The 69,538-nt window shown below is 56.2% G+C and overlaps 2 protein-coding genes across 3 annotated transcripts; both read right to left on the reverse strand.

The window, feature by feature from the left end:
- Nucleotides 1-4,074: 4,074 nt before the first annotated feature.
- PADI3 (peptidyl arginine deiminase 3) lies at nucleotides 4,075-28,140 on the reverse strand (the record flags this gene model as incomplete). 2 transcript variants are annotated; one of them, XM_084875247.1, is made up of 16 exons in its annotated part: nucleotides 4,075-4,783; nucleotides 6,531-6,656; nucleotides 7,325-7,407; nucleotides 8,631-8,733; nucleotides 8,820-8,964; nucleotides 10,597-10,748; nucleotides 12,032-12,139; nucleotides 13,695-13,806; nucleotides 13,899-14,002; nucleotides 14,238-14,416; nucleotides 15,969-16,094; nucleotides 16,429-16,546; nucleotides 17,716-17,777; nucleotides 21,480-21,552; nucleotides 23,506-23,686; nucleotides 28,049-28,140. In XM_084875247.1, 16 exons carry the CDS (start codon nucleotides 28,138-28,140, stop codon nucleotides 4,550-4,552), a joined length of 1,998 nt encoding a protein of 665 aa, XP_084731373.1. In that variant the 3' UTR covers nucleotides 4,075-4,549. The 2 variants fall into 2 exon arrangements, with proteins under 2 accessions (XP_084731373.1, XP_084731374.1); XM_084875248.1 differs by having other exon boundaries at nucleotides 7,325-7,403; nucleotides 8,627-8,733.
- A 2,330-nt stretch (nucleotides 28,141-30,470) lies between these two features.
- On the reverse strand, nucleotides 30,471-58,202 carry PADI1 (peptidyl arginine deiminase 1). The gene is made up of 16 exons (XM_084875244.1): nucleotides 58,091-58,202; nucleotides 50,864-51,044; nucleotides 49,752-49,824; nucleotides 49,068-49,129; nucleotides 47,446-47,563; nucleotides 47,190-47,315; nucleotides 45,037-45,209; nucleotides 44,840-44,943; nucleotides 43,589-43,712; nucleotides 43,131-43,238; nucleotides 41,675-41,826; nucleotides 38,356-38,500; nucleotides 36,822-36,915; nucleotides 35,622-35,701; nucleotides 35,260-35,385; nucleotides 30,471-32,505 (listed from the first exon to the last, which is right to left on the reverse strand). The coding sequence occupies exons 1-16, from the start codon at nucleotides 58,180-58,182 to the stop codon at nucleotides 32,272-32,274; spliced, it is 1,992 nt and encodes a 663-aa protein (XP_084731370.1). The 5' UTR covers nucleotides 58,183-58,202; the 3' UTR covers nucleotides 30,471-32,271.
- Between the last annotated feature and the right edge of the window lie 11,336 nt (nucleotides 58,203-69,538).

Genomic DNA, 69,538 nt, shown 5'->3' on the forward strand with positions numbered 1-69,538 from the left:
TTGGAAGCCATTGTAGCTACTACTATTCCTTTATAATTGTACTCACCAGGCCATGCTGCCTTGTCTGTTTGCCAGCCCTACTTCTCTGCCCCTCTGTGAACCTCCTCAAGTCAGGGTCCACGGCTGCTCATTCCCGGCTGGGGCGCCAGAATCTCTCCCTGAGCCGGACCCAGGGCCGGGGTATGTGTGCCAAATCACACAGGCCTGAATATTCGTAGCTGTCTTGGAGACAGTGAGTAAGGCACCTGGGCTGTGGGGACGGGGACGGAGAGAAGGAGAAGAGATGAACATTAGTTGGGGGCTCACTGCCTGCCAGGCCCTGGTCTGGTTCTCACCAGTCCAGGAAGGTGGCACCGCTCACATTTTACAGATGAGCACATCGGGCCGGGCCCCGGGAAACCTCTCACCGCACTCGCTGCTGCCAGGCCATTGAGGACGCTGGCCACTCCGTGTCCTTCCATACAGGCTCATGTGTGGTAGGAGTCGGCGGGCAGGCTGCCTTCCCTCTGACAGGGAGGGTGACATGGCTCATGCTGGTCCCTTCTCTGCAGGGGCTGCTGGGAAGCTCAGATCCTAAGTCTGATCTTAACCACACGGATTCTCAGGGTCAGAGATGTCTGTCCTTTCCCCCGGCCCATCTTTCCTAGATTTCCCCTGCTTTGGTGTCTTTACGTTGCTATAATTTTTAACCATCAGCCGGCTGACTTTCCCCCCCCAACCCCCCCGGCTGACTTTTTATAAGTGGCCTCAAATCCCTTGAGGATTGTGTCCAGTGTATAAAAAAAATGTACAGAACTATAGTGACTGAGCTGTCCAGTGCCTATGGGTGGTGTCGCTCACATAAAAAGGCATTTCAGAGTGATGCCCTGCCCTGCCCCGCCCCGCACAGGTGCCTGCTTGCCGGAGCCCTGGGAACGGCCTGGGCAGCTGTAATTCCTGTGATTGGCAAGTTCCGGATTAATATAATTAGCGCTGAGATGCAGTTTCTCAGGATGCTGAGATCCCTTGAAAGGCCCAAGAATGGTTCAAAGGAGAAACTGCAAACTTGCTGTCCGGTTGACCTTCAACTCCTCAGGGACAGAGCTGCTGCAGAGAGAGGCCAACGGTGGCTTCTTTCAGCCGGGTCTCGACAGACCCTCTACTGTAGGGGTGTCGAACTCAATCAGAGAAGGGGCCAAAATCTAAAATCCAGCCTAAATCGCGGGCCGAATGGTTTACTGAACAGTCATAAACTGACAATGTCATAAACTGACAGCGGAGTGCAGTGATGACAGCGCGGTGCGGGCCACATTGCAAGGCCTGGCGGGCTGGATTTGGCCCGAGGGCCTTGTGTTTGACACATGTGCTCTACTGAGTGCCCGCAGTGACAGTGCCCAGCCTGGTGTCCCGTGTGCGTTCCTTTCTAGGAATTCCAAGGGTGACCCCTGTCCCTGCTCCCAGGAGCAGCCATCCTTATCCTCGCCACCATCACAAGAAAATGCCGGGACCGGGAGACCAAGGCCTGGGGCCCAGAACGGGGGGGACTCACTGCGGGGGAATGGGCCTGGGGAAAATCTGCCCACTGCTCCTTTGAGCTGCAGGTCGTAGGCGATGACATGGGCTTCGTAGTGACGTTTCCACAGGCTCTGGGTGTCATCCAATCCTCACCTGCCATCTGCCTGAGCCCCAGCCGCCCCAGCCTGACACCCCACCCTCCGGGGCCGCCAGCCAGGGTGCAGGAGGCCAGCGCTGGGCAGCCTCCTCCCAGGGCCCTGCAGTCACGTATTCCTAATTCTGAACGAAGTGTGAGTCGGGCAGGCCCAGCGCCACCCAGAGCTGTAAATCCTCACAAGGAAGACAGACCTTTGGTTTCCTGATTCATCTCTTAAAGCTGTCAGCCACTGAGCCACGGCCTCTGAACCAGGAGGTCAGGGTTTGATTCCCGGTCAGGACACACGCCCGGTTTGCAGGTTCGATCCCCAGTGTGGGATGTGCAGGAGGCACCTAATCTATGATTCTCTCTCATGATGGATGTTTCTATCTCTCTCTTTCCCTCTCCCTTCCTCTCTGAAACCAATAACAAATTTTAACAAATTAAAAAGCTGAGACCAGCAGGATACGATCTGAAAGTTGCCGGGACAGTCTTCCCTTCCTTCCCTTCCACATCTGCCCTCTGGATCTCAGAGGACCTTTGTCCCTGACTAGAACGCGGGAATTGGGAATTTATCTGAAGGGCAGTGGCTAGAGGAGGGGCTGGTGGATGCTACATAGCAATAGCCATCATTTACTGAGCACTTCCTCAAGCGCCAGGCGTTTACATCATGTCTCTAATCGTGTCACTTAAATCCCATGCAAGCTCTGTGGGGCAGGCACAGTGATGCCCATTTCGCAGAGGAGAAAACTGAGGCTCAGAGAGGTTCAGTGCACAGCGGAGAGCACCCGTTCCACAGGGGATCACTGGGCTCTGCGGCACATGGCCTTTCCGTTGTGCCATGTAGCCTCACCTGGAGCCTGTGGTGGATGGGCAGAGTGCCCGGCCATGGTCCAGCCCATCCTGCCCATCCCAGGGCCAACTGTTCTTACTCTCCTGCCCTGCCCACGGTCTCCCCACCCGCCAGGAATCCCCCAGATACTCCCATCTCCAGGAAACTGCAGGAGGTTTTTGTACGGAGCCAGATTTCTGAACGGCAGCCCGATGGGGAGTTTATAAGGCTGTTGGGACGGTGATAGCAGAGGCAGGGATTTCCTGGGGCTCGGTAGCAAGCTCACTGGCCTTTTAGGGGGCTCCTGAGGGCCCCCCCCCCCTACGGGCAGGAAGGGGATGTTGCTCAGAGCCCGCAGCAGGTTGCCCCATGTTCCACCCACATCTGCTTCCCCCATTGCCACACGCATGGCGCAACCTTCCGGCCACAGCCCCGCCCCTTGCCCTGCCAGGCTCACTGGGTCCTGCCAGCCTAGCGTCTGACCCCTGGGCTTGCACTGATGTGTCCATGCCAGCCCTAACCCATCGTCTCCCTAAAACCTGGGCTTCGCCGCCCCCAATTCTTCGGGGGCCAGGCAAGCACATGCTTCCTCTGCAGGCAGCTGTTCTCACTGCCCTGTTCTAATCCCCGAGAAGGGCCAAAATTAGACGCAAACCGTTTGTGCTTCAGTAGGTTTATTCGCCAGTGATGGGAACACAGCTGGACCCGCACAGAACACATGAGTAACACACACACCTGGAGAACACCACCCGCTCTCTCTCCCTCTCCCCCTGCGCTCAGAGGGTTCATTCCCAGAGCTGGCTCTGTAGGTGTGACCCCTGTTTGACCTTCTGAGGCACAGAGGGCTAATCCTGCTGGGGTGTCCCCGCCCGCAGAGCGAGGTCCCACGGCCAACAGAGCACCTGTGCGTGGAGAAATTTCTTCCCTCTCCAAGAAATCCCAGGAGATTTCTGCACAAAGCCAGATTCCTGAATGGCACATGATGGGAGTTTATAAAGCTCAGGGACAACTATCATTTCTTTAACCCTCGCCGAGAGCTCCTACTACGAGAAAGCTCATACCGTGTTTCCCTGAAAATAAGACATCCTCTGAAAATAAGACCTACCTACAGGTTTCCTTCTGAGTGAAATATAAGGCATCCCCCGAAAATAAGGCCCTCCTAGGCTAATCATGAGAGATTTGGTCCACTGATGCTGAAAGAAATGGAGTCACAAGAAACTCACCAGGAAATTCAGGAATTGGATTGTTATGATGATGTTCCAGAAGATGATGACATGATTGTCATTGAATAAATGAGTAAATTCTTGATACTGTAGGATTCACAGTTTGTCTGGTTTGTGTTGACAACTACCGTACTACCGTAGCGTATACAGGTAATAAATTTCCTTTATTTTCATTTAACAATAAATGTGTACTGTATTCTTCTTCATGGAAAAATAAGACATCCCTTGAAAATAAGAACTAGCGCATCTTTGGGAGCAAAAATTAATATAAGACACTGTCTTATTTTCGGGGAAACAGGGTAGTAGTGACATGGTTTGGGCACTGGGCGGGGTAGTGTTCAGGGTCTGGTCAGGAGCGTGGCCGATGGAGGGATGGCTCCCCCTCAAGCGAAGGGGGCCCCCAGCTCCTTCTCGGCGGGTGAGGCTGTGGGCGGACTCTCTCCTCTGGGAAGGACTGACTTCGGGGCCGGTCCCTTGCAGAGGAGAGGCAATCAGGACCGGAGCGGAATCGTGGGTCCTTCCTTCATCGGACACACGGGACCAAAGGGCAGGTGAGATGCATGGATGTCTCTAGACCCCAAAGAGGATCTGGCTCCATGGGGAGGCTCTGGGGGTGGGGGAGTCCTCTGTAGGAGAGGCCACAAGAAATGAGGTCCCCTTGGAGGCCGGGAGGCATCACGCCTGAGGACCAAATGGGCTGCTGGCGAGACTTGCAGGAAAATGGCCTCGGAGAGGGGCGGGTCACGCTCGGCGTTCCAGCTGGACACCTGGGGTCTCCTGACACTTCCTTGGGGGCCTGTCTCAGTCTCCATCCCCTCCGCCCATGTCCCACCCCAGGGGGAGAGGAGGGTGGGCGGGACGGGCTCAGGGCACCATGTGCCACCACTTGAAGGGGAAGGGCTGACGGCGGACGTTGGTCCCACAATGCACCTCCCCGTGCAGCATGTGGTACGGGGTGAAGTCGTCGATGAAGGTGCAGTGGAGGCCCAGCGGCTCCAGCAGGGACCGCACCTTCTCCTCCAGGCAGCAGCGGCCGTTGATGACGGGCCCGAAGGGCTTGGGGATGCCCAGGTGCTTGCCCAGCACCAGCATGTTCACCTGCAGAGCGGGGAGAGCCCGGTCAGGGGCGGAGTTTCATCCTTGGCTCCCACCCCGGCGCCTTCCCTATAGCTGGCAGCACCTGAATTACTTAGTCTCTTAGACAACCTTGCAAATAGCCACTCGCCCTTTCAGGGAGTGGGAGAGGGACGTGGGCTGGTAGGACCTCCGGCCAGCTGTGCATTCCCGTAAAGCGTCTGCCCCGCTCACAAGCCCTTACGTCTCTGGTAACTGCTCTTCCTATTGGGGGATTGTGGCAGCTGCCATGCTTGTGCTACAGACTCCCACCTCCTAGCCTGTGGAGCAGGGTAAATAGCTGAGCCAAGCGGGACCAATCAGATCCTCTCTCTCTCGGGACCAATCAGATCCTCTCTCTCGGGTATCTGAAGCTCACGTGGCAGGAGTCAAGTCAGTCTGCGTCTGTATCTATAATGCGAGGTCATACTCATATTCATCCCCAGGGACAGAGAGGCCAAGGAAGCCACGCTGGAGGTGGGGAGAGGAAGGAGGAGGGAGGAGAGGAGGGATGGGAATGGACACAGAGATAAGAGCTGGTTCCAGGTGCCCTTGTGTTACATCGTCCTCTCTGGCTGAAGCTGGCTCAGGTGGCCCTCCGTGTCCTGCAAACACGCTCTGGGAGCACACACATAATGCAAGGCCGCCTTGAATGTGCAGGAAGGAAGGGGAGTGGAGAGGCCCTGCAGGTGGGGAAACGGAGGAAGGCAAAAAGGCCAGAAAAAGGAAGGAAAGGGGGCGGGGGGGTGAAGCAATGGTGGTGTGGACAGGCTCTCTGCAAGGCTCTGATGATGGGAAAGTGCTTCTCTGGAGGATGGGGGTAGAGGATAGAGAGGGAGGAGAGAGGGAGAGGGGGAGGAGTGCTGGGGAGGAGACCTGGGTGCTCTCCAGCAGTGCTACTCAATGTGTGGTCCCCAGACAGCAGCATGGTGGCACCTGGGTCCTGGTTGGAAAGGTAGCAGTGTCTAGGCCCTGCCTCAGACCTGCCCAATCAGAACCCCTGTGGTGGAGCCCGGTGGTCCAGGCATTCCAGATGCAAGTTCAAATTTTGAACCCTCAGGGCTCAACCAAAGGCCACTTCTTCCATGGAGCCTTCCTGGACTTTCAGTCCTGCCTCTTAGGCTGCGAGTGCTTTGTCCGACCTCTGAACCACCACATCACGTGATTACACAAGTAGATGGCTGGGACAGTCCGCAGCGGGGAAGTCTCCCATCTCGGCTTAGCCTGGAGGCTCCGTGAGAGCAGGGAGAGCCTCCATCCTCTCCGCCTCTCCCACAGGCACCCGCGTGTGGGGGGGATGGATGGAGTGCTGTGAGCAGGACAAGAAGCAGAATGGGCACCTTGGCCCCAGCTGATGCCAGGCTTTACACACCTCTGGGTAACCATCCATTCACTCCGCAAATACAAGGGGGTCCCTGGGAGCAGGCAGCGCCCGTCCCTGATGGCCCTTGAGCAAGAGGCTTGGCCAGTGAGCATCTGTCATGACCATGACCATGACCATCAGCCAATTAGCAGCCCTTCTGCTGGCCGTGATGGGACCCTGCTGCTCTCCGCCTCCCCACCAGCCACCCCAACCCCAACTCCAACCCCAACCCCAACCCCAACCCCAACCCCACCGTGGCAGCGACCAGGCAGTGTGCCCCTCCTCAGAGGGGAGGCTTAACGTCTAACTCAAGGAAACCTTAGGTCACAGGGGGAAGGAGGGGAGAGGGAAAAGGGGAGGTGGCCTCACCAAGTCAGGGAAGAAGGCCACCGCCTTCCTCCTCTCGGTCTTGAACAGCTGCGGGATGTCCAGGATGTCCTGCTCGGTCAGGCCCAGCTCCCGCTTCAGCACCTCCCGGTTCCAGTCGATGCAGCTCTGGGGGAGAGGGAGGTAGAGTTGGGGAGCCCCTGCCATGTGTGTTGCGGGCCCCGTGGGGTCACGTCTGGTTAAGGAGAGGCGGGCTGCCCGGGTGCCAACGGATCAACTCCCCCCACGAACCTTCTCTTTGCATCCCTTCGTCAAACACACTGTCCTGTCCCACTCCTCATGGTCCTGTCCCACTCCTCATGGTCCTGCCCACTCCTCACTGTCCTGTCCCACTCGCGGGCTCAACGTGAGACAGAGGGCTCCATCCCTGACCCTCTTTCTTCTCTAGACCCTTCCCTCCTCAGGGAACTTCTTCAGTCTCGCGGTCTGAACACCATGGAGACACTGGCGACTCCCCAGTGTCTGCCTCTCAGCCTGCCTGCCTCCTCCTTCCCTCAGGGCCGCCTTCAGCCATTCCCCCCCAGCCCCCTCCCCTCAGGGCCGGCCCTCAGCCATCCCCCATCCAGCCCCGCCTCTCCCCTGGGACAGGCACTGTCCCTGACACAGCCTTGCTGTCCAACCCCATCTTGGATCTGTGTCATCAGGACCCAGGAGATTCCATTTGTCCTCCCAGACATACTGGACACCTCTGCTCCACGCCCCGGGAGGCCATCCCGGAGAATCAGGTCTCCCGTGCCACTGGTTTCCGGTTGGCTCCGCCAATGGGGACACTGTACCTGCACGAACTTATTGTAGCTGATGAGGTTGTTATTGGAGAGGACCTGGTTGATGGAGATGGTGCTGACCTGGTTGTTACTGCCTGTGAAGCGGTGGGGAGAGAGAGAGAGAGAGAGAGAGGGAAACAACGCCAGCAGTGAGGGCCCCTGCTCTGGGAAGCAGCCAGGCAGGGGCCAAGTTCACAGCTACTGGCCCTGCAGAGTCAGCAGCTCTCTGGCCTGTCTGGCTGGCAGGCACCAGCCAGCCCAGCTCAGCTTGGCCACAGAGCAAGTCTGGGTGCGGGAGGGTGGGAGGGATGAGAGGGTGGGAGGCGCAGGGGACCACAGCGCTGGGAACTTAGACCTTTGCTTGAGTTCATTGGGAGTGGTAACGCCTTTAACTGGAAATCCACACCGCTCTCCCCGCAGGGCACCGGGTGCTGATTCCTCTTCTCTGGTCTCTGGAGGGGCAGGAACGGGCCACCCACCTGCCCACCATTGAACCCTGACCCTGCCCTCCAAGGGGTGAAGCATGGAGCTCCCCGGAGGCCTGGCTTTCCTGCCTGCTCCATGGAGGCCCCGCGCAGACAGGGCTGGACAGGGAAGGGGAGGTTAGAGCCAGCAGAGCACATTTCTCAGGGCCTCTATGCATCCAGCTCTTTCCTGAGGTCAGAGCTCTACCTTCAGTACCTCATTTAACCCTCCTGCAACCCCACCGGGCACCCATTATCATCCCCCCCCCCACGTGCCCCTGGAGCTGCCAGTCCAGGCCAGCCCCTCCCCCAGATGCTACGGGGACTTGTGCCCAACCCTCACCACACCCAGGCTCCCACAGGGGTCAGCGGCTGCAGCAGTCACCTGGCAGGGACGCGGAGGGGAGCCTGGGGCCGTGGGAGGTGGCAGGAGACGAGACTGTTCACGGGCCGTCAGGAGCCCAGGAGCCCCCATTAGATGCTCCATCAACCAATGGGATTCACTCACAAAGCACAGATTGTTAAGACTTTCAGGACAGTGGCAGACAAGTATTAAACCTCAAGGGAGGGGGCCCGCTGAGCAGAGGGCAGGTGGGCTAGCCTGGTCGCATGCCCATGAGGCTGGCCCTGTCTCCACTCTGTCCCTGCCCATCCCAAGCCCATCGTCCACCATCTGTCCTGCCAGCTCTGCCCCCGAGTGGTCCACGGTGGCTGGAGGAGCAGGGCAAGCAGTGGCAGGGGTGAGGGCTCCTGGATTGAGGGGGACGGCCCTGCTTTGAAACTTGCCAGCCCTCTCTCAAGTCCCGGTGTGTACGGAGGGGTGTAAGGCCGTGACGAGGGACAGTGGTACCCACCAACGACCCCTTCAAACAGCAGGGCCCTGCCGTGGCCCCACTTCCGCTTCTCCTGGAAGAGCTTGAGGCAGGCGCTGGGGCTGGCCAGCAGCATCCGGAAGCCCTGTGTGGAGAGGGTGGACTCCTCAGCACGGGCCCTGGAGCGCATCCCCTGCCCAGGCGCCAACAGCCGTGCCACCAAGCCCTCACCTTCCCGTTGGGGGCCGGGACGAAGCTCAGAAACTCATCCACGTGGCCCACGGCCAGCCAGTCCACGAAGAGCTCCACGGGGGGCTGCACCCTCTGCGCGTGGAGGAAGTTCCGCACCACCTGGGTGACCCTGCGGCCGCTTGACCTGGGGCCCAAGGGGGTTAAAAGGGTTGCTTAACTTAAAAAAAAAATCTGTGCGGAAATGGAAAGACAAGCGCTCAAGCTACCTGCAATATCTACGAAAAAGCATGCATTGCCTTTGTAAGCAGGAAGTACCATACATGCATGCATGCATGCATATATACATACATACATATATACATACATACACACATACATACATATATACATACAGATGGCGTTTGATCCCAAGGTGAGTTCTCCAGGGGGCACACAGGACAGGTCACTCGGCCTTGGGCTCGCCATCCAGGCAAATCCTCAGAGCCGCCCTCGGACCCCATCCTCCCATTTTTCAAGACACTGACTGCACCCCTACATCCACCCCATGGCTGGGTGGTCCTTCCTTGAGTTTGTCTTCCTTTTCTCTCACTGCAGCCTCACCCCCTGCACATCAGTGGGGAGAGGCGGACAAGATCACCCTGGAGGGGCCTTATGGTAGTGAATGTAAATCCCATTCTTCTTTGCCTTCTGAGAAAATACCTAACTTTCTCTTTCTGTGGGATCATATGTTTGAAGGCAGTTAGTCCCCCCCCCCCCGCCCCAAAGCTTCTGGAGTCACCTGTTATTTGATCCCAAGTCTGTTCTAACTGCTGTGCTGAATTCAGTTCACTCTACACGTTGGTCTGTTGCATAGCTAATGACCATCCTATATAATAAAAGCCTAATATACTAAGTGCCCTACTGTTCAACTGTTTGACCAGTTGCTATGACCCACACTGACCACCAGGGTGCAGGCACTCTGATCAGTAGGTTAGCTTGCTGCTGGGGTCTGGCTGATTGGGACTGGGTGAGAAGGGCTGGACATGCCCTGGAGCCCTCCTATGATCCCTCCCTGACCCCTATCGTGCACCGGTGGGGTCCCTCGGCCTGGCCTGTGCCCTCTCCCAATCCGGGATCCCTCAGGGGATGTTAGAGATCTGGTTTCGACCAAATCCCTGCAGGCCAGGCTGAGGGACCCCACCTATGCATGAATCCATGCACCAGGCCTCTAGTTATCATATAATCCCTTCTCTTGTCCATTGGTACGCAGGTGTAACGTTTGAATAAAGACATAATCTGTTATTCTGTATGCATTACTGCCATTTCAGTTTTCATGTCCTATATCTCCCTTCTCCTGCTCTCAGGAAAAGATTTGATATTAGTCATTTACACCGTAGTATAAACAAGCTCTGACTTAAATGCAGTTTCTCCCAGGACTGTTGAGACTTACAGCTTTTTCTTCCTTTTTAATTGGTAGCAACATCTACTTATTTTCTGAATGGGAAGACCTAAGTCTAGTTATAACTTTGCGTTCTGTGTTACCTTCCCAGGTCACTCACCCTCTCTGAGCCCACTTGTAAAATAAAAGGGCTGAGGGACCTCTTGGGGCCCTGCTCAATTACCTGGGGGGTCTGAGGCTACTTCTCAAACCCCCCAGGTAATGGTGGACAGTGTCTGGTGAACAGCCCACTGCCTTCCCAGCCGCACCTCCCCCTTGCACCCAGGACTACTGTTTCATCACTCCTTTCTGGCTCTCTCTGAGGAGTGGAGTAGCCACCATCACCACCCCCGCCCTCAGCCTCCCTCCCAGCCACACCTCTCCCTGCCCCTCTCTCACCCAGGCAGGTTGCCCCCAATGAGGATCCTCCCCAGGGGGTACTCCTTCCCGTTGGCCACCACTGGGGGGCTGACCTCCAGGTTTCCGAAGGAGTCCAGGCCACACACAGAGCTGTCCTGCGGCTCCCGAGTCACATAGCCGAAATCTGGACCCTGAGGGGGAAACCGAGTCAGTGTGGCTGAGGGGGGCAGATGGCCATCATGAAGAGCTTAAAAAGCAACTTTCTGGGTTCTGAATTCCTTAAAGGTGGGGCAGGGGTGGCTGCCCATTCTTCAGATGGAAATACTGAGTCAAAGGCTGGGATCTGATCTATTCAATATTTCAGGGATGCACAGGGGCCTAAGTTGGGACACACACAGGCCCTCTGGCCCTGCTGCCATGTTAGACCCGGAGCCTGAGGCCATGGCCACCCCCTTACGCTGCACAGACTTGCTGCCAAGTCCAGCCCCAGGGCAGGCATCTGGCTGCTCTCGCGTGGCCTGTCTCTGGGACCATGAGGCTGTGGTGGCTTTCTGAGCCTCAATCTTTCAGCTCTGGAAGAGGACAGAGCTTCCCGGGATGTTAAGCGGTGAGAGCCCCTACCACCTGTGTGATCCAGTGCGGGGGTTGGAGGGGCCCATTCTCTGGGCACCCATGGAATCTCCCCTCCTTCCTCAAGGAGATCCTGGTCAGCAGCCATCACCCCACAGCTATCCTATTACCGACAACACCAGCAGGCTCCCCCTGCACAGACAGAGAAGCCTCGCCAACGCCTGTGAGGCCAGGGCTAGCACGTCAGTTCCACCGATGAGGAAACAGAGGTTCAGAGAGGGAGAGGGACTCAGGCAAGGTCACACAGCCTGTGAGTGGCAGAGCTGACCTGTTCTGACACCACAACCTGTGATCTTAATAGCTGCCCTCCCCGCTCCCCTTGCCAGACTGAGCAAATAAAAATGTAGGATGGCCGAAACCATTTTGGCTCAGTGGATAGAGCGTTGGCCTGCGGACTCAGGGTCCCAGGTTCAATTCCTGACAAGGGCATGTACCTTGGTTGCAGGCACATCCCCTGTGGGGGGTGTGAAGGAGGCAGCTGATCAGTGTTTCTCTCTCATTGATGTTTCTAGCTCTCTATCCCTCTCCCTTCCTCTCTGTAAAAAATCAATAAAATATATATTTTTAAAAGTGCAGGATGCCCAGTGGCATCTGAATCCCAGACACACAACAAATATATGTTAGTAGAAGTACGTCCCATGCAATGTTGGGGATGTACTGTCACCACAAAGATACTCGTTGCTTATCTGAAATCCAAATCGAACTGGGCATCTCTGACATGTTCCCTGGCAACGCTACTCCTGTTGTTAAAGATCGTGGTTCCCGGCATGCCCCCTGCACACCACACCCCTCAGGGTCACGTCCACACCCCCCCCCAGGGCTGGGCTGCCCCCGGACCGCTCACCAGGATCCTCTTGTAGGGGAAGTCCTGCAGCTCCCCGTTCCTGGGCGAGTCGAACACCACCGGGAAGGTCTTGTGCGGCGCCTGGACGTAGCCCAGCTCCATCTCGTCCTGCGAACGAGAGAGATGCCCCGCTGTGGACAGCCACCACTTCCCACGCTTGCTGGGCACTAGGCTAAGGTGACCAGACGTCCCGCTTTTGGCGGGACAGTCCCGACTTCTAACAATTTGTCCCGCGTCCCATGGCGTTTTTAAAAAGTCCCGATTTTTGAACGCCGCGGGACAAATTAGTAAAAATCGGGGGGAAATCGGGACTTTTTTATTTTTTTATTTTTATTTTATTTTTATTTTTAAAATATATTTTATTAATATTTTACAGAGAGGAAGAGAGAGGATAGAGAGTTAGAAACATCGATGAGAGAATCATCGATCAGCTGCCTCTTGCACACTCCCTACTGGGGATGTGCCTGCAACCAAGGCACATGCCCTCAACCAGAATCGAACCTGGGACCTTTCAGTCCACAGGCCGATGCTCTATCCACTGAGCCAAATCAGTTTCGGCTGCCCTGGACTCTTGATGGGTATTAACTCCATTAATCCCCCTAACATGCCTATATGGAGGCACTATTACTACCCCGGGTTACCAACGAGGAAAGCGAGGAACAGAGAGGTCTAGTTATTTGTCCAAGGGTGCACAGCCAGTCAGCAGCACAGCCAGAGTCCAATCCAACTTGTCTCGTTAGTAACTTGGTTCATTGAAGGAACCTCCAGCCATGACAGCTCCTAGCCTGGCAGTCAAGGTCTCCTTCCTCAGTTCTTACCCTTGACAGAACCTTGGCCCTGGGCAGAGGGAGCACGTGACGTTCTTTCTCATGCCTCCAACCTCTGGGCCTTTGCACATGCTGCTCCTCGGCCAGGGCCACCATCCCCTGAGTCCCAGCATGGCCCTTACCAGCTGTTTGGCCCTGGGCATTTGCACCCCTGAGAGCTTCTCGGTGGGTAATGACAGGGGGTTGCCAGGAAGATGGAATGGCACGTGGCGATGGCACGTGGCTGGTAAGCGCTCACTGAGTGGCAGAAGCCATTCCCCATCCATTTGCCAAGTCCAGTCCAGCTCAGATGCCCTTCCTCCTGGAGGCCATCACTGATCCCCCGACTGAGGGGATGCCACCTCCTGCAAACCCTCCTGCAGGGGGCACTTAGCGGGTCCCCCTGCAGCATCTTAGATGGTGAGAGCTGGGATTGTCACGACCATGGGGCTCCTGAGCCTCGGCTCTATTGACATTTGGGGCCAGATCATTCCTTCCCATAGAGGCCGGGAGCCAGTAGCATCCCCGCATCAGGGTGGCCATCTAAAATGCCTCAGACGGCTCGCTATCCCCCGGGGACCCCTGGTCCAGGCTGCTAATGACAGGGCTTGTGTGTGGCCAACCCAGTGCCTAGCCCAGATCCTGGGGGTAAGAGGGTGTTGTATCTAGCATCAGTAAGTTCTGGAGACAGGGGGCGAGCCCTAGGTCTAGAATGACAGAGAGCAGTGGCCAGTGAGGGCGACCCAGCGCCCAGGTCCTCCTGGGTGCTCCCGTCAGCCCCGCCCCACCCCGTGGGGACAGGCCCGCCTCCCCTCCGCGCCGGTGTCCTGGCTGGGCACTGCCCGGCGGCGTGGTACCTGGATCCAGCGGTCATTGCGGTTCTCGGCCTGTGGGCAGATGGTCAGCTTGCAGCCGGCCTTCATGGCCAGCTCCGCCACCGCGTCCACGAACCGCGTGTTGTTCCTCACCCTGCAGACAGGCCGGGCAAGCGGCTCAGGACAGAGCCAGGCCGGGGGTGGGGGCCACCAGGGTCGGAAGGACGCCCGTGTTCCCAGACTCACTGGCACACGTACACCTCGAGGGGCGGCAGGGTGCTGGGCGTCATGATCCAGGGGGCCACCCGGAACACAACCGTGTCGGTGAAGATGGGGGACTCAGAGAAATCCTGCAGGGGGAGAGCGGAGAGGACAGAGCCCTGGCCAGGGGGGTCCAGAGGCCAGGCCATCTCAGCCCCGGGGGCTCTGAGCAAGTGCTTTGTCTAGGGTTCTAGAGAGGATGGGGTGGGGGTGGGGGGATTTGGGGAGGGATGGGGGAGGTTGTGGGGGGGGGTCTTTCCCATCAGCAGTGCCTGTCTCTCCCAGGACAGAGCCTTTCTGTCTGGTCTCTGCCCGGCCACCCACCTCGTTGGAGTCGTCCAGCAGGGTGACGTGGAAGGAGACGAGGCCCGGGAAGCCGGCGTCGGGGAAGGAGAGGCCCTCCACGAAGAAGCGCTCCCCGTCCCCGTGGGAGCGGGGCACCTCGTAGGACACCTTGTCCCGGCCCAGCACGTGCCTGTAGGCCTCGCACGAGTCCTCGGGGCCTGGGAGGGGACCAGAGTAGCAGCTGTGGCTCCCTGGGGGGCCCGGGCAGCGTGAGGGGCGCAGGAGAGCTGTGTGGCCTCACCCCAAATGCCGGCCAGACAATTCTGGCGCCTCACCTCCCACTGGCAAGGGGGGTAGGGGGGGAGGTGCTTAATAGGCCGGGTGGGCCAGGCTGGGGCTGGGGAAAAAGTTGTCGACATCTAACAAAGTCACGTGTACCCCTCCAGCCGTTCCACTTGTAGGTGTCTTTCCTACAAAAGACACACACCAGTTTAAACCGGTTTGGCTCAGTGGATAGAGCGTCGGCCTGCGGACTGAAGGGTCCCGGGTTCGATTCCAGTCAAGGGCATGTACCTTGGTTGCGGGCACATCCCCAGTAGGGGGTGTGCAGGAGGCAGCTGATTGATGATTCTCTCTCATCGACGTTTCTAGCTCTCTATCTCTCTCTCCCTTTCTCTCTGTAAAAAAAAATCAATAAAATATATTAAAAATAAATAAATAAATAAAATATATTTTTAAAAAAGACACACACCAGGGTCTTCACTGGTGGTTTACGTGTTCATCAAACAAACATTCACTGCGCACCTACTATGTGCGTCTGAGGCACAGCTGTGTACTCAGGATACCGCCATGAGCTAGGCCCCTGCCCTCAATGAACCTATTGTAAAATCAGCAGCCGAGTGACCCAGGGGGCAGGGTAGCGTGCAGCATCTCTAGCTTCGGAAGGCTATGGAGCTGGGGAAAAGAATAAAGCAGACCCGATAAATGCACAGAAAGAGGGGCTGAGTATATGGTTCAGTGAAAGAAGCAGGTTGGAAAGCAGAATAGGCACACCATGAACGCACCTGCATGCGCGCACACACACGCGTGCACGCACACACGCACATAGAGGCACATTCAGTACATATAGAAAAAGTGCTTAGAACACAGACCGGATCCTTGTCAGTGAACACATTTTAAGAGTCAGGTTTAGGGTTAGGGATAGAGGACTCTTATTTTTCACTCCAGATGCTTTTATACTGTTTGGTCTTTTTAAAAAGTGAGCATCTTATGACTTGTGTCCATTTGCATTGTGAGGAGGTCTTTTGCATCCTTGCTTGGACCTGCGGCACTGACATTGTGGCTACGTGAAGTAGTCACGGTTTTTCTCCGGGAAATGCACCCCGAATTCTGCAGGGCCCGCGCCCGTGGTGCCCGGGACTGGCTGAGGAACACCTCGGTAAACAGCGAGGGAGAGAGGAAGCAAGAAGGACGAAGAGCGATCCCTGCTGAATCTGAGGGGTTGGCCTCTGGGCGTTCGTGACACCGTTCTCCCTGCTTTTGTGCACATTTGAGATATTTTGAGAGCAAACACTTCTAAACACTCTTGAAACACATTTTAAAAATCCATTCATCCAGTAAGACAACCTCGGGCCACGCCTGTGCTGGAGACGCCAGCTGGCCAGGCCCAGAGCTCACGCATCTGACCATTCCTCCGGCCCCCAGGGCACCCGGGAGCCTGGGCAGAGCTGTCCCCTGGCACCGGGCAGGGGGGAAGGGGCGTGAACTCACCGCAGGCGTGGAAGACCCGCGCCCACTTGGCGTCGTAGCTGGAGGTGTGGAGGACGAGTCTGTGGTCGTCGAAGAGGGCGGCGGGGCCCTGGGTCCGCAGGACCATGACGGACATGTCTTCCAGGTCTGGGGAGTCGGACAGAAAATGTGGGGAAAGGGCCTGGCCCGCAGGAGGTGCTCAGATAATGTTAACACCCCCTGCTCCCCTGGAGGGAAAGGAAGGGGAGAGCTTCTTTCTTGAGTCCCATCCTGGGGCGTGCATGGCACCGGGGATGCTGCAAAGAGCAGCTGCTAGCCCCTCGCAGCATCCCCTTGGGAGAACAGTCAAGGTGTGTCTGGGAGCTGGACCTCGGGCCCCCAGCTCCGCCTTCAGGGCTGTGCCTATGGGTTGGAGTCCCTACAAACGAGGTGAGCAGTGACCCTGGACACCCGGGGACACGGGCTGCCCTGGGCCCCTCACCTTGCAGGCAGCGCACATGCTGGTCACAGTTGTCCCGGTCATCACAGTTCAGGTCGTCCCTGTCACAGTTCACTAGCAGGATGGCCCCATACCCATCGGGCCCCCAGACCCACTGGCGCTGCCAATGACAAAGCAAAGCTGGTGATGGGGGGTGAGATCACACCTGTGCCTCCCTCCCCAGCATCCTCTTGGCTGGCCAATCCCATCCTGCCCTCTGAGGACAGGTCCACTCTCACTGAAGCACCTCTTGCTCAAGAAACAGCAATGGCTCGGCCGGTGTGGCTCAGTGATGAAGCATCAACCTATGAACCAGGAGTCTGATTCACAGACAGGGCACATGCCTGGGCTGCAAGCTCGATCCTCAGTGGGGGGCACGTGGAGGCAGCCAGTCAATGATTCTCTCTCATTGATGTTTCTGTCTCTCTCTTCCTCTCCCTTCCTCTCTAAAATCTATAAAAATATTTTTAAAAAAGAAAGAAAATGAACAGCAATGGCTCTCCACTGCCCACATCATCGCCTCCAAACTGGCAGCTGTCTTTCGTGGCTGTCTGTTCTCTTTTGCAACAGGCAACCTCCTAATTCTAAGTCCATCCCTTCCTCCAGCCTCAGCTCCTGCTGTTCCCTCCACCGGGACTGCCCTCCATTTTACATCCTTTTAGGTCCCAGCTCAAGTGGGCTTGCTTCCAGAAAATCTTCCTCGCTCACCCAGCCCCCCTTGTCCTTTTCCTCTGAACTCCTACTACCATGAAGTGCCACCACAATTCAGCCCAAAGTTCTCCAACAGTTTTATACTGTTATAATGGTAGATTTCCCTTTACTCCTAGATCAAAGAGTTAGCACACTATGGCCCCTGGCCTTTGTTTGTAAATTAAGTTTTATTGGAACATGTCCTATGCACTTGTTTACATACCTGTTTACATACCGACTGTAGCTCTTTCACACTACAATGGCAGAATCAAGTAGCTGCCACAGAGACTGAAAGGCTTGCGAAGCCAAAAATATTTTGCTATCTTGTTTTTACAGAAAACGTTTACTGACCCCCAACCTAGATGGAAAAATACACAAGGAGGTTTCCACAAAGCAAGGCCTAGCCTAGCGCTGAGCACGTGTGTGCTTCCTAGTCCCTGGTGATGGCTTCTCTCCTGGTAATGGAAGAGTCCCACCACGCCTGGCTCCCCTGACCTCAGCATCGGCTGGTTGTGCCTGTCACAACCTCGCCTCTATGAACCCAGCCTAGAGCAGTTCTAGAATCCACACCCCTTTCTGGGCCCAGGGCAGATGTCCTACCTTGTCCACAAAGCTCCCGTCCTGCCTGCCGTCACAGTTCAGGTCGCAATCCAGAGTGATGTCTGCAAGGGGAGGGCAGAGGGTACGTCACCACTGGGTTCCCAGGAGGTCAACACAGGCCTATGACCTTCACCTTCTACCTTTTGCTCTCAGGGCCCACCTGGGGCTGGGCAAACGGAAGTATTCTCCAAGAAGACCCTGCCCAGAGGTGGGGCGGGGGCATCTGGAGCCTCTCTCCCTGGGCTGGGGAAAGGAAGCAGCCTTGGGGAGGAAGCAGGGTCAGAGTCAAGGCCCAAGACAAATGCTGCCCCCTCCAGGAAGCCTTCCCTGATCCCGCCCTCTTCTGTATCCCTACAGCCCTCACTGTCTGGGGCACACCCTGCACTGAGCTCAGGTTGCCCTGGCATTCTTGGTCTGTGTGAAGCTGCCTCATCTCCTTGGGATGGGGGAGTGAGCCTGGACCTCGGTGTCAGACAGACGTGGATGTGAACCTGGTCCCCGCCATCTGCCGGCTGTGGCCTGTCTGGGCTTCACCTTCATCCCATACTCTTAAAACCCCAGCTTCCATCCCACCTTCTGAACATGTCTCCCCAGAACCAGCGGAGATTTTATAACACAAACGGGGCATTCACAGGAGAGAGGTAGGGGGAGGGGGAAGAAGGAAACATTGGAATTAATTTTTAAACTTGGAAAGATCCCTAACCACCATGCAACCAGTGAATGAATGTATCCCACAAACAGAATGTGGGCAAAAGAAGTCCCACCCGTAAAAATAATATGTACACTGTGATTCCATCCATAGGACATTCAAAGAGCGGCAAAAATAGACTATGTTATTTGGGTATGCATACTCCAGTGACAAACCCACAAAGAAAAGCAAGCAAATACTATGGCAAGGTAGTGGCTACCTCCACAGGAAGGAGGCCGGAGATCATAGAGGGGCCTATTTGAGGTGCTAGTCGCGATCCATTTCTTGACCTGGGCCATGGCTACTCATTTGCTTTGTCACTATTCATTAATGTGTGTGCATAAAATAAAGCTTTATTGTCTGGCCGGGGTGGCTCAGTGCTTGAGAGTTGACCTATGAACCAGGAGGTCACGGTTTGATTCCCGGTCCGGATACATGCCAGGGTTGTAGGCTCTGTCCCCAGTGGGGGGTGTGCAGGATGATTCTCTATCATCATTGATGTTTCTATCTCTCCCTCTCTCTTCCTCTCTGAAATCAATACCAAAATAAAGCTTTCTGCACTTTTCTGTGGGTACGAGAGGTCCAGTGCACAAAATTTGTGCACTGGCGGGTGGGGGGGAGGGTTCCTCAACCTGACCTGTGCCCTCTCACAGTCTGGGACCCCTTGGGGGATGTCCGACTGCTGGCTTAGACCCATGGGGAGTGGCTCTAAGCCAGCAATCGGTCATCCCTCTTGCAGTCTGGGACCCCTTGCTCCTTACCACCCACCTGCTCACTGCTCCTTAGAGATGACACGGAGGTGGGAGAGGCTCACCAGCCTTGGGCCCAACTTCCTTGTGGGAGTGCACTGACCACCAGGAGACAGCTCCTGTGTTGAGAGTCTGCCCCCTGGTGGTCTGTGCACATCACAGCAACCAGTCGTTCTGGTCATTCTGCCGTAATGGTCACTTAAGGCTTTTATTATATAGATACTTTGCAATGAACAATGTGTGTGTTCAGGGAGGGGGAGGCAGGGAGATAGAAACCTCGGTCCAAACTAAAAGCAGGCGAATTAAAGCAACAATGAGATACAGCCCCTCTGATTGGCACAAAGGGAGAAGGCTGATAGCGCACAGTGTTGGCAAGGCACATCCACCCCCTGTTGGCAGATATAGCAAGTGGTACTGTCTTTTTGGAGAGCAATTTGGCAATATCTATCGAAGTGTACAATGTGCATTTCCCATAAATCACAGTTCTGCTTCTAAAATGCCTCCTGAAGATGGAGCATTTTTAACCTTCTTGCTAATTGCTCTCCGCGTGCTTGTACCACCCATAGTGGTACAAACTCCCACCCACAGTGCCAGGAGCCCCCAGCTCCACCTCCTTGGCAGCACTAAGTCCAGCGTCTTTTCCTTTGGGCTCTGATCCCTGCGGCTTTCTCTTCTGTGAATTGCTTGTTTACATTTTCCGCCTATTTCTAGTCATTTGTCTTTTTTTCTTATTGATGGCAGTGTTCCATAATCTCCATGCTCCAAGGAAGCCACATGCATTGCAGATTTCTCCTCCCAGTCCAGAGTTGGATTCCTCTGTTGTATAGAAGTTTTAAATTTTAATGCAGCCTAACATCCACCTTTCCCTTTAGGATCTGTGCTATCGTTTTTCCTTGTTAAAGACAACCTTGAGTTTAAAGATATTCTCTTCTAAAAGCTCTAAAATATTGATTTCACTTTAATATTTTTAACTTGCCCTAGCTGGTTTGGCTCAGTGGATAGAGTGTCGGCCTGTGAACCAAAAGATCCGAGGCTCGATTCCAGTCACATGCCCAGGGTTGCAGGCTCAATCCCCAGTAAGGGGCAGCCAATCAATGGTTCTCTCTCATAATTTATGTTTCTATCTCTCTATCCCTTATTTTCTGAAATCAATAAAAAATATATTAAAAATGTTTTAACCCATCTGGAATTTATTTTTCAATATAGTACGAGATATGGTTCAAAGTTTATTGATTCTCATGTGGTATTCACATGAGTGGGGTCTATGGCCAGTTCTCTATTGGTCTCTGGTCTGTATTTAATCAGATGCCTCAACTACTACTACTTGGAGAAAAGCCATTGGTACCATGCATCCCTCCCTCTTATTCTTCCTCAAAATTGTTTTGGCTATACTTGCCCTTTGTGCTTCCATATGAGATTTAAGGTCAGCCCTACAAAGTTCAATTTAGACTGTTTGATACTGGCCCAGAGCTGTTGAATCTCTGTTCTGTTATTTTGTTCATTTCATTCTTTCTTTCTCTTTGTGTTAGTAACTGTTGCCCTGTCTTCAAGTTCACCAATTCTTTCTTCAGCTGTGCCATGTCTATCTATGGCCCTATCGAAAACATATTTTATCGGATTTTTATTTCCAGCATTTCCATTTGAATCCTTCTTATAGTTCTCATTTCTCTGCTGAAATTTCCCACATATTCATGTATGTTACCCACCTTTTCCTCTACAGCCTTTAACATATTAATCACTTTACATTTCCTGTCTGATAGTTGCATGGAGTTTATATGTGGAGAATTAGCCCCCTAAAAATTTAAGTTGGAAAAAGCAAGGTCCAGTGACATGTCTGTATATGCTTCCATTTGCTTAGGAAAGGGGGGGAATAAACACGTATACATGTGTCTATTTATATAAACACAGCATGTCTTAGGAGGATGCTGGGCCTGGGGAACCTGTGGTCTTGAGTCAATTTGAATGGTAGGGGCACTGACCTCACACATATAACTATAGTCAGCCCTCTGCAGACTCAGATTCCCCACCATGGGGAATCTGAACAACACAGGTTTGAACTGCATGGGTCAATTGGAAAAAAAAAAAAAAAATTCCATATATAATTGGACCCATGCAGTTCAAACCCATGTTTTTTTAAGGGTCAACTATATACTCTTTTTTACTGTTTGAATTTTTAAAATGTGCACTTCTTACTTTAAAAAACAAAACAAAAAAAAACTCATTGATATTGGTAACAAGATCCTTGCTCAGTGTCATTCCCGACCACTTCCCATCCTGCCTTTGGCCAACGCCCTTTGGCCACACCCTCACCAGGGCCCCCAACTTACCAACGCAGGTGAGGTAGAGCACTGTGTATGCCAGGGGCGGGGGCTTATGTGCGGAGTAGTAGGAAATCTGAACCTGCGGAGAGATGGGCCCAGGGTCATGTTGGCTAAGCCAAGAGCCCCCACCCCAAAGGAGACCTTGGAATATCTGGCAAAGAGGGGAGGAGATCTCTGTGCACTGAGCTTGAGTTTACCAACTCAGCCCTTCCTTTAGCCTTCTCGGTGCCATTTATTTGTCCATGCCTTGGTTGGCCTATCTGTAAAATGGGCCTACTATGGAGACCTGGTCCCAGTGCTGCCGATGGCTACTATGTGATTTTGGCAAGCCTCTCTCCCCTTTGAGTCTCAGTCCCACCATTTGTACAATGAGGAGTTCAGACTGGGCAGGGTTTGGGACACTCTCCAAGCCAATGTTTTTATCTCTGGGACTCAGACAGGCCTGGACTCAGAGAGCCCAGCACCTCTGGGTTGTGTGACCTTGGCCAAAGCCCTTCCCAGCCGGCTCAGTTTCCGCATCTGCAAACTGGGACCATACAGGTTCATGGCTCAGAGGACTATAGTGCAGCCTAAAACAACACATGTCAAAGACTGATCGCACAGAAACATCAGCTGTCGTAAGCAGTGGGCCGGCAGCATTGTGTAAGGGCTCAGATTCAGATGCCTCCGTGGAAATATCCTGGGAAAAGTTCCTATCTGCTCTGGGCCTCAATTTCCTGGGCTGGAGAGCAGGGGATAATGACAGTTCCTACCTGCAGGAGTGATTATAGGCTGTGAGGATTAAGGAAGGAACTCGTGTAACATGCTCAGTACGGTGCCTGGCCCACAGCCAGCACCCAGTAACTGTCCAAGGCGGGGCCGGAGACGGTGAGGACGATAAAGCAGTTGGAGCCTGATGCATCAAAGCCACCTTGTTGGGAGGGCTGGATGGGCTCATGGGCAATGCTCTTAAAGGGACAGTTTTCCAAAACATGGTTCCTGACACGGAGTGTAATTCCATCGCTCCCGTACGACAAGTCCTGGTTCCCATCAGCCATATAAGGTGGCATCGCCTGTGCCAAGCTCAGGGGCCACCCCATTTCTCTCACATTCTAAGTGTACTCTGCCCTGGGGCCAGAAGGTTGCGTACAGCCGGGGCAGGTTAAAGACACTCTCTGTTAGCTGAGTGAGCAGAGAGAGGAGGGAAGGAAAGTCATTATGCCCCCAGGAAGGGAAGGGAGGGGGACAGGAAGAGAGTAGATTAGAGGAAGAAGAGGAGAGATGTCACCGTGGGAAGACGTCTCACCAGAAAGAGCATCCCTCCCTGCCCCTGATCCCTGCTTCCTCTCCTTCACACGGAGCTGCAGGGACAACCTAAGCAACCTCAGCCCACAGGTGGGGAAACTGCTTGCAGAGGACACACGCTGTGTGCGTTGTTGTTTGTTTGTTGTTTGTGTTTTTGTTCATCCTCACCAGGGGATATTTTTCCCATTGCTTTTCAGAGAGAACGGAAAGGAGGGAGGGAGAGAGGAGGAGGAAGAGGGAGAGAGAAACATCGATGTGGGAGAGGCACATTAACTGGTTGCCCCAGGAACTTGACCAGGAATCGAACCTGTGGCCCCTCAGTGCATGGGCTCAATGCTCTAACCACTTAGAGCCACTGGTCAAGGCCACACACGTTGGTTTCTTGTTTGTTTGTTTTTTTGTTCTGAGGATCTTTTTCTATTGATTTTTAGAGAGAGTGGAAGGGTGGGGAGAGAAGAGAGAGAAAAATGTCAACTTGAGAGAGACACATCAGTTGGTTGCCTCCCACATGTGCCCCCACCAGGGCGGGGCATCAAGCCTGCAGCCGAGGTACATACTCTTGATACCGATGCTTTATCCACTGAGCACACTGGCTAGGGCCACACTTTGTGACTTTAAGACTCAGCGCTGGCTGGCTCCAGGGCGAGGCACTTACTCACCATGCTACTCCGTCCTCCGTGTAAAAAGAAGGCCCAGGGAGGCTAGATCACTGCCTCCCCGCGCTGCCCCAGGCCAGGGGCCCACTCACATGACTGTCGTTGACGTCATTGCTGGGGGAGTTCATGACCACGATGATCTCCAGGCCTGCGTTGCAGCGCCACCGCCGGGTGTCCGCGCGCTCCCGGCCCCTCTCCGCGCTGGGGGAGATGTAGATGTCCACGCCGGGGGTCCCGTAGACCTCGAACGTCTCTGTGCCCTCCGGCACTGACCTGGGAGAACAGGGAGCCACGGGAAGTGCTGGGGGGGCAGCCCTTGTTCGGCTGCTTGAGCTTTGGGTCAAAGTCTTGCTTCCTCCAGGAAGCCTTCCCTGACCACCCCAGGCCTCTCAGGTCCTCCCAGTGAGCTCCTGGGAGTCAAGCCTCCACCACCCACAAATGGATACGCAGTCTTGCATTCCAAGGCTCCATGTGCATTCACATTTCCCCTGTGCGTTTCCCAGGCATTCACTGTGGGATTAAGAAGTCCGTGATGTTATCTGACCCCGGGACTGCGCTTCCCTCATTCCAGCTCGTCGGGGCGTCCTGTTTGAAATCAGTCTGATCATCTTCTTATTGTCTGAGGGGCGCCCACTGTGTCCACAGGCACCGTGCTCCCCAGAGCCTTCGATCCCACTGGGAGCCGAGGACAGAGCTCCGCCGCCAGGAGCAGCCAGACGGGGCTCAGGGCCACGGGGTCAGGGGTGGGGCATGGACCGGAGTCAGGAGTCAGACACTAGACAGGCTGGATCACACATCAGCCGGGTGACCTTGAGTAGTCGCCTGGCCTCCCTGCACTTGGTCACCTCACCTATAAAGTGGGATAATGACCCCCCACTTAGCCAGACTCACTGGCCATCATGAGGCTCACATGCGGTCATTGGAAGGAAAGGCCACCAGGTGTGTGACCTTGAGGGAGCGGGCGGCCTCCCTCTGCCTCAGTGCCAGCGCCTATAAAGGGGGGATAATGAGAAGATCAAAGGAGGGGGGTGTAAGTGCTCGGGGTGAGAGAAAGTCAGGATCACCGGAACCCGTGCCCTCATTTTGGTGCGGGGAAAACAGAGGCTGCAGAGCAAAGGGACCGGACGGTAGGGCTCCAGACCCCCAGGGCAGTGCTCATGCCTCATTACGGGAGCTGTGTGTTAGGAAGATCAAAGGGGCCAAAACTGGTTTGGCTCAGTGGTAGAGCGTCGGTCTGCAGACTGAGAGGTCCCGGGTTCGATTCCGGTCAGGGGCATGTACCTTGGTTGCGGGCACATCCCCGGTAGGGGGTGTGCAATAGGCAGCTGATCGATGACTCTCTCTCATTGATGTTTCTAACTCTCTCTATCCCTCTCCCTCTCTGTAAAAAAATCAATAAAATATATAAATAAATAAAATAAAAAAGATCAAAGGGGTGGCTGATGGGAGGCCCTGCGTCAGGTACGGGAGGATCTGGGTGTCCCACTTCCTGGAGGTCAGCAGAAGTGGCCAGCCCGTGTCCCCATGGCCCAGCTCCAGGAGGTGCATGTGGTTTGGAGCCCCGGTGTCTCCCCAGACGAGGCTCTCCGCGTGCAGGACAGGCCAAGGCCCCTAGCACCAAGCCCTCCCAGCCAGCCCAGGAGGCGGGGAAGGGAGGGTGAAGCACGGCAGGGGGTCTGCCAGGGATGGAGGCACTTCCTGGGGTTCAGGACTCTCGGTGTTGGGACCTAGAAGGTCTTGGGCAAACTGGGACAGCTCGTCACCCTGGCAGTGCCCACCCTGGGACCCCCCTGGTGATTCCAGAACCAGAAGTGCCACGGGCAGGGCCCTGGGACCTGCACTCAAAACCACCCTGGTGCCCAGAGAAGCCAGAAGCAGAGCGAGGGTGGGCTGGCTCAGCAATGCCGGAGCTCGGTGCCCCAGGGCCCACAGGGTGACTCCGGGTGAGCCCACCCTGTGCTGGGAAACAGGACAAGTCAGGTCTCCCCTGGAGCCTCGTGTCTTCCCTCCGATGGTGAGAACGGTGACGCAGGCGGCTCTCATCGCCATATCATCCCCACTCTGCAGATGAGGAAACTGAGGCTCAGGGATGACACGTAACTTGTCACACAGCTAGTAAGTGACAGCCAGGACTCGTGGCCTGCTCTGTCCCCACTCCCCTGCAAACCCAAACCCATGGGCCTCTGGGAAGACAAAAGCAGACTTTCTGAGCCGAGGAACTGACAGGAAAGGCCCCTGTAGCTGAAAACACACAGGTCGACAAGATGACCATCAAGGTTCCCCCCGAATGGCCCCCCAGGGACAGAGAGACCAAGGCCCAGGCAGCTCTGGCTCCTGGGGGAGGTACCAGCTGCTCCTCCCGCTCAGCGAGGCTCCCAGATCCTGGCCTCTCAGTCAGAGCTCTCGGGTGAAAATCGGCTGCAGCTGAAACCAGTTTGGCTCAGTGGTAGAGCGTCGGTCTGAGGACTGAAAGGTCCCGGGTTCGATTCCAGTCAAGGGCATGTACCTGGGTTGTGGGCACATCCCCAGTGGGGTGTGTGCAGGAGGCAGCTGGTCGATGTTTCTCTCTCATCGACGTTCCTGGCTCTATCTCTCTCCCTTCCTCTCTGTGAAAAATCAATAAAATATATTTTTTTAAAAAGAAAGAAAGAAAATCGGCTGCAGACAGCGGGGAGCTGCTTTGTCACCTCAGAGGCACCTGGGAGCAGAGCTTGAAACCCACTGCTCTTCAGGGTACATGGGGAAACCGAGGCCCAGGAAGGAGCCGGAGGTTGTTCCAAATGACAATAAAATGGTGGCAGAGCTCAGCCCAAACCTCGGGGTCACTGGCCCACAGGTGCCCAAGCCTTTCCACCCCATTAGACCACCTCTGCTGAGCAAGGGGCGACGCGGGCTGTTTGCCTTCCACCGAGGGCAGCGACTCTCAACCCTGGCTGTACGTTCGTCCCCGGGGCGTGGCTCAGCACAGGAGTCCCTGATCAGGAAAACAGACCCCCTCCCCTCCTGCCCAGTCAGGGCCATCTCCAACCCAACACGAGGCAGGAAGACAGGGTTTAATCCTCTGCCTCAGACAGAGCAGCCCAGTGTCCTGCCTGTGCTCATCCCTCAAGGCTCTGGCTGGTGCCCTTCCTCCAGGAAGCCTGCCCTGACTGCTCAGCCTATGCTACAGTCTCTTTTCTCATCTCCTCCTTCTCCCAATACAGTTCAGAGGTCGCTCCCCGGTGTATGGCAGGCTTGGGGACACTTGAGGCTGTCCACAGGGTCAGGATAAAGCCTCGATATGGTGACAAGGATGATAATCATGGTGGCAGTCACCATAACTGAGTGTGCACCACAGGCCAGGCTTCACCTCATGCTCTGCACGCACAATCTCACTCAATCTTCCCAAGAGCCCTGGGAACTAAAGGCCAAATTGTTCGGGTTGCTTCCTGGCTCTGCACTCCCCACTGGCTGTGTGACGCATGGGGCAAGTTACTCAACCTCTCTGTGCCTCAGTTTCCCCATCTATAAAATGGGGAGGATGATAATGTCTGCCTCCTAGAATGGTTAAGAGAATTAGCAAACATATGTAAAGCGCCAGGCAGTGACTGGGTGGAGCAGGCTCTAAGTATCATTGCTGATATTATTATTATTATTATTATTATTATTATTATTATATCATCTCCATCATACCGAGGACTCGGGTAAAGCGACTTTCCTAGGGTCCGACAGCTGCGAAAACGCGGAGCCAGGACTGAGTCACCATGCCCACTGCCCCTTCTCCCGCTGGCCCACAGTCCGAGCGTCAGGATTGCTCAATCATGGCCTCTCTGAGCCGGAAGAGACCTCGCACTAACCCAGGACTGCTCTGTGTGCCGGGCAGGAGTCCCTTCCGTGGTGGAGGCATAACGCATAGGCATCAAACAGCTGGAGGAAGCAAACCTCCTCCTCAAGGGGCGGGCAGCCAAGTCCATAAGACTCCTGGCCACGGGTGGGTTTAAATCCCGACTTGGCCACTTAGTAACTGTGTGACCCGAGCAAATGGCTGGCCCTCCCTGTGTCTCGGTTTCCTCACCTGTCAAATAAGACGAAGAGGAATAAACTTAGCTCATATGGTGGTTGTGGAAGTTAAATTTAAGAGGCTTGTTAAGCTCTTAGAACAGGGCCTGGCACTGAGTAAGTGCTATAGATGTGTAAGTAATTGGGGGGGTGGGGGGGAGAAGAAAAAGAAGAAAAAGATAGATGCTCTGTTTTCAGGCTCATCAGCAGGAACTGGGGATCGGGAGGGCAGTATGTCTCTTCCTATTTCTATGTGCTCAGCCAGACTCTCAGCCCAGCCTGCAGGGTCCCCCAGACTGAGAAAATGCGCAAGCCCCGTGGCTCCAGCACCACCACCACCCCCTCCTCCCCAAGGCCCTGGCCAGAGCTCAGCCACCATAAGCCTCTCTACCCACCTTTGGCCTCCCACACTTCGAGTTTCCTGGCTAGGGTCTTTCCTCGCCAAAGGTGACTACCCAAGCTCTTGTGATGGGCTGGTGTTCCAAGGCCAAGGCTCAGGAGAAGGCAGCCAAGCCAGGCCGGAGCCTGAAGATGCCCTACACAGCTCATAGGGAGCTCACACCCAGGGCCTGCAAAGCCCAGGCCTCCGGCTCTTACCCATAAATGTCCACCAGGGTCTCCACGCCGGCCACGCACACGGCACTGGTGGGGTGCTCCAGGGACACACGCACGATCCTCTGCAGGGACATGCTGGCCTCCCCTCCGACAGGGCTGGGGCCTCACAACCCAGCACTGCCTACCTGCAGGCCCCCTGGCCAGTGGTTTAAAAGAGCCTGGCCCTGCCCCTCCAGCCTAGGGTGCTAGCTCATTGGCTGCCGTCCTGGAGGCCACGCCCCTTCCTAGAGCCAGGATCTCTGGATTGGCTGGAAGAAACCTGATTTGCATAGGAACTTGTTGCTTCCACCCCAGCACTGAGGGAGTTAATTTCTGGCTTTAAAGGGGAGCAAGTCTCTACAGGTACCTGGCCAGAGCACGGGGGCCTGGGGGCCTGGGAGATGGTGGGGTACAGAGCTGTGCAGTATTGGTCTGTGTCCCTCACTTCCCATCCTCCTCTTCCCCTTTTCCTGCATTTTCAGAGTAAAGTGGGGGGCTTCTCTACCCTGCTGGGGAACTGACAAAATGCAGAGTCCTGGGCCCGGCCTCAGTCTGATGCATCTGGACTTTTTACAAGCGCCCCGAAGGATGTGGATGCACTTTGGTAAACACCGGCCTCTCTCTTTAAGTCTGTGGATGTCAGCCCTGGCTCAGCCACATCCTGGCTGGGTGAGCTGGGCGAGCCACTGATTGTTCTGTGCCTCAGCTTTCACATCTGATAAGTGGGTGCTGTACCGGCTTACATGAGACAATGTAGGTATAGCTCTAGTACAGAGCTTGGCATTATTTCATGAGTGTTGTTGTTATTCTTTATTATTATTATTATTATTATTATTATTATTATTATTAGATAACAAAGCCTCTGGGAGGGGGAAGTGATGAGGGTGAAAAAGCTCTCTGACTAGGGGGAGCTTAGAATGCTGGAGCAGGCTTGCTCTTCAGGTGGGGAAGCTGAGGCCGGAGCGGACTTTGAGGCACCCGGAGGAACAGCAGGAGCAAGGGCTCTGGCAAGAGGGGCCTCGGGTTCAGACTCCACCATGAAGAGGGCTCTCGGGGCCTGGTTTCCTCACCTGTAGAAAATGAGACTAATCACCAGCCCTGGCAGAGAGCGCGGCAGGGGCACGCCCTGCCCCCAGGGGCGTAGAAGGTGCTGAATAGAGGTTTCCTCTCTTCTCCCCGGTGCGGCGGATGGCTGAGGCCAGGTGGAGACCAGGGCCCGCTTCCCAGAGTCCCCGGCTAAAGCACTTGCCGAAGTCGGGACCTCAGCAGGACTCTAAGGCTGGCGCTCCGGTCTCCCAGTTTCGGGGGGTGGCGGGGAGGTCCTTCTCAGGGAGAGCGGCTGGACTGCCGGGCCCGGTGGCAGCCTCACGTTCTGGGCTGTAAAATGCTGGCTGGCTGACGCAGCTCTGGGCAAGAGTTTGAGTTCAGGAGGAAGTCCTAGACAGTCTCCTCAGCCCACAGTGAGCACCGTTGGGAGATAGATACAGGAAGTGGGGCGCTGCCCACCCCTACCCCAGGCCCACTGCGCTGGGGACAGAGCCCTGACTCTCCCTTGGGCAGCAGACCCAGGCCTTTGCCTTTTCCCAGTTATGACCAGCTTTTAGGAACAGATCTGTGGCTCATTCAGACTAAAGTGTCAATGACGGGTGGCAAGGCTTTTGCCTCTAAGTGCACAACAAAAGCGAAAATAAAGTGAACGAGTGGGTGGGTGAGGGACTGGCAATCTGAGGCAGCCACCGGTGTGTAGGATGCGAGGGAGGTACCTTCACCCCTGAAGTCAGACCGCTGAGTAACGTAATGACTTTATTTTTTTTAAAATATATTTTATTGATTTTTACAGAGAGGAAGGGAGAGGGATAGAGAGTTAGAAACATCGATGAGAGAGCCGGGACCGGTTTGGCTCAATGGCTAGAGCTTCGGCTTGGGGACTGAAGGATCCCAGGTTCGATTCCAGTCAAGGGCATGTACCTTGGTTGCGGGCACATCCCCAGTAGGGGGTGTGCAAGAGGCAGCTGATCGATGACTCTCTCTCATCGATGTTTCTAACTCTCTATCTCTCTCCCTTCCTCTCTGTATAAAATCAATAAAATATATTAAAAAAAAAAAAAAAAAGAAAGAAAAAAAAGAAACATCGATGAGAGAGAATCATGGATCAGATGCCTCCTGCACACCCCCTACTGGGAATGTGCCCAAACCCAGGGCTCTTCAGTCCACAGGCCGACGTTCTAGCCACTGAGCCAAACTGGTTAGGGCAACGCAGTGGCTTTAGAGGCCGAAATGAAAGGGAATCAGTGGTATGGGGCTCCGGGCACCAGTCCCGCTGGGGTCCTCCGGCCTCTGTCCATAGCCCCAGTCGGCCTTCCCTCTGATGGAGCAGCCTGCCTGGCTTCCTTATGGTATGGTGGATGAAATTCCCTTCCCTCCTCCTCCTCACACCCCACAAACAAACGCCAAGGAGACAGCCACTGGAAGAAATGCATGCTGACATTTTTATTGACCAGAAAGGAGGTCACCTGGATTGTCTTCAGAGGGGATATGAGTGTCCCCCAGCAGCCCCTGCGGCAATTCTGGCGCTTCGCACACCCAGTGCTGCTCTGGAGACTTGCTCCCCGTCTCTCTGCATTACCCCCTTCCCTCTCCGCCTTCACCTGGGGCCCCAGCCCCTGAAGATCTCCCTTCTCCTCTTGGCTCCGTCTAGGTTTCCTTTTGGTCACGATCAGAGAAGGAGCCGGTAGGACCGGGGGCTTGCAGAGGGGGTCCCACAGAGCCTTCCAGAAGGGGACCGGGAAGGTATGCTTCCCCTTACACCACCTTACACCAGAGCAGTTCCATTTTTATCAATTTCCTATGTTGGGTTTCCACGTAAGTGTCTGATTACTGAGTGTCCCAGGAGGTTAGCAGAGTTTAACCGCAGCTGGCTCAGCCCAGGTCTCACCAGGGGCCGCTGAAAACCCCCAGGTAAAGGCTCAGAGGCTGGGGGGGCCCTGAGGTGGCCCCTCAAGCACTGGGAGTTAGAGAAGAGGTCTGCTCCCTGCTGCCCAGGCCTGTCTGGGGCGAGGGCCACCTCTCACCCTGCACTGGCCAAGCCTGCCTGCCTGCCTGCCTGTGCAGTCCTGGTGACCTCCCGGGGCCGGACCTTTAACCCCTGTGGCAGCTGCATTTCCCTCCTAGACAAGGGGACACAGGACACAGGGGAAACCCAAGCTACGCTCGGGTCATGGGGTTGCTGAGGGAGCCCGGCAAGCCTTCCCCTCCCACCGCCTGCAGAAGGAAGGGAATAATTAGAGACTATTAAAGGGAATTAAACCCCACCTTCAGAGATAGCCTAATGGCCCCCCACCCTCCTCTCACATCCGGGCCCCTCCCTGCTGCATCTGAGCAGCCGGCTGCCTGCCTCACAGGCAGAGTCCGGAACCCAGGGCCCCGGAGCCCGGGACACAGAAGCCTGGCCCCAGCTCCTGTCCTGTGCCTCAGGCCTCTCTGCCAGCCTGGTATCCCCTGCTCCTGCCAGGCTTCCTGCCTTTGATGCCCTCCCAGGCCTCCCTTTGACCTCCTCGCGTTTTGAGCTGGAAGCAGCCAGCCCTCGTAATTAAAGGCTAGCCGAGCAGATAACAAGCACCCTGCTGAGGACAGAGGCAGGCATTAGAGGGGTTTAGTTGCTTTTTTTTTTTTTCCTTCTTTTTAAAGCAAACCCTCCGCAGCTGGCTTCCCCATCCTTATGGGCCTGTGTAAACCGGCTGAGAGGGCCGGGAGGCCACCGCCCGGGGTCCCCTGCAGGAGAAGACAGCCCAGGCCCCGGGTCCTACAGGAGCCACAGGTGGCCCAGGCCCAGGGCCCTCACATCGGAGCCCAGGCTCCCCGGGCCCCGTTCCTGGCAGTTGGAAGAGAGGACTGACACCCGGCAAGCACCAAGGGCCCCTCAGGACGGAGGGGAGCGATGCAAAGCCAGAGCTGCTGGTCTTCCCCGGGCCCCTGGGAGCTGTGCTGGAGCAGGAGAGGGAAGACGGAGGGTGGTCCTTCTCCGGCGGGCAGGCCGCTCCGAGGGGAGGCTGTGCGGTGCCCATCCTGTGCCCCCGTGCCCACGGTGGCCAGCACGTCTGCGGGCACGTGAGGGATGTGCACGTAGACCTCCCCCCGGAGGATGGAGGCCGGGGAGAGGTTCCTCGCTTTCACTCCGGCGGGCTTCCCAACAGGCGGGCAGAGAGGATGGCGGGCGGGGAGCAGGCTCAGGGCACCATGTGCCACCACTTGAAGGAGAAGGGCTGCCGGCGCACGTTGGTCCCGCAGTGGATCTCCCCGAGCAGCTTGTGGTAGGACAGGTAGTCGTCGATGAAGATGCAGTGGAGGCCCAGCGGCTCCAGCAGGGACCGCACCTTCTCCTCCAGGCAGCAGCGGCCGTTGATGATGGGCCCGTAGGGCTTGGGGATGCCCAGGTACTTGCCCAGGACCACCATGTTCACCTGCAGAAGAGACAAGGCAGGAGGGAGGCCCGGCTGGCTACGGACACTTGGCACATTGGGGACCCTTCTGGCCTGTGGCTCTGGCAGACACACCCCCAGGGCCTGTCCCACCCTGGCCAGCATCCCTGGGCCACCAGGGCCAAGGCTCTCTCAGAATGAAGGTCCTGCCCAGCTGGTGTGGCTCAGTGGTTGAGCATCGACCAATGAACCAGGAGGTCATGGTTTGATTCCTGGTCGGGACCGGCAGGAGGCAGCAGATGGATGATTCTCTCTCATCGTTGGTGTTTCTGTCCCTCTGTTCCTCTCCTTTCCTCTCTGAAATCAATAAAATTATATTTTTAAAGGAAGAACAAAGAAGGTCTATGGAAGTAGAGAAGAAATAGATCTATGGTTGGAAGAGAGGATTGCCAACCGGCAGGGCTGTTAGTAACATGCATGGGAGATTTATATAAAGACACACCTTCCTCTAACACTTTCTTCCATCTCTCAAAAAATTGGCATAACAACTTGGTTAGAACAAGAGTTTACCATCATCTGACAGACATTTGTACAAAAAAATATGCCATCGCCCTAGATGGTTTGGCTCAGTGGATAAAGCGTTGGCCTGTGGGCTAAAGGTTCCCAGGTTCGATTCCGGTCAAGGGCAGATCCCGGGGTTGCGGGTTTGATCCCCAGTAGGGAGCAGGCAGGAGACAGCCAATCAATGATTCTCTCTCATCGTTGATGTTTCTATTTCTCTCTCTCTCTCTCTCCCTTCCTCTCTGAAATCAATAAAAAATAATTATATATAAAAATAATTATATATTCCCTCTACACGGTCTACGGTGTGACTGTCCTTGTAGGGCTGGTGCATTTGTTCAGTGCACAGCTTGCTCAACTGTCCCTGGAAGCCCTGGTAATTACCACCATGTGTTGAGCATCTGCTATGTGCCCGATATATCATCACTAAACCGCACAGCCTTCCTCTGATGCTGGGCCTGGGACAGGTTAAGTAGTGTGCTCGAGGCCACACAGAGAACTGGGAGGCTGAAATCTGGTTTGGTCTGGCCCTTACCAAAACTCACGCGCTGTATCCTCTGCCAGAACGGAGCACTTAGGCGGCCTGGGGCTGAGACTGGGGTAAGCAGCTGGGAGCCCTTGGGGGCACCTGGGCTTATCTCCAGCGGCATCCCTGCTTCCCTATCTGGGGGCCCCAGCTGGGGGCCCTAGAGGGGGGAAGGGACATGTCCCCAGTGCAGGGCGTGGAGGTTCTTAGAGGAAAGGTCAACCCCCACTTGATGGCCAGAGGAGGGGACCCTCTGGACCCGCTTCTAGAGGGGAGTGCTGGGTCATCTCAGAGGGGGGTGGGCTGCCCTGGTCTCTGTGGCGTCCCATTCTCCAAGCCCTAGCCCCTCATCCCCAAGTTTGCCCTGCAGAGCCGTCTAGGCTGGGACCAACATTAATCTGAAGGGTCTCAGGCCGGCTTCGTGGCCTTGGCCCTGAGCGACCCACTTGCTCACTGATGGGCCAGAGTCTGCCAGGGGAGGGATGGGGCCGGGAGGCTAAGGGGAGGGAGAGGAGCCAGGTGCGGGGTGCAGGACAGAGCCAGCCAGGCGGCCCCTCCTGGATGAGGACTCAGGAGGCCGCCCCCTGGCTCGCTGGGGACCTTGAGCAAGCCAACCCTTCCCCTCTGTGGCCTCAGTTCCCCCATCTGACAAATGAGGGGTTCACTGAGCATTCCCTGCAGGCCCTTCCAGGAAACACAGACCGGGACCCTATGGTGTGTGTTGGGGAGTGGGCTTCTGGCAGGTGTGGGCAAGGCCACAGCCAAAGGAGGGGCTGACCAAGGTCATGGGCTCTGACCCAGGCCTTACCAGCAACCCTCAGCCAGACGGAAGCTGGCCACCCCTTAGAACCCTGCTGCTCAGTACGGTAGCCACTAGCCACCTGTGACGGTTAAAACTCAAACTAAAGATTTGGTCAGCCACACCAGCCACGTTTCAAGTGCTCAGTAGCCACGCGTGGCTCAGTGGCTCCCATGTCATTCTGTGCAAATACAGAACATGCCCATCACCCCCGAAAGTTCTCACGGCACTGCCTCAGGACAGTGGCTCTCCACCAGGGGCGATTTGCCCCCGGGGCATTTTGGTTGCCACAACAAGGGGGGAGTGGGGGAGAGCTGCTGGCATCTTGCAGGCGGGGACAGAGATCCTGGAACAGAGCACCGGTTCCCAAGAGAATAATGGGCACTTTGGCCAGGACCATGCCGATAGCATCGGGCCTCGCCCAGGGCCAGGCGGGTGAGCTCACAGTCTCTCACCTGCTTGTCAGCTGCCCAGGTAATGACAGCCCGGGAGGAGCTGCCGCCTGCCCCACCTGCTGGCCTCAGGAGCCCCGCTGGGGAGCAGAGAAGGCGGCTGAGGCCCAGAAACGGAAGCCCAAAACATGTGGACCCAAACCCACACTTCCTTTTCCCATTTGGGGAAAGCCACGCCCTGCGCCTGCGGGATGTTGTGCAGCGTCCCTGCCCCCGACCCCCCACTGGGTGCCAGTGGCACCCCCTTATTTAGGCAATCCAAATGCCCTGGGGGCAAAGTGGCCTCGGTGGAGAGCCACTGATTAGCACGGAAAGCACACACAAGCTGGGGGTGCGGGCCGCCCCGCCTGTGCCACCTGTCCCTGGACAGGGGTTCTCTGCTCTTCTCTGGAGGCCCAACGGGGTCCCCCCCAGGCCCCGGCCAGGCCCCAAGCACCAGCACAGCTCCATGCTCTCACCATGTCGGGGAAGAAGGCTTCGGCGTGGGGGCCCCTCAGGTAGAAGAGCTGCGGGATGTCCACGATGTCACGCTCGGTCAGGCCCAGCTCCCGCTTCAGCACCTCCCGGTTCCAGTCGATGCATTTCTGGGGGGAGAGGGAGGATCCAAGGCTTGCAGAGTGCCTACTGTGTGCAGCCTCTGTGCCTGTTCGCTACCTTTTTGCGACTTTGACCTTTGTGCTATTGCTACCCCAAGGTGGGGAAACCGAGGCTCAAATGACCTTTCCAAGGGCCCTACCCTACCCACAGGTCTCAGCAGCCCACAGCCATTCTCTCTGGATGATGGGGGACCCCCAAGAACGGGGGCAGGCCTGCCCCTCACCTGCACAAAGACGCTGTCGCTCTGGAGGATTCTGTCGGCCAGCAATTCATTAATGCTTCTCTTCACCTGCTGCTCTAACCCTGCAAGAGAGAGAGAGAGAGAGAGAGAGAGAGAGAGAGAGAGAGAGAGAGAGAGAGAGAGAGAGAGAGAGAGAGAGACGGCCCATGGGCTCAGGGAGTCCTGCCCAGGCCTCCGTGGGCCCAGGCCTTCATGATCTGGGCCAGACTTTCCTCCCCACCTCAGTGCCAGGGCCTGAAGCAAGGATGGAGAAAGCCAGAGAAGGAAACCCTGGTAGGACCTGGCTCTGGCTGCCAGGAAATCCTGGGGCTGGATCACAGACCCCTTGGGAAGGGACAGCTGGGCTCAGGGCCTAACAATCACCGTACTGTTACCATTATTGAACGCCCACCATCTCCTGGGACTCCCACTGAGTTTATTATTCACCTTTCAAGCACTGCTAGCTAGGGTTCATTATCCCCCCAACTCAGAAAAGAGGAAAGGGCGGCACTGAGAGGTTCAGAACGCATCTGTGATGTCACAGCCAGCAAATGGCAAGACCGGGGTTCGGACCCAGGTCTCTCCAGGCCGCAGGCCACTCCGCATCCCTTCCCAGGCTCCGTTCCTCCGGGGAGAGCTCTGCGCTCTGTGTGGGGAGGGGAAGGCGCTCCAGGGGGCCACCGGGCCTCCAGAGGGTCTGTCCGCTCCCAGAGGAGGGTCTGCAGAGGGGCCCTGACCACCCACCTGGCTCCTGGGCCCTCTTCCCTTACACCCCTAGCCCTGCTGCTCCCTGCGGCCTGGCCCGGGAAGGCCGCCTCCCTTTGAGTCTCGGTCTCCTTGTCTGTGGAAAGGGATAAGGAGAGGGCGTGGGAGACCCGAAGGGGTCAGAACGAGTGCCCAGCACAGAAGGGCACACGGGCATGCCCGTGCTCCCTGTTCTTTTCCTGCCCTGGGGTGTGGCCGGGGACCGCCCCCGGGCACATCACCACCTCTCAGCTCCCCTTTGCTAGCCCAGGAGAGGGAGCGCCCTCATCCCTAGCTCCCACGTGAGAGTCAGGAGAATTAGTGACATCAGGCTCTCAGCTCAGACCTGCAGACAAAGGGCCTGGAGACGGGGCACGGCCTGGAAAGGCATCGGCGGTGCCCAGGGCTGGCAGTGCCAGGGCAGCGCCCCCGCAGGACGCCTGGGTCCTTGGCACTCACCGTCGAACTGGAGCGCCTTGCCGTGGCCCTCCGCTTTCTTCTCCTGGAACAGTTTAAGGCAAGCGCTGGGGCTCGCCAGGAGCAGCCGGAAGCCCTGGCACAGAGGGAGGGAGGGAGAAAGCTCAGTGCACGGTTCCCCCCAGATGCCGGAGACCCCAAACTCAGGAGGGGCCTGAGTTCAGAGGCCAGACCACGCACGCGATACTCCTCTCACCTCAGCTTCACCCACCTGCTACAAAGACCTACCAACAGGTCCTCCAAGCTGGGTCAGGCCTCTAGGCCTTTGTCCATGACGTTCTCCCTGCCTGGGGGTCCTTCCCTGCTTTACCCACCTGGGAATTCAGGCCCCGTCCCAGGCTGCTTGCTCCCTGAAGGCTGTGCCCTCCCTGGCCATCTCTGCAAGGCGGTCCACTGAGGGACTGACATATTGGCCCAGAGCCCACTGTCTGGGTTTGAATCCTACCCTACCTGTTCATTGCCCTTCTGAGCCTCAGTTTCCTCATCTACAAAATGGGGACAATGATAATAGTAGCCACCTCATGAGAAGTAAATGAATTAAAACATCCTATCTAATAAAAGAGTAATATGCAATTTGACTGTCACTCCAACGCACAAGAGGGCTGCCCCCATGTGGTCAAAGATGGATGCCCCATGTGGACACAAGATGGCTGCCACAAGATGGCCAGCAGGGCAGGGCAGTTGGGAGGGACCAGACCTGCAGGGGAGGGCAGTTGGGGGGGACCCAGGCCTGCAGGGGAGGGCAGTTAGGGGCAATCGTGCTGGCAGGGAAGTAGTTAGGGGGTGATCAGGCTGGCAGGCAGAAGCTGTTAAGGTAAGGTGACCAGATGTCCTGCTTTTGGCGGGGCAGTCCCAATTTTTAACAATTTGTCCCACATCCCAGGGACTTCTTAAAAATGCCGCGGGATGCGGGACAAATTGTTAAAAATCAGGACTGTCCCACCAAAAGCGGGACGTCTGGTCACCTTAGATTAGGAACAATCAGAAAGGCACACAGGTGAGCAGTTGGGAGCCAGCAGCCCTGGATTGTGAGAGGGATGTCCGACTGCCCGTTTAGTAGGATCCTAGTAGGATCAGGCCTAAACGGGCAGTCGGACATCTCTCCAAGGGTCCCAGATTGGAGAGGGTGCAGGCTGGGCTGAGGGACACACACCCCCACCCCGTGCAAGAATTTTATGCACCGGGCCTCTAGTGTACACATCATAGGTGCTTAGTAAATGTTACCAATTTTTTTATAGGTGTCATTTCACGAGGGTCTTGGCTGAGAGGTGGGGATCAGAGGAAACACCCCGTAAGTGTGAGAATGTGTGTGAGTAGTGAGCCACTGAGCGCCCTCCTGACCTGAGCTCGGACCTCCTCTGAGAAGCCCTCCACGATGAATGCCCCCTGGCCTCAGGGTACCCTGCCCCTGAGCTCAGGATGGATTAGGTGTTGAGTTGGTTCCAAATAGCTTTGCCCTGTTTCATCCCATCAGTCAGGGAGGGAAGAGGTGGTTTGCGCAGGAGCGGGGGCACACCTTTTGGTCGGAGGTGGGCACGAAGGTCAGGAACTCGTCCACGTGGCCCACGGAGAGCCAGTCGGAGTAGAGCTCCACGGGCGCCTGCACCTGCTGGGCCTTCAGGAAGTCACGCACCACCTTGGCCATCCGCCGCCCACCTGACCTGCGGGGGAGGGAGAGAGTGGCCGTCACCTCATGGTGACCTGTGGGTGTGTCAGACGCAGGGCCCTGATGTCTCTCGCATCTCAGAGTTTTCGAGGATGTAGCGCATCTGAGGGTGTGGAGTCTGCATTTTGACAAGCATCTTAGCTGACTCAGGAGAACCACTGCCCCACTCAGCTTGTGGTTCTTGAGATGAAGTCTGAGCATTGTCAAGCCACCCTTTCTTAGCAGAGACAGGGAAGGACGGCGGGATGAGGGTGGCCTAGAACAGGGGGCAGGGGCGCAGGGCTGTGGAGACGTCACCCAGGCCAGGGCCGTGCCCCCAGTTCACAGATGAGGCAGCTGAAGCCTTGTCTAAAGTCAGAACAATATATTATTCTTCGGGCACTTTCCACTCTCCTTGACACAAGTAACCACATGCAAACACACGTACAGAGATTCTTTTCACTATGTTTTACGAGCCCTAATCAGTTTGGAACAGTGGATAGAGCGTCAGCCTGTGGACTCAAAGGTCCCAAGTTCGATTCCGGTCAAGGGCATGTACCTTGGTTGCAGGCACATCCCCAGTAGGGGGTGTGCAGGAGGCAGCTGATCCATGTTTCTCTCTCATCGATGTTTCTAACTCTCCCTTCCTCTCTTTCCCACTCTATAAAAAATCAATAAAATATATTTTTTAAAAATGTGTTTTACAAAAAAGGGACCACATGTCTTGCCTGGCTTGTCAGTTGAAGGACATATGGATGAATCCCAGCCAGCATCCAATCTGGTGCTTCTACCTTAAACAGGACACAACCCGGCCTTGCCCAGGCTCCTCCTCTGCCACCACCCAGCCAGTGACACCCCTGTCACCTAAACAATCGCAGTGGCCTGTCCCTTTCCCCGTTCTCACTGCTTTCGGCCTTGCTCCTCTGCAGCCTAACCAGAGGGGAGCTTTTAAATATGTCAGAGCATATCCCTCCTCTGGACAAAACCCTCACATCACTCTCATCTCACTAACTGTAAATGCAAAGTCTTCGCCAGGACCTGCACAGCCCCACCGATTCCGACGTCCCCTCCTGCCACTCTCCTCTTCAGTCACTCAGGTCCAGCCAAGCTGACCTCCTGCTGTCCCTCTAATACAGCAGGCACGTTCCTACCTCAGGGCCTTTGCACATGCTGTTCTTTCTACTAAGAATCGCTGCCCACTCCCCACAAGTTTAATTCAAATGCTACCTTCTTCCACTATGAGGCCTTTGAAATGAAAACAATTCCTCTTACTTTTCTCTATCCAGTGTTTCCCAAAGTGTGGTACGCGTACCCCCAGGGGTACGGGAAGAGTTTGGTGGGGGTACGCGTTGCACCGGAGTTTGGTGGGGATATGCACTGCACCGTGCTTAGCTGCGCCTAGTTCTATGTTCTCATGAGTACGAGGGGTACTCAGCGTTACAAAAATTATAGAAGGGGTACACATATGTCAAAAGTTTGGGAAACACTGCATCAGTACTGGTTGACACACTTCATGTCTTATTGTCTGGCTTCCCACTAGGATGCAAGTTCTAGGAGGACTGGGATTTTTGTCTATGCTCACTCTGTATCTCTTATATAATAGATGCTAAAAGTATATCTGTGAATGATATTCATTCCTTTGAACCACTAATCTGTGCTAATCCAGGGCTGATATAAATCAAATATGTCATAGACACCGTCTAGAAGGAAGTCCCCACAAGGTATAACCACCGGATTGGACAACACTGATTTGATTTTGGGGATGGGATTGTGGGAAATATTTTTCTTGTATTTCTGTTATCTTAATAGAGTGCTGGTAATTTTATTTTATTTTATTTTATTTTATTTTATTTTATTTATTTATTTAATCCTCACCTGGGGGTATTTTTATTGATTTTTAAATTTTTTTATTTATTTATTTATTTGTTTGTTTGTTTGTTTGTTTATTTATTTTTAGGGAGAATAGAAGAGAGAAGGAAAGACAGAGAGAAACACTGATGTGAGAGAAACACATCAATTGGTTTGTTTCCTCCTGCACATACTCCGAGCAGGGACCGGGCCAGGGCGGAGTCTGTAACCAAGATATGTGCCCTTGACCAGAATCGAACCCAAGACCCTTTGGTTTTCAGGCCAAGGCTCTATCCACTGAGCCAAACCAGCTGGGGCCAGTGTTGGCAATTTTAAAAGCCTTCTTACAAAACAGTAAGATGGTAGAGAAGAATTAGACTTTAGAAACTGCACATGAGCAGAAAGTGGCAGGAATCAGAGACATGGAGGGTGGAGGAGGGGCAGAGTCCCTCCTAGGGGTGCTCTACAGCCATCTGCCCAGAGGCAGGGGCAACCCAGGAGGCATCGGACCTGGTCTCTGAGCTACATCAAAGCTGCCACCAGGAGGCAGCATTGCACAGAGGTTGTTTTAAATGTAAGCGAAGAGAGTGGAGAACTACGACTAAGCAAGGACCGGCATTTGCTGGGCTCCGTGTGCCCGCCTGAGGCTCCCACACTCTCCTCACCAGCCACTCGCTCACCTGCAGCCCAGGCCGACCCTGGGCCCTTTCGAGCTTGGCTAGGACAGCAGATGTTTTGACCTCATACAGGGAGAAGGCAGCAGCTCTATCTCCTGCCTCTGCATCAAACTGCACATCTCCCAGCTCCTCTGGCTTTCAGGAGGCTGGAGACTTGGCTTTCTAGGTGAGGCCTCCTGAGACATAGGTATATCTGTACATGTGTCGTTAAGCTCACACAATTCAGGCCAAAGACCGTGAACATCCGTTTGTGAGTGTCCTCCTAAGATTCTGTGACCTTCCAAATCCAAGAGTCTAGGCCAGTGGTCGGCAAACTCATTCGTCAACAGATCCAACTATCAACAGTACAACGATTAACATTTCTTTGGAGAGCCAAATTTTTTAAACTTAAACTTCTTCTAATGCCATTTCTTCAAAATAGACTCGCCCAGGCTGTGGTATTTTGTGGAAGAGCCACATTCAAGGGGCCAAAGAGCCACATGTGGCTCACAAGCCGCAGTTTGCCAACCACTGGTCTAGGCCTCCGAGCCTCTGATCCTTGAACCCATGCAGGAAGCTAAGACCGCTTCTCAGACTGGAGACTTTGTTGGCGGTGAGGGAGCCGGAGGGTGGATGCTGCGGTCCGAGCCCTCCGCCCCGAGCCCCCCTCCCGCCCCGCCTCTCACTTGGGGAAGCTGCTGCCGATGAGGATCCGGCCCAGGGGGTACTCCTTGCCGCCCACGGTCACCGGAGGGCTGACATCCAGGTTGCCGAAGGAGTCGAGGCCGGAGGCGCCAGCGAAAGGGATTTCCTGGGTCACGTATCCAAAGTCGGGGCCCTGTGGGAGGACCGGCAAGACACATACACACACACACACCCGAAGGAAGGGTCAGTTAGAACAGAAAAACCACCTCTATCCACTGTTCACAGACTCCCCCATTCTCCGAGCACCCTACAATTCAATGAAAGCACCCTCACTAGAAAAGCCCCCAGTTTGGAAATCGGGCGACACACTCCTGCAGAACCCGTGGGCCACAGACTACATCCAAGTGGACAGTGGACAGCCTTTTTACCAGAAAGGCAACAAAAACACAGCGGATTGAAGCTGTCCTCCTGGGGAAGCACTTAGCTCTGAGCGCATATTAGGAAGGGAAAAGATTGACAACTCTTAGCTTCTTTCCAGCGAGGGGGTAAAAAATGACAAATTAACCCAAAGGAAGTAGAAAGAAGGAAAGGATAAAGGTGAGGGTGGAAATCAGTGGGAAAATGCCCTGGTCAGACACGCCCTTGACCCAGACTCACCCTGCAGGGCTCATTGCCCATTTGCTGGGTCTCGTCCCTGATCCCACCTGGCTGGGGTGAATGTCTTGCCCTGTCTGCCTGAGCAACCAACTTCCCCACCACAGCCCTCCCCGCTCAGACACCGGGGTTATCCGGGCAGTGGGGGTGTGGGGGCAGGGAACAGGCAGAGTCCCTGAGCTTCAGGACCTTTCTAGGCTAGCCCAGCAGTAAAGCACAGGAGCTATGGAGGCTGTCCAATGTCTACTTGGATGTAGTCTGTGGCCCAGCCTCTCTGGTTTTGCATCTTGGTGCCACCACTAGCTGTGTGGCCTTGGGCAAGTAGCTTAACCTCTCTGAGCCTCAGGAAGGAGAGACTTGAGGTGCCCCCTGGATTAAGTGAGTAACCCTGTAAAGTTGGGGAGTGCCTGGACCTCAGTGCACAGTTGCTAGAGCTGCTCTTGTGTGTAGGAAACAGCACACGCCTGGCACACAGTAGGTGTTCAGAAAACCTTGGTTACCTGAAGAGAGGCCCCAGCTCATAAAAGTAAGAGCCATGAGGGTTTAACAAGGGTGCATTCCCCTCAAAGGGCAGTTGGGTTTCCCCAGGGATGACCCTTATGTTGGCTTCCCCTTGGGGGAGAAAGGTCCTCAAGAAGACTTTATTGGCTAGCTAGCCCCTCCCAGAACATGGAGCAATTTGCATTCTATTTGCATATTTGCTCAAACCTCCCACCCCATTTGCCATAGCCCGTAGGCCACCTGTGTCCTTTTTGCCCCTAAAGGACCAGGACTGGGCAAAGCTGATCGGGGTCCCATCGGAGGAGCCACCCCAGGGGTTCCACTCCGCCCTTGGCCACATACCAGGATCCTCTTATAGGCGAACTCCTTCAGGCCCCGGTCCCGGGGGGAGTCAAAGACCACGGGGAAGGACTTGTGGGGTGCCTCCACGTAGCCAAATTCCATCTCGTCCTGGGAAGAAAGACCAAAGACTACAGTGACCTCCTTGGTGTGGTTTTTCAGAACAGGGTGATCCCCGCAGGCCGGGGCAGCAGATCCTCCCCAAGATCTGGGGGGAGGGGGAGGGGGGTGCAGGAGAGACCCCTTAGGACCTTGGCTAGGAGAGAACTCTGTCTGGGACCAGGGCATTTGGAGGGAAGCAGGAGAGACGGGTGATGCAGGCAGCAGGAAGCATTCCCCTAACCTGCATTCCCCACCCTGAGTCCCGGGTCCGGGGAGCCTGGCTTCTCTGGAGCCTTTCCCAAAGCCAGGCTCAGGCCGCCCGGGCCACCACTCTCCCCCAGGGTCTGCTCCACGCCCACCTGGATCCAGCGATCATTTCGATTTTCGACCCAAGGGCAGATGACCATCTTGCAGTTGGCTTTTGACACCAGGTCAGACATGTCCTTCAGAAATTTCTCATTTGAGCCATGAGCGTCTATCACGCTGCAAACAGAGGGAGAGGGGAGGGTAATAACGGCCTCTGACCGTAATCTTGGCTTTGGGGCCAGGAGGTGGGGGATGGATGGGGTGGCCTTGATCTAGTCAGTGCTGGGCCCTGTGTGGCCCTTGGTTGCAGAGATTCAAGCATAGGCCTCCCTTAGAGAGGCTCACAGGCTGAGAGACGGACAATGTCCCATTATCACATCGGGTGACAGGTGCAAGGTGAGGGGTAAGCCCAGGGCTACGGAGCCCGGTGGTGAGGCACCAGCAGGGGCAGCCATGGTGGAGGTGACCCACGGACTGGATCTCACTGGTTTAGGTGGTGGCCAGTGGGCAGGTAGCCCATCCACTCCTGTTCCACACGCCTGACCGGACCGGAGGAGTCTGGGTGGGGTTAGGAAGCCAGAGGAAAGAAAGAATTCCCTCTGAGCACCTGTTTGGCCACGCCCTTCCCCGCCTCTTGATTTATGTTTCAGGTCAACAGTGGCACTTTCCACTGGTCTGACCTCGATGCAGGGACCTGGCGTGGCCTTGCCAACAGAGGCTCACCCGGCCCTGGAGGGGAGGGGCCTGACGAGGATTCTGGGAGGTGGCAGAAGGACAGGGACCTGGGATGGGCCAGGGCTTCCAGGCCACCCCGGAATCTGGCTGTCCATGTTTATTTCAGGCCCAGGAGCACCCCCACATCAGAGAGAGGCTGGGTCTCCTGCAGCCACCAGCTGCCTGACATGGGCCTGGTCTCACTGCCTAGACCAGGGGTCGGCAAACTGTGGCTCACGAGCCACACGAGGCTCACGAGCTGCGATTTGCCGCCCTGTTGACTAATGAGTTTGCCGACCACCGGCCTAGACTGAACCCAGAATGTTCTGGGGCTGCCGCAGGCAGGACAGGGTAGGGGCAGGGGCACTGGAGGTTGAGTCGGTGACCTTGGCCAGGGCCTTTAGCTGCTCACGGCGGGTGGGCTGACGGGCCCAAGCCTGCCCACTGCTGTCCTGCTCCCAGGTTGCGCCTGCGGGAGCCCTCACAGATTCCATCCGGTCCAAGTGAGGGGCCCACCACAGAACAGCGTCTGTTCCTGTCTCCCCAATTCCAGAGATGGCAGGAGAGCTGCAGGGGGAGTGAGGCCTCACCTGCACACATACAGCTCCAGGGGGGGCTGGGTGTTGGGGGTCATGATCCAGGGGGCCATGCGGAAGGCCACAGTGTCTGTGAAGATGGGCACCTCGGGCAGGGTCTACGGGGAAACGAGGACTCAGTGGTCCCGGAGCCTCCAAACTGGTCCCCCGAGTCCCTCAGCCCCTGTCCCAGCCCCCGATGCCCTACATACCCCCACGTCCACCAGGCTGACGCTGAGAGAGACCAGCCCCGGGAAGTCAGCACTGGGGAAGGTGAGCCCCTCCACATAGAAGTTGATTTTCTGCTCCCCTGGCTGCCGCTCGACTTCGTAGGACAGGTGCTGGGGCCCCAGCACCTGCCTGTAGTGTGAGAGGGAGTTCCCACCTAGGGGAAGCAGAGTCAGCATAGGGGCCAGCGCTGGGGCGGGGGTGTGGGGCTGTGAGGACAGGAGAGAGGAAACCAGGGGCAGAGCCACCTCTGTGTTCGAGCTACTCCAGCTCCGCCATGCACAAGCTGTGTGACGTCGGCTCAGTGACTCAGCCTCTCTGAGCCGTAGTTCCTCTTCTGGAAATGGGCTAACATTCTATTTCTCATGAGGTCAATATAAGCTTTAAACCAGCTGGCACAAAAGGCGAAGACAACCCAAATCAACAGATGAATGGATAAGCAAGTTGTCATATGGCCGCACAATGGAATATTATTCGTGCAGAAAAAAGAATGTAGTACTCATAGATGCTGCCACTTGGGTGAATCTTGAAAGCACTAAGTTAAGTGAAAGGAGCCAGACACAAAGGCCACACAGTGTCTGATTCCACTGGTATGAACTGTCCAGAATGAGCAGATCCATGGAGACAGAAAGCAGGTTAGTGTTGGCCAGGAGCTGGGTGTTGGGAGGGGGGGAAGATTGGGGAGTGACTAGTAATGAGTACAGGGTTTTTTCTGGGGGGAGGGGATGAAAGTGTCTTGAAACTAGAGACAGGTGGTGGTTGTACAACATTGAGAATGTACTAAGTCCCACTGAATTGTTCCCTTTAGAATGGTTAAGTTCATGCTACCTGAATTTCACCTCAATTTTTAAAAATATATTTTACTGATTTTTTACAGAGAGGAAGGGAGAAGGATAGAGAGCTAGAAACATCGATGCAGAGAAACATCGACCAGCTGCCTCCTGCACACCCCCTACCGGGAATGTGCCTGCAACCAAGGTACATGCCCTTGACCGGAATTGAACCTGGGACCCTTCAGTCCGCAGACTGACGCTCTACCCACTGAGCCAAACCTGTTTCGGCCACCTCAATTTTTTTTAATTGATTAGTTAACCTGGCTGGGTGCTCATTGGCTGGAGCATCATCCCATGAACCAAAAGATTGCGGCTTCAAGTCCCAGTTAGGCACATACCTAGGTTGCTGGTTTGTTCCCCAGTGGGGGTGCATACAGGAGGCAACTGATCCATGTTTCTCTCTCACATCCATGTTCCTCTCTCTCTAAAAATCAATAAAAACATATCCTTGGGCAAAGTTTTTTTTTTTTATTTTTTTTAAGAGTAGTAAAATTGAGAGAGAAAAAAGTGGTGGTTCTGCCCGCCTCCTTCTCTCCTGGGAACTGTCCAGGCGGTTCTGGTCTCATCCTGGTTGGCTGCCATTCCCGCACCAAGGCTTGCTCCTGCTCTGGTGTCACGGTGTTCCAGGCCCGGCCCCGGCCTAACCTGCCACCACTGATGCATTGAAGGAACCCTCTGGTTCCTGCCAGGCTCATTTAGCCAGAACAACAAGTCTGGGTCTGTTCAAACAGAGACGCATGAAGAGGAAGAAGGAAGGGGCAGGAGAGGCCTCCTGCTATTAATAAAAATGAGGAAGGGCACTCAGGATTAAGGCTGGGTAAGTTTTAAGTCACAGACTTTGATTTATTATATCTCTGGTAGACTTCCCAGGGGAGGCCTGGGTCTCAGCTTTGCTGGTTCCTGCCCCTCTTCACCCCCACTGGACAGAGCTTCTCTGGGCATTGGGGGCTCATCCCGAGCTGAGTGACCAGAGGGAGGAGGAGGAGAGGACATGGGAGCAGTGGAGAGAGAAGGGGCTTTGGCACTCAAGAGACCTGGGTTTGAATGCTTGTTCCACCCCCACAAGTGGTTGTGTGACCTTAAGACAGTAAATTCAAGCATCTGAGCCTCAGTTTATCCCTCTGTAAAATGGGACTAGTTATCGAGCCTCCTTCTTGGGTAACATGCTGTGTCCGGATGGAGTGGCTGTGTGTGAGCTGTAATGAGAGTTATGGAAGGTGATGGAAGGAAGGGGGAGAGATGGACGAGAGAAGACAGAGCTTGGGAAGCAGAGGACGGACAGGGCAGGACACCGGGCCACTCACCCCGCGCACAGAAGACGCCCACTCTTTTGGAATCGGAAAACGGCACGCTCAGGACCAGCTTGTGGCTGTCGAAGAGCTTGTCGGGGCCGTCGCAGGTCAGCACCATGGGGGACATGTCCTTCAGGTCTGAAGCGAGTGGCACCCTTGAGACAAGCCTCCCTCTACCCCATTGGCCGGCTCCCATCCCATCCCCTCTGACCCTTCACCACTGCACACCATTCCCCTGGACAACACCAGGGTCCCCGCCGTCACTCACCTTCCAGTGACGTCAGCTGACTGTTGTCAAGGTCAGGCCTTCTGGACCTGGGACTATCCCGGTCACAGTTCACCAGCAGAATGGCCCCATAGCCCGCAGGGCCCCAGTGCCAGGTTTTCTGTGGTAAAACAAGAGACCTCGGGGTCAGGGGAACCCAAGGGGCTCTGGGAAGGGGCTCTGGACATGGCTAGGGCTGGCTGCTTTGTTAGCTTGGAGACGTTTGTATCCTGTGTCTGCTTGAAGATTTACATGCCTGCATGGCTCATGGTTGAGCTGTGACCTATGAGGCAGAAGGTCACGGTTCGATCCCTAGTCAGGGCACATGTCCAAGATACGGGCTCGATCCCCAGTAAGGGGTGTGCAGGAGGCAGCTGGTCAATTATTCTCATCATGGATGTTTCTATCTCCCTCTCCCTCTTCCTTCCTCTCTCTGAAGTCAACAAAAACATATTTTAAAATAAATAAAATCTTTTTTGAAAGGTTTGCAGAGGGCTCATGGATTTGGGCACTGAGCTCCATCCAGGTCTCTAACCCAGAGCCCCTCCACCCTGTGGGGTGAGTGACCTGCGCACTGTTCACAGAGGCCCCACCCAGCCGTCGTCACCACACTCAGCCCAGCCTTCGCCAGCCTGCCCTTCGCCAGGACAGAGGCTGCCTCGCCCTGACCTCGATGGGACTGGAGGAGAGTCCTGGAAAGCCTCCTCATTCCGCACCCTCCTGGGGCCTGTGCACCCACAGTCCCACAGACCCCGCACAGAGGCCCGAGCCGAGGCGGGAAGGATGCCCGGGGCCCTGCCTCCGTGGTCAATCGAATGATCCACGCTCTTCCTGACACGCCTCTGCTTTCTGCCCACCAACCCCGCAGTGCAGCTCACTCTCCCACCTCACAGGAGAGGGGAGAGGGGCTGTGAGACGTCACGTAGACGGGATTCAAACTCTGGTCTGGGGGTTCTGCCAGCATATATGGCGCTTGTGTTCACCCCTCTGGTTAGGGGCTGCCCTGCCCCAGGGCCCAAGACGTGCCTTGTGAGATTGGCCCCACTCACCACGTGATCCAGGCAACCCAAACCATCCATGGCAGCCCTGCCCCATCCTGTCTACCAACCTGTGGTCCAGGCTTCCTCTCTGGGGTCTTTCTCTGCAAACTACATCTTCTGCCCTCCAGGATGGCTCTGAGTACTTCCTATGGGGTACTGCCTTGAGCCCCCCCCCACCCCCTCACTCTTTAGGGTGTAACTGGGCTGTCCACAGCCTCCTCCACTGGAAGCCTCGCCTTCATCAGTTACTCAGCAACCTTTAGGAAGCACCTGCTGTGTTTGGGTTCCAAACACAGCCTACGCAATAGAAAATGGACCAAGCACATGAACCAGCCCCAAGGGTAAGGTGGCAGAAGAGAGACCCAGAGGGTAAGCTGCTGTGCATCACACAGTGTGAGTTCCTCCCCCTGGGCCATCTGACAGTCCCCAGATGGGTCTCCTGCATGGCTGGGTACCACAGACCCTTGGCATCCATGGCCCTTCTGGAGGGAGGGCTCATCCCCATCCATCCCACCCCACCCCAGGCCCATCCCCAGGTTCACCTGTCTGCCATCCCCAGGTTCACCTGTCTACCCCGAGCCTCACCTTGTCGCCTTGGCTCCGCTTCGCCTTGCCCTTGCGGGCCATGTCAACATCCAGGGAGACGTCTAGAAAGGGACGGGGAGGAGTTGCCAGGGCTCACCGGACCCCACCCTCTGCCTACAGCATCCAGGGGGGGAAAGCTTTGCACACCCCACCCCCCAGGCCCCTGAGAAGTGGGAAGCTGTTCCGGGACGCCCTTGGGCAGCCCTGTGTGGTGCTGGGTGCTGGAGGAACCCACATCTTTGTGTCTTGAGTTTCTTGCTCATCTACACTCGCTGAGTTGGAGGCCCTGGCTCCCATGGTTGGGGACTAGGCCTGAGGCTCTGGGTGCTGGTTTCATAGCTCTCAGGGCCAGCTGCCCTGGTGCTCAGGCTGGGGGGGAAGGGGGAGGGTAGTACGTGGCTGTCTAGGGTTTAGTGCCGGCCTGGGGGTTCCCGTGGGTGTGACAGTGGGACTCCAGGTGAAGGGGCCATTGAGGGTCTAGCTGTTGACACATGGGCAGTGCAGTTTCTAGATACCTGTGGTCCTAGGTATTGCTGGGTCTCCCTCTCTGATGTTCTAGGGAGCCACACCCCTCAATGGTGGAGGAAGCAGCCATGGGCTTGGACTCAGGGCCCCCCTAAGACTCTCCACAGCCATCACGGAGGAGTGGGGGGCGATGCAGAGAGCCGGGGAGGCGGTACGTACCGACGCCAGTAAGGAGGAGCACACTCTGGCCCAGGACACGGTCCTCGCTCCGCCCGAAGTAGGAGACCTTCACCTGTGGGGACACGGTCAGCCCTAAGCCAGCATGGCCGCTGCTTCAGAGATGGCAGTGACCAGGGGTTTGGGGGTGACCCACACCTCCCAACAGCCCTGCTCAGAGGCAGGGCAAGGCCCGGGGTCCCAGGTCCTCCCTGCTGCTGCAGGCCCATGTCTCAGAGGCTCCAGGCCTGGATCCCGAGCTGCCTTCTCTGGCTAGCGAGGCTGTGGGTGCCTCCCCAGCTTCCGGGGCTGGGCAGGGTGGGGGCAGAGTCTAGAGGGAGCAGGTGATCCCTCAGAAACTCATGGGGGATGTCAGAGAGAAAGAGTGAGAGAAGGAGCATCCACTGCCATTGACTTAGGCCAAGTTACTCAAGGCCTCTGTTTCTTGGCCTGTAAAATGGGAACAATGACCTCCATCCCATAACAGCCAGTGGTGATGAGCTTTTCCCCAGATCCAGAACCCATGCCAAGTGCTCTCTCCAGGGCCCTTCGAAGGCCCCCCAGAATGGCCCCAGTAGACAGGGCCCATGCGTAATGAGGCCGCTCAGGGCCCTGCTGTAAGTCGAGGAGACAAGGTCTGAGCCCGCTGCGGGGCCTCTGCCCTCAAAGGCTGCTCAGTCCCTGCCCAGTCAGTGGGTCCCTGTGTGGGGTGGGAGGCTGGGGCAAGTGAGGAGGCTGTCATCTGAGCAAGAGAAGACTTCCCCATGCTCTAGGTGTGCCCCTGCGTCTGCCCGGGGGCACAGGTCCAGCCCACACCGGAGTGGGGGCTGGGTTGGGCGTGGTGTCTAGGCTGAGCACAGGATTGGTGTGGGATGTGTGTGACCCTGACGGGAGAGGAGCAGGCGGTGGTTTTAGGGAGAATTCATTCACGTGGACGTGCCACGTTGGGCCTCGGGCGGGCTTCGTGTGTGAGGTGTCTGCGGAGCTGTATCAGGATGTGTCATGTGGACGCAGGTGTCCAACGCCTTCGGGGTTTGGGTGAGTGGGGTGACATGTGGATGAGGTATGCTTTGAGGGGCTCTTACCTTGGGTGCAGGTGGGGAAGGGCCTCTTACCTTGAGATCGTCTAAGGCCTTACTGGCTGTTTCCACGGCTACAGTCAGGTCCACATTGGGGTCCAGGGGCCATTGGGTTCTGTCTGCGGGCACCGTCACCCGTGTTGGGTCGTAGAGGATGAAGATGTGAACCCCGGGGCTCCCGGAGACCCGGAAGGTCCAGGCGCCCCTGGGCACATCGCTGCCAGAGAAAGGAGAGCGGGGAAGGGTCCAGGGCTCAGGAGTGTGACCATAGCAAGGCCACCCAAATGCCACCCTGACCACTGGGCTGGGAATGGTGGGGGAGGGCCACGGGCCAGGAGGCCAGCCCGCTGGGCACTGGGCAGCCTAGGCTCCATCCAGCTGTCCTCTGACCTTCATGTGGCTCACCCGGGCACATGACCCCCGGCCTCAGTCTCCCCATCTGTAACACGAGGGGGTGGAGCAGAGCACTGGTGCTGAGCCCTTCCAACAGATCTCCCTGGGGGCCTGAGACATCAGACAGCCCAAGCTCAGCGGTTAGAGCCTCAGCCCACGGACCAAAGGGTTCAATTCCCGGTCAAGGGCATGTACCTGAGTTGAGGGTTCACTCCCCACCCCCAGTCCGAGTAACTGCAGAAGGCAACCAATCTGTCGTCTCTGTCTCTCTCTCCCTCCTCCCTCTCTCCCTCCTTCCCATTCTCTCTGAAAAGCAATGAAAAAAATATTCTCAGGTGAGAATTTTTTTTAAAAAAAGGGGAGATGGGGATGGGGCCAAGTCACTAAGTTCAACCTCCAGTTTCACAGCAACCCCGAGAATCCAGGAAGCAGAGACAGCAAACCTCTGGACACCCCACCCCCACCCCCACCCCCAAGGCGTCCTGCTCTCCTGCTGCCAACAGAAACCCACTGTCAGCGCCACTCCCGGGGCCGCTGGGCAGCCTCCCCACTGGTCTCCCGAGGCCTCCGGGGCCTCTCCGGCTGCTCCACACGCAGCACGCCTGAGTCACATTGTGCTGCTCCTTTATGTTCACAAACAGTGGGGCCCGTCACACTCAACAAAGCCCCACAGTGATAGACACGGTCCCCCCTGGTGGCTCCCTGCCACCTCCCTACCTCCTCCTCCCCACTACGCACCCCTCCCCCTTGCCCACTCTGCTCCGGCCACACCGACCTTCCAGCTCTTCCATGAAGCTGCCAGGCTGGCCTGCCCCGGGCCCCTTGCACTGGCTGCTGCCTCTACATAAAATGGTTTTCCCCCACACCTCACCCCCCAGCTATCCGCAGGCTCCCTCCCTCACCCCCTTCCGGGATCGGCTTAAATGTTATGTTCTCAATGAGCTTTCCCATCACCCCATTTAATCTGCAGCTCACCCCGCCTCCCCCCACCTCCTGTTCCTCTGCTGATGCTCACTCACTCCGTTTATTGCCCGTCTTTCCTGCTGGAAGCTCAGCTCTATGAGGGCAGAGTCTGTTTTGCTCAGCTCTGTGTCCCCAGCACCGGTAACCATGTCTGGCACGTAGCCGGAGCTCATAAGCCCTTGTTAGAGGCATGATTGGGCTCCGGTACCTCTACTCGGCAGGGAGACTCGCCCATCTGTGCCCGGGAGGGATCTGGAACTTGGCTGGTGCCAGTATCCAGGGCATCTTCTCCCCGTCCACCTGGTACACCACATCCACCTACACCCCGGGGCTCTGGGCTCCAGAAAGGGGGCTGAGAAGCCCTCCATCGGCCAGCCCCCAGCCTGGGGCGCTTGTCTGCCAGGCTCCATCCCTCTCCTCACACCACCAGCTGCCCTGGCCACGGCCACAGCACGTGCAGAGGCTGGCCTTCCTGGGCCGTACGGGAGGCGACGCTCTGCAAACTCGGGCCACAGGCCCCCAGAGCGAGGCCAGCAGGCCTCAGAGGTGCCTCCTGTCCTTCGTCCCCTGAACAAACCTGGACTGTGCACCCCCTTGCTGAGTGCTGCGCTAAGGCCCTGGGTGCCATGTCTCCAGCACCAGTGAGCAACACCCCATTCCTTACATCTGGAATCTTCCCTCAAATCCTCCAGCCCACCCAGGGCAGAGGGATAGGGTCCGGGAGAAGGAGAGGAAACTGGAGGTTAGATGTGACAGGAGCTGGAAAGGGAAAGGAGAAGGTGAAGAGTGGGGGTGATGCCAAGACTGGAAATGATAAGGAGAGGGGGGCACAGAAGCGGGCGGGAAAGCGGGGCCGATGGGGCTGAAAATGGCAGGTGGCAGCAGGGGTCAGGGGTCAGGTAGCCCCCGGCCACGGAGGCCCTCCCTGATAACACACACTCCCCCTTCCCATGTCCAGAGTCTACAGCTCACGGACCTCTTGTGGCCCCCAGGGGACTTATGGGGGACCCTGGCCTCCTAGTTTCCAAGAACCTTCAAATTCAGACGCTAACACGTGCGGGGGGAATGGGAGGCGGAACAGGCTGGAGGGAGGAGAGGAGGTCCGAGAGAGGTGTGAAACCCGTGTCCCAGCCCGGCTGCTGAACCTGCCCGTCACTGGGATTAACCCGGCATCAATCCTGTCATTAAACCGCCACGTGAAGAGCACGCGTACGCCTCGCTGCACTTCCGTGCAAGTTAAACGCACTCGTTCATTCCTCATTAATTAAGGAATTAAGAACACATTGGCCACACGTTTTAGAACTTTATCCCGGCATTTTCTTGTTTTGGAATAAGGGAAGGCAGCCGCCTGGGTCCTCGCTCTGGCTCGTCTGAGAGGTCCCATAGCGACCTCGCACTGCGCTCCTTGAATTCCAGTCTCGGATCCCAAGGGTCTCTTTGGCTTTGATGCGTTTGCAGGGCTGAGGGAGGCTTGGGGAAAATTCCAGGGGAATATCCCTGTCCCCCACCCAGCCAGCCTTCTTCTCCTCCATCCCGAAGTAAATGGTCATCATGGCCTCCAGGCTGGGGCTCCGGTTGCGGCCGCTGGGCAGACAAGGAGGGCCAGGCTGGACCACTAATGGATTCCCCATGTTGTATGAGTCCTCTGGGGGCCAGGGGATTCTGGCCAGACCTGGGTCATGGTGCTGAGCTAGCCCACTGGGGAGGGGAGGGGAGGACAGGGTGGTGAGCTGGCCCTCTGAGGTGAGGGGTCAGGGTGAGAAGCTAACCCACTGGGGTGAGAGGTCAGGGTGTGATGAGCTTGCCTGCTGCAGGGAGGGGTAGGATCTGCAGCACATGCTACAGGGGAACTCTAAGGGTTTCTCGGGCTGAGACACCCTGGGGCACATGATCACCCAAACACAAACATCTCTCCAAACCACCTGGGAGGGATGAATCACTTCCCGTGACGTCACCCCCACACGCCCATCTCCGCCGGCTCTCCTGGCGGGTTCAGACTCCGGGCAGCCGGGGTGACGGCACACCTCCCCCTCTGGGAACCTCCCCCTCCCCCCAGCAAGGCTGGCTGGAAACCCCTTCCATGGCCTCAGCTGGCTAATGCACCCAGTAAGGGGGTGGGGGAGCCCCAAGTTCATGATCAGGTGCAGCCTCTTCCTCCTAGCCGGCCAAGGCCTTGCAGTGAGCCTCAGGCTCCTCTTCAAACGTGCCCAGGCTGGCAGCACCGTCCCCTTTGTTCACCTCCCTTGGCACTTCCACCTCCCTTTCTGCACCCACGTCAGGCCTCGCCGGCAGGGGGTTCTCCGGGTCCCTTTCCACCAATCCGCTGCCAAAGCAGCTCCTGCTTTCTAGTGCGGAGACGCCATGGCTCACACCCTAGTGACCACCATCGCCGGACAGGAGGTTCCTGGCGGGCTCTTGAGTGGAGGTCTCTCAGAGTGCTCACTCAGGACCCCGAAGCAACACCCCCTCTCAGAGCCAAGCAGAGCCCGGAGCTACGGGCAACCCAGGGCCCGCGCTGGGGCTGCTGAGGTGCTTGTGGTCCCAAAGGAGACACAGTCAGCAGCATCCTCTGTCCCTCGACACGCACCCTGGCCTGCCCTCAGTCCTCCCGCGCTCTGAGGCGTGATGGAAAGCACAGGTCCTGCACCCCCAGACCTGTCATGGCTGTGAGTACTATCCATGCACAGGGCCCTCAATGCACGTCTCATACATCCTCCTCCTAACCCAGTGGTCGGCAAACTCATTAGTGAACAGAGCCAAACATCAACAGGACAACGACTGAAAGTTCTTTGGAGAGCCAAATGTTTTCAACTTAACCTTCTTCTAACGCCACTTCTTCCCAATAGACTCGCCCAGGCCGTGGTCTTTTGTGGAAGAGCCACACTCAAGGGGCCAAAGAGCCACATGTGGCCCATGAGCCGCAGTTTGCCAACCACGGTCCTAACCCAATACGGTGCATGCTATTGTTTCTCCATTTGTCAGATGAGGAAACTGAGGTTCAGAGGCGTGCAGCAGCTTGCCCGGGGGCACTCCGCCATGAATCGGGGAGCTAGGATGAGAAGCCAAGTCTGTCCAACTCCAGAGTCTGGGCACTTCACCTCCACGCTGGACTGAAGAAGGGATGCCGCTCGTCTTGTTGGGACTAAGAGAGGGCCAGGGGCTTGGCCCAGGCCAGACAAGTCAGTGGCGGAGGGGAAGGCTCCCAGAGGTCCCCGTGTCCAACTCCGTCACAGGAGACCTGGCTCCCAGTCCAATGCTCACCAAGGGCCTGAGGTTCTGAAATCCCCTTCCAGAAACAGCCACCCACGGGATGGGAACAGGGGTCTGGAGTCAGGAAGACGGGGCCCACTAGGGACCTCTTTCCTCCCCTGGGTGTTAAAACAGGGTTGCCGGAGAAAGTACAGGATGCCTCGCTCAATTAGAATTTCAAATCTGGCCGAAACCAGTTTGGCTCAGTGGATAGAGTATCAGCCTGCAGACTGAAAGGTCCCAGGTTCGATTCCAGTCAAGGGCATGTACCTTGGTTGCAGGCACATCCCCAGTAAGGGGGGTGCAGGAGGCAGCTGATTGATGTATCTCTCTTATCGATGTTTCTAACTCTCTATCCCTCTCCCTTCCTCTCAGTAAAATAATCAATAAAGTATTTTTTTTTAAAGAATTTCAAATCTGAACAGCAGATTTAAAAATACAAGTACGTCCCATGCAATACCCACAGTGGACCCCTGAAACCGTGTGGGTGGTATTTATACACTCCATCTTTCGTCCTACACATGCATACCCACAGTAAAGTTTAACTGATAAACTGAGCTCAATAAGAGAGGAACAGCAATAACTAATAATCAAACAGGACAATTATAACAGGATCCTGCAGTACACGTTCTATGACTGCTGTGGCCGATCCTCTCCCGAAAGACCTTATTATGCGGGGCTCACCCTTCCGTCCCTCGTGCTGAGGTGGGAGGGTACGAGGCCTACGTGACCAGACACAAGCAGGTGGGTGCTGGACCACAGGGTGATTCACATCCCGGGCAGTGAGGTATGTCATCACACTACTCAGGACGGTGCACAGCTTCAAACCCCTGAATTCTCTATTTCTAGAATTTCCCATCTAACATTTTGGGGCTATGGTAGACCACAGTGAACTAAAACCGTAGAAAGCAAAACCGAGGATCAGGGGGAACTACTGTACTTAACAACAACAACAACAACAACAACAACAACAACAACAAAAGCTGCTGTTTATCTGAAACGCACCCCTCACCGGAAGTCCTCTGTGTTCATTTGCTAAGTCTGGCAAACCCTCCCCGTCCCATCCCCCTCCTCCCCCGGGGTAAAAGGGCAGGAGACGGGGGAATAAAGCAGTCATAATATCGCATGTAATAACCATGGATGGTGTCCGACGGGCACTAGACTGACGCGGCTGGTCACTTCCTAAGTTCTATAAATGTCTAATCACCATGCTGTATGCCCGAAACTAACATAATAGTGCACGTCAACTGTAAAAAAACCCACCCACTCTCCCTCCCAGGAGCATGCCCGGGCTGTCACCTCCCCCCCTGCCTCCCCCACAGGTGTGCACCTCCTAAACTCCAAGGGACCCCAGGAGACTTGCAGCCAGGGGGAGGGGGACAATGGGCAGCAACCGCTGGTCCCCCAAGCCTGTCCCCAAGGCCCCTTTGCTCTGACTCTCCGGGGAGCTGACAGCAGCCCTGCCTGGGCTCGCTTCTTCCCCAAACATGCCCAGAGCCAAAGCAGCTTGGCCTCATCTCTCTCCTGTGGCTTCTTCTACCCTCAGCCCTGCCTGTTTCACTGCCTCCAGCTTTAATATACACACTCTCAGAATCAGAAGAAGGAAAAATAAATTTCTGTAAAGGAGCGAGAGAAGATGGGATCTCTGCTGACCGCTTAGTTCCGGGAGAACCAACCCCACCGCAGGGGCCCCAGTAGGACCTGCAGGGTTCCTGGCTCTCCTTCCCCGGCCCTGTCACGGGGCCTCAGGCCACTGCGGAGAGAGGGCCGGCCCCAGGGCTCCGGGACCGGAGGCGCACCTGAGGCCTGGTGGCAAGCCGGGCCCAGCATTCACTCACCGGACTGGGAGCGTGCAGGCACTGAGACCCAGGAGGGCTGTAGGAGCTCAGACCCCCACCGTGTCACAGCCCCAGCCCCGTCTGGGAGAGAGTTCCCGCCTGAGCCCTCATTGGCAGGCCTGTCCGTACAGCAGGATGGAATCCACAGCTCATCTGTCAGAGCTGGGAAGGCCCCAGGGATCCTCAAGTCTAACTCCAGCAGCGGCCAGGTGGGGAGCCTGAGGCTGTGCCAGGTCCCTGAGCCCGCCCCCATCTGGGCAGAGCCAGGGCAGGGAGGATTTGGGCTGACAGAAGCTGCTGCTGCTGCCCCCTCCCCCACCCCCATCGTGGCCAGCACAAGCCCCTCTTGTTTGTTCTTTTCCTTTCTTTAACTCATTGAATCAGCCCCTAATTAGTCCCTCTTGATGCCTATCACCCTGATTAGGTTTCAAGGATCAAGTTGCCACACACCTCACTCCTTCACCTCAGAGAGGGTGAGCTGTTGGCAAGAAACTGAGGGACGCCCAGCCCTGTTCCCTGGTTTGAGCAACTCCTTCTGATGCTCCCCTCCACAAGCTCCATCAGTCCCCAGAACGCAGAGCCCAGACCCCAAAGCTTGACCCCAGGGCTCAGAGCTGGAACCCTTGTCCAGGGGCTCGAGGCCAGTGTCCTGACCCTGGTGCCCAAGGTGGACCTGATACCCTAGGACCCTCCCTCCCAAGCCCTACAGCCAACCCCACCTGCGCGACTGTCAAAACAGGAACCGGGCGCCCATCCCACACCCACCCCATTGCCTCTGCTCCTTCCCCCTGCAGCCAGGTGGGCGCCTCTGGGTTCTCACCTGTGAACGTCCACAGAGGTCTCCACTCCCACCACGCACACCGCATGGGTGGGCTTCTTCAGGCTCAGCCGCACCATCCGCTGTGAGGCCATCCTCCACCTGGCTCCCGGCCCCCTCGCTCCCGGCGTCCCAGGTCCGCTCCTGGGCACCTCGGAGCCGGGGAGAAGCGTGAACTCTGACAGGTCGTGCTTTCCTCCTCCCTTTTAATTTCACCCAGAGACCTGATGAGCCTGCCTGAGAGCTAAGTCCCCACCTCCTGGCCCCACGCCCAGTCCTCCTCACTCCCTGTCAATCAGGAGCCCTGCGGAGGAGGCCCCAAGGCCAAGGCCTCTCTGGAGGATGGAGAAGGGAGTTTCAGCTCGTGCCCCTGGCGGGGAGCTCAGCTGCCAACACAGGACTTACCGAGCTCCCATCAGCCCCCCCGGCCCCCTTCCCTGGCTCTGCCTCGCTCCTCAGAGTCTGGGTGCCTGAGCCCAGGCTGTAAAGATGTCAGCTCCTCTGAGGGCTGACTATGCGCCAGGCGCCGGCTAGGCAGTTTACAGATCTTATCTCGTGTGCCAGAAAGCCCTGCAAGGTCGGAATGCTGGGCTCCAATCCGCTCTGCCTCTTACAGCCTTGACCTTGGGTGAATTACTTCGCTGCTCCCCCTGGAAGATGGAAGCTGTGGTATGGGGACCGCAGGAGCTATGTGTGAGAGGTTCAGTGCAGTGCCTGGCACCTAGCATTCAGTACAAGAACTGCCAGCCCTACCTGGTATGGCTCAGTGGATAGAGCATCGGCCTGCAGACTGAAGGGTCCTGGGTTCAATTCCTGTCAAGGGCACATGCCCAAATTGCAGGTTCGATCCCCCATGCAGGAGGCAGCCGATCAATGATTCTCATGATTGATGTTTCTAGCTCTCTCTCCCTCTCCCTTTCTCTCAATAAATCAATAAAAATATTTTTTTTAAAGAAATGCCAGTAATTATCAGTAGTATCTCCATTTTACAAGAGGAGAAGCACAGCTGCAGATCACACTGATAGTAAGTGGTAGAGCCGGAGTCTGCACCCAGGTCCGTCTGACTCCAGCACTCTACCACCCCCTATCTACATGTGAGGGTCTGCCCTCCTCCCTTGACTCCAGAGCTGGCGCTCAGAGAAGGCGCCCAGAGCAATGGACTGGGGAGGGGGCATTCATTTCGGAAAACCCCCTCCTTTTAGCATTGGCAAGTGCTGGCTCCCACTGTGCTTGGGTGTTTATGGAATTCCATTCATTCATTTGACAGTCATTCACTGAGCACCAGCTCTGGGTGAGGCAATCCTTAGGGCAATGGGGACACAGGCGCTGGGGATGGACAAAACAGACCGCAATCCCTGCTCTGGAGGCATTTGTATTCTAGAGAGACAGACAAAGGGAATAGAGCCTGCTTTGGCCAGGATTAAATTTCAACTTTTCCCAAGTAAAGTGTGGGTAACATTAGACGGTGCAAAAGATGATGGTGGCTTGGTCCCGGGGGGGTCAGTGAAGGTGGTGAGAAGTGGTTGGATTCTTGAAGCTGGAGCTGGGGTTTGCTGATGGGTTGGATGTGGGCATGAGAGAGAGAGAGGAGTCAAGGATGACTGCAGTGTTTGGGGCCCCAGCAGCTAGACGGAGCAAGTTGTCATCAGAGAGACAGGAAAAGCTGGGCAGCGGGTTGGCTGTTCCATGTTGGACTTGTTAGACAGGAAATGTCTATTAGACCGGTGAGTGGAGATGATGGATTACAGGGGGCATGCTCCCTCCATGTGGGAGGTTGGGGGTGTTAAGGAAAGTTCCCTCAGGAATCACAGGACACCCCTCCTCAGCCATGGGGTCCCCTCATTCTGAGTAGTCATTGCACAGACAGAATAAAGGATGCACAACCAGAACCCCCCCTCACAGGTCTGGGCTGGGACGATAGCAAAGAGAGAAAGATGGAGAAAGAAAGAATGCCCACTGTCGGAACCAGTCTGATGGGGCCAGAGGGGGACACAGGCTCTGCCTCCAGGACCCCCCAGCCAGATGAGGGAGACGAGAAACTTAAAAACAGCATCAACATTTATGTGGCTATTTTTGGTTTTGAAGCTCTTCCTGGAATGATCTTTCTGAGTATATCTGATTACAAATATTCTTGGGATACTAAGTTTATTACACCCAAAGGCACCAAAACAAAGTCTAGGTTTGCCCATGGATACAGAACCCAACATAACCGTGCTTCAGGGATATGAGGCCATTAACCAGGGCCAGAACCATTTTGTTCATATGTAATGTAATGTAATGTAATGTAGCATGTAAAATGCAGGTTCCCTAAGGGCACATGGCATATTCCCATTAGAAAAAGATGGGTGGATGGGTGGGTGGGTGGATGGGTGAATGGGTGGGTGGATGGTTGGATGGGTGAATGGGTAGGTGGGTGGATGGGTGGGTGGATGGGTGGGTGGGTGGAGGGATGGGTGGATGGGTGGGTCGGTGGGTGGGTGAATGGATGGATGGAAAAGATGGGATGGTGTACAAAGATCTATCTACAAAGATGATGATAATGGTGACGATGATGGCAACAATGACAACAATGATGATGATGATGATGATGACGACAAAATGTGAGCAAACATATACAGAGCCCTCACCACACGCCAGGCAGTATTCTAAGCCCCTTCCATGTCCTGACTTATCTAATCCTCACAACAATACCAGGCGGTAGGTACCAATTAAGCCTGGAAGCCCAAATTCAAACAGACCACAGTCTGCGTGTGCAGGAGGTGCCTTCTGCAGGTTGTGGGCAGGGCAGGGGCCGGAGCAGGTCACGGTGTCTTAAAATAAATGTTCTGAGAGCTGGAGGAAAGAGGGGGAAATGGCAGAGAGTGGGCAGAGAGGCTGAGAGGAATATCACTTTACAAAATGAAAATGCCAGGGCACAGAGACGCCAAGGGACCCTTTCAAGATCCGGAGCTGGAAAGCGTGGAGCCAGGATCAGACGGAGCCCAGGCCATCTGACCCTAAGTGGGCTCGTAATGTTTGGCTAGATCCCTGGGAGGTAGAGTATCGGGCTTACCTTCTTCCTCGTGCTTTTGTGTATTGTTTGAACAGCTTTGGTGAGCAAAAATGTTTACTCTCGGGGGGAAACCAGAAACGTTTCCTGTTCTGGCCTCCCTGCCCACCCTCTGCTGTCTGCTCTCTGCCTCCCTGCCTCTTCCCTCCGGCTCTGAGAACATTTCTGTCAAGACACCAACCATGACCTGCCAGGGCCACTGCCCTGCTCAGAAACCTCAAAAGTCATCTCCTGTACACCCATGCTGTGGTCTACCTGAAATTCCAAACTTAATAGGTCAAATTTGGGAGGCGCCGGGGCAGCAGAGCGAAATGACATCATTGACCGCTCTGTCCTCCCTAAGAACATACATGGCGCTGGGAGGGCCTGTCCGGGTCAGCCTCACACGCAGCCCCGTGTGGAGGGGGGAGGCCTGCCCACTGCCGGGTGACCGTGGGACTCTAGCTCAATTCCAGGATGTCCTGGAACAACCCAGGGAAACGCAGCAGGAGATGTCTGATGCTGGTGCTGCCGTGTCTATGGCCTCATTTCCTCCATCCTTCAGCAACTTCTTCCTAGCATCTTCCATGTGCCAGGCTTTATTCTTGGCCCTGGGATACAATAGTGAATTAGACAAGCCACGTCCCTGCCCTCAGGGGGCATACAGAGTAGCAAGAGAGACAGAATACACCACAGGATGGAGACTAGGATGTCAGGAAGGGTGAGACATGAGGAAGCAGGGTATAGGGGCAGGCTGGATGGGGTGCTGTTGTGAGTGGGCTGGCCAGGTTAGGCTTATCCAGGGAGCTTATGACAGTGGAGCTGAGATCTGAAAATAAGACCTTGGCGATGTCATGGGCTCTTCCAATCTAGAGGATTCCATTGCTCTAGAAGTATCGCCTATCAGTCTCCCTATTTACAAATGGGATTGTTGAGTTAGACCGTTTCCAAACTCGGATGCTCTCAGGAGTCAGGCAGATAGCATAAATGTGTGAAGCTGCCAAATGCGAGACAATAGGGAAGAGTGGCAACTGTGGCAAAGGGAATAGAGCCTGCTTTGGCCACCCATTAAAATTGAACATTTCTTACAGACAGAACACTATGGGTCAAGCAAACCCATCTGTAAGTCCGACCCGACTACGCGCAGTTAGTTCCAGACCCCAGCTTTGCCTGTGTGTGGATTGGGGGGTAAGGAGGGTGATGGAGGGAATAATGCTGCTTGGGGAAGTCAGTTGATACTGATGAGAAGTCACTTGGGCCCAAGTGAGTCTTGCCACCATCAGGCATGGACCTTGCCTGCCTCAGGCCTTGTGACCAGTCAGAGTAGGTTCTGGGCTGCCCCATGATTGCTGACACCAGCTCTTCCACTCTTGGGACTTCCCCTCCTCAAAACACACACACACACACACACACACACACACACACACACACACACAGTCTGTGCGTGAGCTTGCCTGAGACAGCTCGGGGTGCTGCGAGTAGAGCACCCCGAGCACAGGAACAGTGCACTGCGGAATCCCCGACTTCAAGCTGGAAGGGCCCCTAGAGACCATCAATCCAGCCCTCACTTCCGGCTGGGTAAACTGAGACTCAGAGAAGAGCAATGACATACCTGTGATGACCCAGTAAAGTCACAGGAAGCCAAGTCTGCTCCCAGGCTTTCAGTCACCCCCCTCATTGACAAAACATTGGATACAGGTTCTGTTCCAGAAGTCGGAGTTCTCACACCTGTTGAGAACGCTCAGCTTCTTATGTTGACTTGCTCCCCTGGGGTCCCCTAGGTCACCCCCAACCTCTTCCTGTGCCCCTGGAACCCAGGGAAGGATCCTGGCCCCGGGTAGGTGGAGAAGAGACCTCAGAGGCTCTGACTCAGCCATCGTGAGAAAACAGGGTCACACTGCATCCTGCAGGGCAGAGCGCCTGGGGTCAGTGGCTCTAATAGCAGGAAGTAGTGAGGGTCACAAGTCACCCAACTCTATCCACTTGGTCCCCTCAGAGCCCAAACCCCAGTATGGGACATGCAGGAGGCAGGTGATCTTTCTCATCCTTGATTGCCTATCTCTTTCTCCCTTGCCATTCTTTTCTAAAATAAATAAAAATATTAAAAAATCATATCTAATAAAGAGGGAATATGCTAATTGACCGTCACATCCTCATAAAGATGGCACCACAGCCAATAAGGAGGGAATATGCTAATTGACTGTCATGCCCTCAAAGATGGCTGTGCCCACAGCCACAAAATGGTGGCGCCAGGTCCTCTCAGCCTCCCAGCCACCTAGGGCCAGCCCAAGGGATGACCAAACAACTGAACAAGCAGGCTGGATAGGGCAACCAGGCCTGTGGGGGGGGGATAGTTGAGGGTGACCAGGCCAGCAGGGGGATAGTTAGGAGAGACCACAGGCCATCAGGCAGTTGGGGGCGACCTGGCTGGCAGTGGGAGGGCAGTTAGAGGGGCAGTTAGGGGCAACCAGGTAGGCGGGCAGGTGAGTGATTAGGGGCCAGTGGTCCAGGATTATGAAAGGGATGTCTGACTGCCAGTCAAGACCAGCAGTCAGACATCCCCCAAGGGGTCCCAGATTGGAGAGGATGCAGGCTGGGCAGAGGCGACCCCCTGCCCGTGCATTAATTTCGTGCACTAGGCCTCTAGTAAATAAATAAATGAGGCAAGTGTGGGACAATATACTAAGTGGTTCACAACATCCTTATTATTGTTGATCTGCAGGTGTGTTGGGGGTGGGGTGTCTATAGGAGTGTCTGCTTGGTACCTTTCAGAACCTCCTCCTTGAGAATTCTTTGCATTATCTAACCCTTTGATGAAATAGGGAGAGGCAGGGGATTTGGGGGTAGCCTCTCTGACATTGGCTCTTCCTTGCAGCTGCTAGGCTGCTAGAGCAGAGATCCCTCATTTTCCAATGTCAGCCAACTGGTTCCAGTTGAGATCCCACTGTGAGAATCAGCCCGAGGCCAGCACCTCCTGCTGGCTCACTCATAGCTGGGGACTCAGGCCTGGGAAGGGGTGAGGAGGGACCTCGCTGGGCATCACCTAACACAGAGCTTCGCACCTTGGCAGGCCTTGCCCGGAAACGCAGCCCCCTGCCTCACTGAACACACAGACACCAAGAGGCCCAGAGCGGGCGAGAGCCACAGAACACACAGCCTCATAGAGGCCAAGTGGGATGAAGGACAGAAAGTCGACTCCAGAGTCAGACACTTGGATTCTCAGCCGCCTGACATGGTTCCTCTTTCTTTCCTCCGGGACAGCTCTGTCCAATGGGACACCCCCCTCTCCACCCCCACCCCGGGTCTGGCCTGTGCAATCGCTGTTCTCAACATTTATGCTGCTCACAAGATCGCCTCGGCCAAGACCCCAGTGGACTCAGCATGACACAGACAGGTCAACACCTTTCCCAAAACCACTCACTCATTTATTCGACAACAATTTCGTGGGCACTGCCAGGGACCAGGCCACGGTGGAGCAGAAGCCTGGCCCAGCCTGCATTGGAGGAAAGCATGGTTTATGGAGAAGGAGGGATGTGGGAACACGTCGTCATCGTGAGGACATTTTGTAAGAGCCACCACAGAGGATGCGCCGAGGGCCGCAGATGCAGGAGTGGGAGGCAGGGATGGTAACAGCGGAAGCCCGTGTCGCTGAGCACATCCGGGCGCCAGCTCTGGGCCGAGCACGTGTCAGCACCATCTTTCCATCTTGCGTCAAACCTGGGGGGTGAGTTGTCATTTCTGCTTTGAAGAGGAGGGACTCCAGTCTCAGGGAGCTGAAGTAACAAGTCCCAGGTCTCCTGCCAATGAGGATGGAGGCCGAGCTGCTGCCCCATCCACGGGACCGGGGTGTTAATTGCTACGTTCTCCTGCCCCCGAGGACGTAGCTCTTACCTCGTGCACTGCCTGCCGGTGCCAGTGCTTCCAGGCTCAGCATCCTGTTGCATCACATACGGAGGGCAAAACTGCCCTGTGTCTGGCCTTCAGGAGGACTCATGAGGCACCCCTCCCAGCTACCTCACACCAGTACTGTCCTTTGGGCACTGGCTGCCCAACTCTGTCACCTTGGCACCCCGTCAAGCTCTGGAGCCTCCTGGGACCCGGGCCCAGGCCAGCCAGCCCCTGCTGGCTTTGATCTGAGTCCTGGGGCCAGTCTGGGGGCAGAGGCCCACCGCAGGGAGGGCCCAGATGGCTGGGGTGGGGGATGGGGCACATACATTCCTAGAACATCAAGGAAAGAGGACGCTTCAGAGATAAACCTGGAAGTCTGTGGGTTCACGTTTAAAACAGATAAAAGAGTAGACAGTCAGGACCAAGCAGAGTGGGGGCTCAAAGCCCACCTGCTCCCCTCCCCCTCCAACAGTCCCTACAGCCCTGTGAGGAGCCTGGCTTGTCACGGACAACAAGCCCAGAGAGGACCAGCACGCGGTCCAAGGCCACACAGCCCATTCTCAGGGGAGAAAAGAAGGGGCACTGGGGTATAGGTGGTCCGTGGTTGGGCAGGCTGGGCCAACAGTGGACAGAGCCCTGGCCTGTCAATGATTGGCTGTGTGACCCCAGGCAGCCATTTGACCTCTCTGGGCTGTTCTGGCCTCTGCAACACAGGGCTCACTGTTTTGTCCTGCGCTTTCCAACACGGCCTCCTTCACACCTTCCAGGTGGTGGCTGTGCTTATCCCCGCTCTGCAGATGGAGACGCTGAGGCTGGGAGCCAGCAGGTGACTCAGCCTCTGGCACTGGCTCCAGCACTGCTGGGGCCCAGGCGGGAGGTCCTGGGCAGGGAGGTGAGGCCCGGGGAGGAGAGGTGAGGGGCTCGGTCACACCGTCGTCAGCCGCAGAGCGGAGGCTGGGAGCCAGCTCCCGGCACCTTGCCTGGCTCCAGAGAAAACAAAGTAATCTCCTTAAGTCTTTGGCAAGGAAGCCAGCTCTTACCAGATGGGCTGTGGCCAACACCCTGGGAGCTGTCAACACCCTGCCACATCCTCCTTTCCTGCCCACCTCCGCTGTCTTTCCTGGGAAAGGCGGCTCTGTTACCACACAAGCGTGTCCTCCCTCAGAGCCAGGCCCCCACAGGTGGCACGCACACCCCCTCCCCACCCCGTGCCCTCCAGCCTGGACTCCCGTGCAGAACGGACAAGAGGTGCTGACATCAGCCACGTGAGAAGCCAGGCTCCCCCAAAAGCTCTGCCCCCCTACAGCAGGGGCATGGAACCTCTTTTCTGCCAAGGGCCATTTGGATATGTATAACATCACTCGCTGTGGGCACTGGCTGCCTGTGGGCACTGGCTGCCTGGATCTGTCACTCTTAATATAATCCACTGAGTATAAATTTATGCTGCTATGAAAAACGCTCCTAAGTCTGTTGAATTTTTTAGTCCCACCTGTTTTGGCAACCACCCACCCACCCACCCCCACAGTGCCTTGGCAGGGCCAGACCAAATGATTTCATGGGCCTTTATGGCCCTCGGGCCGGACATTCCCCACCCTGACAGAAAGGAGAGAGGACACACACTGAGCGCCTATCGGAGCACTCCCCAGAGCTCACGTGGTCGCCTGCATCCCAGCAAGGCAGGTACAGGGGAGCAGAGCATGGCTCAGAGGGGGGCTGCCGCTGCCCGGGTTCACCAGGTTCCTCAGGACAGTCATCTGACCCCGAGCCCATGCTCCCCAGCGGCTGCTCTCCAGTGCTCTGCACCCACCCCTGTCAAAGGGTAGGTCCCTCAGCCCAGAAGAGGGGGACACTCCTGACTGAGACGTCAGACAAGTCAGAGCCCTCCTGGCCATGGTCTCCCTATCTGTACATGTCGGGGGGCAGGAAGCCATGTGATGGTCTCTGAGTGCTGTGGGCACTGGCTGCCTGGATCTGTCACTCTTGCTCCCCACCCAGCCCTGCTGGCCTTGCCTGGTCTGAGCTCTGGAGGCCCAATCCAGAGGGCCCGGTGGCTGGGTAAGGAAGTGGGGTGCATACATTCCCCCTTCTGGGGTCCACAGGTTGCCTCTTCCTGACCTTCACCTTGGCCACATGCCCTGGGGTCCTCACTTCCACCCTCCGAGGCGGCTGTGATGCTTCATGGGCTGATCAGGATCCCCGGCCTCCAGGAGACAGCACCCGCGGATCTTGGGGGAAAGGGGGGAGAGCATGGATGTGGTGATCTGCCTGGTCCCCTGTCCCAGGAAGGCCCACATTAGGCAGAGACAACGGGTCACACACTGACCCCAAGGCTTCAAGAGGGTGGGGGTGAGAGTTTGGGTAGGCAGTCAGCAGAGGCCGTGCATGGGTGACCACCATCCCCACAGTGCTGCCCTCCTCCCCCCATTGACCCAGCCACCACCCTGACCCCAGGCCTTCACCCCCTCTTGTCTGGGTCCATGGGTTATGCATTTATGCATGCAAGTGCTTTGGTGGATCTCTTCCCACCCACCGCCTTCTCTCTGAGGGCCTGCGGTCTGTCCCATGCTCTGTGTCTCTGGATCTATTCCAAGGCTGGGTTTTCAATCCTGGGGTCAAACGCACCCTTTGCTTCTCTGTCGGTCCCCTGGGAACCTGCTCCGAGGTGCTCACGGCATCTCCTTCCTAGACAAGCTTCAGAGAACCCCTCACAGATCACAGCACCGAGGCCCTGAGCGGCCCCTCCCGCTCCCTGCCAGCACCCTCTGCCTCTGCCCCTGCCTACTGCCGCCCTCCTGTGCGGCCCTGTCATCTGTGTGACTGGCTGCAGAGTTCCTGTGCCCTGGGCCGCCTCCATGCAGGCCCACCCGACCCAGCCCCTGCCTGGCCCCTTCCCTCTGAGCGCTGGCCTGCGCGCTGTCAGGCTCTCATCCTCCGAAGTCCCCTTCAGGGTTGGCAGCCGGAGGGGCGGAAGGGGGAGTCTGGCTTTGCATGGCATGGCACACACTGAGCCCAGGATGGGTGAGGACTTCAAAACTGGACCCAGCTCAGCAGCGCATTCCCCTGGCCTGACCCACCCCTGCTCCCCACCAGGACCCCACCCTCCTGCCTGTGTGACTCACCTCCACGGAGCACTGGGGACCAGGCTCCGGGGCCAAGACTTGGACAATGTCCTGAGGGATTCAGACAGAACGCCCAAACCAACGTGGAAACCAGGGGAGAGGTCAGCAGGTGAGCTTGGGGTCAGCCAGTGGGGCTGGTGGAGTCAAGGAAACTTCTAGAAGCAGTGTCACTGCAAAGAATTAAAGACCCAGCCCAGAAAACAAACATGGGAAACGTTTCCTTTCACCCTGCCAAGGATCTGAAAACATTCCTCTTCATTAACCTTCATAAAGAAAACCACGTGAGCTTGACCTTTATTTCCTTCTGGCCCCTTTATTTCCTTCTGATTGAAATGCGTCTCCTCCGTCAGAGGTGAGTTCCCTTGGCGGGCAGGGGCCGCAGCCATGGACCCGGCACCCAGCAAACAGAGCCCGGCCCATCCATCCCTGACGCCCGGAACTGATGACTAAAGGAGTGACATTTCCACTTAGAGGAGAGGATACGCATAACTCCTGTGTCGGCCAAAGCCTGACACCCAGACAGAATGAGAAATGCCTGCTAATCGACGTGAAGGCCCCATAAGTGGAACGAAACTCAAACTCCACACGCCCCAGATCCTAAGCAAGACCTTCCGCGGGAGTCCGCGCCCACAGCTTCTGGGCTGCGACCAACCCTACCTCACCCCCCTGCCAGGCATGCACCCAAGTGCCTTCACTGGGGGTCAGTTTTGGAAAGTCTCATGCAAATTGTCCTGGGAAAGGAAAAGGGGAGGAGGGTGAAGGATGCCAGGAGGAAGGCTGAAAGGCGCAGGGAGTCTTCCAGACAAGCCCGAGGCTTCCCCCTGGGTGAGCTGGGCTCAGCGCTAATAGGGAGGTGAGAATCGGGGTTCTATCCATCCTCAATGGGAGGGGAGGCCCCCTAACTGAGCAAGCTGGGTCTCCCCAAGAAATAGCCAAGCAGAATGGAAAGGGCCCCAGGCCAGGAGTCAGGAGCCCTGGGTTCCAGCCCTCACACCCGGCAGACTGGCTGGGCGACCTTGGGCACCTGCCCGTGACCTGGTCTTTACTTCTGTAAGGAGAGGATTGGGCAGCTGATCCGCAGGGAGCTGTCCAGCTCTGACTCAGGGATCAGCCCACACCTCCGGCTCCCCCTCCCCCACTTCTCCCCTACGTCCGTCAGCCCCGCTCCCCCAGCCTCAGTGACACCCGCTCCCCATGTGACCCACAGGGAGGCCAGTCAGGATGGGACTGAGTCTGAGAACCAACCAGCCCCAGCCCAGGCCTGAATCACCCCGCCCGACCCTGGCCCTCTGCCCTGGGCGCTCTAGCTGCCAGCGTGGCCGGGCAGGGCGGGCACCTCGTTCTGAACCACTGCTTTCCTTAGCACCTGCTTCCTGCTCCACTCCCCCCAAGACCACGTGTGGCCTCCATCCGCCC

The sequence above is a fragment of the Pipistrellus hanaki genome (genome assembly GCF_964339955.1).
Source record: "Pipistrellus hanaki genome assembly, chromosome: 2".
NCBI lineage: Eukaryota > Metazoa > Chordata > Mammalia > Chiroptera > Vespertilionidae > Pipistrellus > Pipistrellus hanaki.

Excerpts from the sequence above, each read along its gene's own strand:
- PADI1 (XM_084875244.1), bottom strand. The coding sequence starts at position 58,182 with ATGGCCTCACAGCGGATGGTGCGGCTGAGCCTGAAGAAGCCCACCCAT. Across the intron at positions 51,045-58,090 it reads ACCTCTGTGGACGTTCACAG|CGATGTGCCCAGGGGCGCCT; the intron begins GTGAGAACCCAG and ends TTTCTCTGGCAG. Across the intron at positions 47,316-47,445 it reads TCAGCTGACGTCACTGGAAG|ACCTGAAGGACATGTCCCCC; the intron begins GTGAGTGACGGC and ends CACTCGCTTCAG.